General features: G+C 46.2%; 3 protein-coding genes across 6 annotated transcripts; 1 reads left to right on the forward strand and 2 right to left on the reverse strand.

Moving 5' to 3' along the window:
* Positions 1–27,258: 27,258 nt before the first annotated feature.
* LOC117843501 (inositol diphosphatase DSP4) lies at positions 27,259–46,283 on the forward strand. Of its 3 annotated transcripts, none has more exons than XM_034724107.2 (5): positions 27,259–27,848; positions 27,936–28,029; positions 30,086–30,143; positions 30,221–30,264; positions 45,867–46,283. In XM_034724107.2, the coding sequence occupies exons 1-5, from the start codon at positions 27,532–27,534 to the stop codon at positions 46,152–46,154; spliced, it is 801 nt and encodes a 266-aa protein (XP_034579998.1). In that variant the 5' UTR covers positions 27,259–27,531; the 3' UTR covers positions 46,155–46,283. The 3 variants fall into 3 exon arrangements, 2 of the variants coding, with proteins under 2 accessions (XP_034579998.1, XP_034580002.1); XM_034724111.2 differs by lacking the exon at positions 45,867–46,283 and adding an exon at positions 30,361–30,710 and having other exon boundaries at positions 27,266–27,848; XR_004637750.2 differs by lacking the exon at positions 45,867–46,283 and having other exon boundaries at positions 27,260–27,848; positions 30,046–30,143; positions 30,221–30,261.
* Positions 31,126–35,708, reverse strand: LOC117843500 (uncharacterized). 2 transcript variants are annotated; one of them, XR_004637749.1, is made up of 2 exons: positions 32,640–35,708; positions 31,126–31,485 (listed from the first exon to the last, which is right to left on the reverse strand). XR_004637749.1 is itself a non-coding variant. In XM_034724106.2 (2 exons), exon 1 carries the CDS (start codon positions 35,706–35,708, stop codon positions 33,747–33,749), a length of 1,962 nt encoding a protein of 653 aa, XP_034579997.1. In that variant the 3' UTR covers positions 31,126–31,485; positions 33,729–33,746. The 2 variants fall into 2 exon arrangements, 1 of the variants encoding a protein (XP_034579997.1); XM_034724106.2 differs by having other exon boundaries at positions 33,729–35,708.
* Positions 46,284–63,207: 16,924 nt separating the features above from the next.
* Positions 63,208–67,016, reverse strand: LOC117845942 (HSP-interacting protein). Its single transcript, XM_034727025.2, has 2 exons — positions 64,183–67,016; positions 63,208–63,430 (listed from the first exon to the last, which is right to left on the reverse strand). Exons 1-2 carry the CDS (start codon positions 66,623–66,625, stop codon positions 63,273–63,275), a joined length of 2,601 nt encoding a protein of 866 aa, XP_034582916.1. The 5' UTR covers positions 66,626–67,016; the 3' UTR covers positions 63,208–63,272.
* Positions 67,017–71,306: the final 4,290 nt, after the last annotated feature.

The following is a 71,306-nucleotide window of genomic DNA, read 5'->3' on the forward strand; positions in this document are numbered from 1 at the left end:
GCGCTAGTTCGGGCTCTCCTTCGAAGGGATGCAGCTGGTCCTCGCGCGGGGTCTTCTTCCGGGGCTGGATGAAGCTCGTACGTCCCGTCGGCGAGATTCAGCTCTACACGGAAATGCAATGCAGGGGTTAAACATTTTAGATGTTTAATTCAACACACTCATGTTTTAACACGGACGCCTGTAGCAAAGCTACAAAGAAGGTGGGGGAGTTTACTTCTGTTGGTGGAGAGCAAGATAAGAGGGTCGGATCGAGGAAAACTTAGGGTCTGACCCTCAGGTTTAAGGAAAAACCGTACCGAGGTCCTCAGACTCAACACAGAGGAATCCCGAAAACATTTCACCGATACCCTCGGGTCAAAGAAAAAAGAATTACAACCGAGCCCTCGGGCGAGGCGGAGAAGGGGCGGCGAACTTGGCACGGTCGGCGAGGCGAACGGGAAAAGGGTCGGGCGAGACGAAAAGAAAAGGGGTCGGGCGAACTGAACAGAAAGGGGTCGGACGAACCGAACAGAAAGGGGTCAGACGAACCGAACAGAAAGGGGTCGGACGAACCGATCGGAGAGGGGTCGGACGAACCGAACAAGGATAGGGGTTGGGCGAAACGGAAAGACAGGGAGGTTAAGCAGCTTACCTCCAGGTCTACCGGTGAAGCCTTGGGGCCGAGCAGGAGCAGGCTGGGGCGGGAAGGTTGTACGCACGAAGGCTTGGGCGGCGGCGAGACTTCAACGGTGGTCCAACGGCGGCGGTGTTTCTGGTGGACACAAGCAAGCTCTAGTACCGCGCGGAGGAGTGGGCAGCTGGTGTGTTGGAAGGAGTGGCTTGCGGGTGGCGGTGAAGTCGCCGGAGTGTGGGGGTGGCACAAGGGGTGAGCTCCACGGAAGCTTAGCGGCGGCGCGGGGAGAAAGTGGCAGCTCAGAGGGGAAAACAGGGCGTAGAGAGGAAAGCGGCAGCGCAGGTGCGGCGGTGGCAAGGGGTGGCATTGCCGGCGAGGGGGTCCCCTTTTATAGGGCCGAGGTGGCGCGGAGGGTCGAGGCGGGGCTCCGGTGGGGAAAGGATAAGGCCGGGAGCGGTGAGTACTTGGGCGAGGCGGCCATTGGCCGACGACGCCATTGGGCCGAGGAGGCGGAACTCCGGGTGGTCTTCGGCGGTGATTGGCCTTGGGCGGCGCGCGTCTGGGGCTTCCGGTCTGTCGGGCAGGCGAGGCGGAAAGGCTACCGCGGGGGTTGGGCGAGCGGGCGGAGACGCGGGACGTCGGGGGCATCTCAGCTTTCTTGGCGAACGGGCGGAACAGGGTTGGTGGAGCAGAGCCGTGGCAGGCGGAAGGCGACTTGCGCTCGGCCGGCGATTGGCTAGCCCTGCGCTCGCTCCGTCCTGTTGCGGGCGCGGGTTGGGCGTCGTGGCTCTCGTCCGGTCGCTGTCGCGCTGGGGATAGGGCGCCGGCGAGCTGCTGGTGGCCGACGGCCACGCGGCGCGCGGCGCGCGAGCGAACATGCTCGGGCGCGCTGGCGTCGAGGCTTCCTTCGGGCTGCAAGCCAGACCAGCTTTGGAGCGATCCTTCTCCGAATCTTTCAACACAACACCCGAAACTCCCTTAAACAAATTTGTTCAACTCTGGTAGTTCTTCAAACTTTGTTTAAGGTGTCGGTTTAGATTGTAAAAGGATTCAAAGATAATTCCGGCCAAAGATAGCCAAAAATCTGGAATTCCAGACTTAGGATTTCTAAGCATCCGGGGTGAGTTGACCAATTTACCTCACTTTGACCGGGATTTTGAAAAGGTTCGGGCCCGATTTGGATCTGGGTCAGTGTAACAAAGCTGGAACACTCTTGAGGTACTACAACTTCTATTAAGGCTCTGACTCGAGTTCAGATAGGAAAACGGGAGATGAAAGCTTTGCAAAGATGGAGGAAACTCGAATTCCAAGACTTAAGAAATTTTCAGGGTCCTACAGGGAAAACCGGTTTTGGTTGTTGTTTTTGACTGCTTTCCACTCTGAATTAGACCAGATGCCTTTAACCAAAGTTGTTGCAATTTAAAAGTTTTAAAACTCTTATTTGGGCAGAAACGTAAGTTTATATATAGAATTTCAAGCTTTAAAAACAAACTCCAAAAGAGAGCTTCTTAGGCTTAAAAAGGTTATTTCACTTCTTAACTTAGGGATTTCTCACTGGTTTAGAGTTAAAGCACTTAATTTAGGTAGAGTTGTTACACGCCCCCACCCCTCTATTTATAGAGGTTCCTAACGGGCCTCTGGGTCCGAGGCCCATTAGTACTTCTAAACCTAATCCAACTCGGATCACATCCGAATTGGGCTTCCAGCCCCTTAAGTGTGTGACCCTATGGGTTCGGATACGTATAGACATGGCCTGAGTACTCCTACTCGGCCCAATAGTCGGTAGCGGCCTCTAGTAAGACGTGCCAACTCCTATACGCACACGAAGATCATATCAGACGAACCATCACAACATAATATACATGCTATTCCCTTTGCTTCACGATATTTGGTCTAGCTTCAAGCCGACCGCTCTTTCTCGATCCTGTGATTCGGAATCCCTTTGTAGGTTAACTCTTAACCGTACGTAGCATGGCCATGCATTTTCGGATCCGATCACTCGAGGGGCCCAGAGATATCACTCTCAATCAGAGAGGGGTAAATCCCATCTTAATTGACCATGTCTCATAGCATGCTTCTTGACAATCTCGAAAGCTACATTTATAACTACCCTGTCACAGCGTAGCGTTTGATAGCCCCTAAGTAGGTCGATCCACATCTAGAATACATGCGACAATCTCAGGTCTAAGGACAAAGTGTATATGTTGTTTAAAGAGAGAACAAATTCTCGTGTTGGGTCACATGTGCCCACATTATTAGTTCAATATCTCCATGTCCATGACTTGTGAAACATAGTCATCAACTAATACATGTGCTAGTCTAATATTCATGTGTGTCCTCACATGAACTCCGACTAGGGACAACTTTAGAATAACCATACAAGTAAAGAGTTTCACACACAATTCACATAATTGCAAATCAATTCAAGTAGCCTTTAATGGATATTCAAGGAACACAATATAAATCATGGATACAAATGGAATATCATCATCTCTATGATTGCCTCTAGGGCATACCTCCAACAAGAGCCACCTTCCCTCCACAGACTCCTACGCTCGTAGGGATAGCCATGATGCTAGAAGAATCCTTGTAGGAGGGTTTGCCGCGTGCCTTATCTTGCAACTCGTGATCCAGCTTAGTCCACGCTGGAACTCGCGGGTGAAGGGTGATGAGCTCCGCGGTCTTTATCCGGCTCCCTGATTAGAGATGGAGTTGTGGCATACTGTAAGAATCTGTGCACTGAAGCTGTCTAGGGAGCAGCTCGGGTAGTGCGCTTCGTCTTCCTGGTACTTTTCTTCTGATCCTGCGTCGGGGATTCATCTTTGTCGCCATTGAGGGAGCAGCGGTGAAGGAGTTCCTGGTGTTGTCGGAGAAAAGGACCAGGGTATGGCTACGTATTGATAGAGTCGGAGTGCCCGATCTTTCGGTGAGTGGAGATAAATTCAACTTGGTGGAAGTAGACCCTCACGATCCGACTACGACGAGCGAACCTGAAGCGCCAATGCAATCGCTGAACCAACTTCCTGTGGTTACCAACCTTGCTGGTGCAAGATCAGCCTGATCACGAAGATCAATTCCTGTCCGCAATCGAAGAACGAACAAGAAAGAGAGGCGAGCAATCTAAATATCACTCGAAGGTGGAGTTCTGAATCACACAAGGACAGCGCGTATTTGCGCGTGTTCGAGAATAGCTAAAGCTAGATGTAAAACAAAACTCGAGTCGTAAACAAAAAGGACTCCGACTAAATAAAGGGGGCGCAGCCCCTGGAGTCCGGAGGGGTCACGCGCGCCCAACCCTAGGCGCCCCACCTGGGCTGCCCTGTTGGGCCATCTTCTTATTCCGATGGGCCTTCGTTCCTTAACACCATGATGAAGTTTAATTCTCTTGCACGGGCCCGAGTGATTGGCCCAACTGGATGATCAACTATAGGCGCCTGAGGTGGAGGAGCAACTGGAGGCGCCTGAGGTGCTGCTGGTGTAGATGTACTCGTGGTGTCCTCATCATCCTCCCCTTCTTGAACTGAAGTCGTCCTCGACGGCAACTCCTCATCTTCGCCCACATACGGTTTCAAATCTGCAACACTAAAACTCGTGGAAACACCAAACTCCGCAGGCAGGTCAAGGATATAAGCATTATCATTAATCTTGGTTAGCACTTTAAAAGGACCAGCAGCACGTGGCATCAATTTAGAACGACGTAAAGTAGGAAAACGATCCTTTCTCAAATGCAACCAAACCAGATCACCCGGTGCAAAAGTAACATATTTTCTCCCTTTACTACCCGCAACCTGATATTTAGCATTAGCAGCAGCAATGTTTTGTTGAGTTTGCTCATGCAAGCTAAGCATTTGATCAAGATGTGCAGCGGCATCTATGTGTGGGGCGTCCTCGGCATCAAGTGCAAACAAATCAATAGGCGCCCGAGGAATATAACCATAAACAACCTGAAAAGGACACATCTTTGTAGAAGAATGCGTTGCATGATTATAAGCAAACTCAACATGAGGCAAGCAATCTTCCCAATGTTTCAAGTGTTTATCTAAAACAGCCCTAAGCATAGTGGACAAGGTTCGATTAACCACCTCAGTTTGTCCATCAGTCTGAGGGTGACAAGTGGTGCTAAACAACAATTTAGTTCCCATTTTATTCCACAGTGATCTCCAAAAATGACTGAGAAACTTAGCATCACGATCAGAGACTATTGTATTTGGAATACCATAAAAACGAATAATCTCGCGAAAGAACAATTCAGCAACATTGCTAGCATCATCAGTCTTATGACAAGGTATAAAATGAGCCATTTTGGAGAAACGATCAACAACCACAAAAATACTGTCCCTCCCCTTCTTAGTTCTAGGCAATCCCAAAACAAAGTCCATAGAAATATCAAGCCAAGGGGAAGTAGGAACAGGCAAAGGCATGTACAAACCATGGTTGTTCAATCGTGACTTAGCTTTCTGGCAAGTAGTGCAGCGTGCAACAAGGCGCTCAACATCAGCGCGCATCCGGGGCCAAAAGAAGTGGGCAGCCAGCACTTCATGCGTCTTGTAGACGCCAAAGTGCCCCATGAGACCGCCTCCATGCGCTTCCTGTAACAACAAATGACAAACCAAGCTAGCTGGAACACACAGCTTGTTAGCGCGAAACAGGAACCCGTCCTGTATGTGAAATTTGCCCCATGGTTTGCCATGAATACAATGGGCGAAAGCATCTTTAAAATCAGCATCATCCACATATTGATCCTTCACAGTTTGCAAGCCAAAGATTTTAAAATCTAACTGTGACAGCATGGTATAGCGACGAGACAAAGCATCAGCAATGACATTTTCCTTCCCGCTCTTGTGTTTAATAATGTAAGGGAAAGACTCAATGAATTCTACCCATTTAGCATGACGACGGTTCAGGTTTGTTTGGGTACGAATATGTTTTAAAGCCTCATGATCAGAGTGAATTGTAAACTCGCAATGCCAAAGGTAGTGCTGCCAATGATCAGAGTGTCTTTGTTGAATTTGTGTGCCTACTCGTTCAATTGTTGCTGGTTACTTGTGTTTAATCTCTTGTTTCTCATTTTTCTTCTCACCCTAGTTTTCGCCGCCGCCACCGTTCCGCTGCTCGCCAACCCTACCACGCCACGCCCACCGCCCCCCCTTCGCGACAACCGCGCCGCGCCATCCCACCCCTCCGATCGCCCCCTCCCCTATCCAAAAAAAAAAGAAAGATAGAAAGCAATCAGAAAAAAAAGGAGAGTGCAAAAAAAAGGAAAGAAGCAAAACAAAAAAAAAAGAGTCCAACAGGGAGAAGGAAGGTGATCCGGTTTTGTTTCGGTGGAAACTCCTTGCGCGCGCCGTGAACCCCCCTGGGTCACGACCCTCCGGGGCAACTCCGTAACCCCCCCCCCCCACGCATACCACGCCCTTCCCCACGCATCCCGTGCCAACTTTTCATATCCATATCCCTCTTTCTTGGTACATTTTTCTGAGGTTCGCCTTACTCTTTTTTTTACCGGAATACCCCTGTCATTTCGGAAAAAGTGTGTGCCGCAATTTGATATTTGAGATCCTCTGTGTTCATATTATCAGTTTTGGGGCACCCTCTGTAAAAAAAAAAAAAAAAAACAGAAATCAAAAAAAAAAAGAGGTGCGCCCTCTCCACCTTTGCCTCTGTTCTTTCGATTTCCCTTGTTACCAGCAACACTTGTTATGTGTTTGGCACTATAATTCAACCTTGCATTATTGTTTGATTGTGCTAATCCTTCATTTGAGTGCAGCCTTCCCAAAAATCCACATAGTTCTACGACGAGCAGCTTTTGTTTCTCCAGGCAATCGCTCCTCCAATCTTTCACAGGTTCCACCGGTTGGTTGCAGTTCGCCCCTGTGTGCGTGGTAAGAACGGATAAGAATTTGATAACAGCACTAGTGTGAGCGCCTTGTGAGCCGTTACACCCCTGTTTTGTCGTTGCTTTTGTTCTTGTATTTGCGCTAACCATGGCAGATGATGTCGACGCGGGGGCTAACCAGCTGCAGGGCATACGGGCGCAAGTTGAAGGGCTTGTCACCGACATTCAGACGATTCATGAACGGCTGGACTCGACGATCTCCTCGACGACCGAGCGGTGTGACCAGCTCGACCTTGCACAGACGGCCGCTAAGGCCACACTCGACTCAGTTGTGGCTAGACTCGATGCATTGCACACAACAGTCGCCGAGTTGCAGCAGGGTTATGGTGGTGACTCGGACCAGGACGATGGCGACCGCCGAGGCCGTGCCCGCCGCGTGCCACGCCGTCCCGGTGGTAATGATTCCTTTTCCAAGATTAAATTTAAAATTCAACCTTTTAATGGCAAATATGATCCTGCTGCATATCTTGATTGGGAATTAGAAGTTGAACAGAAATTTTCATGCCATGATATTCTTGCTAATTCTCAAGTTAAAGCTGCTATTAGTGAATTTACTGATTTTGCTTTAATTTGGTGGCGTGAATATAAACACAAACATCCCAATACCATTCCAACCACTTGGGAGCAATTAAAAACTGCTATGCGCCATAGATTTGTGCCTTCTTATTATGCTCGCGATTTGCTTAATAAAATGCAACGTTTTCAGCAAGGTTCCAAATCTGTTGAGGAATATTTCCAGGAATTACAAATAGGCATGATTCGTTGTGGGTTATTGGAGGAAAATGACGCTGCTATGGCACGTTTTCGTGGTGGTTTGAACCGCGAAATTCAGGATATACTTGATTATAAGGACTACACAGATATGACAACATTATTTGAATATGCTTGCAAAGCTGAACGTGAAGTGCAGGGACGCCGCTCGAAGACATATTCTAACTCTTTTGCAGGAAGAAGCTCGACTTCCAACTCCGCCCCCGCTCTCCCTGCGCCACCCACGCCCACCACTACACCGCGCGAGCGAACGGCCAAACCTGCAAGCGCTCCCCCTTCCACAGGCGCCGCCCCTCCCACAGGTCGTACACGGGATATTCAGTGTCATCGTTGCAAAGGATTTGGCCACGTGATTCGGGACTGTCCGAACAAGCGCACTTTGCTTCTTCGTGACGATGGTGAGTATTCTTCCGCTAGTGATTCTGAAGATACTCGACATGCGATGCTTGCCACTGACCATGCAGCTATGGAGGTACATGTCAACCCGGGCGACGCCGATAGGTATGAAAGTCTTGTTGTGCAGCGTGTTCTTAGTACACAGGTCGCCCCGTCCGAGAAGAATTAGCGACACACTCTTTTCCATACCAAGGGTGTTGTGCAGGAGCGGTCGATTCGCATCATCATCGACAGCGGCAGCTGCAATAATTTGGCGAGTACCACGCTGGTTGAAAAGTTGTCTTTACCCACTCGTAAGCATCCACATCCATATCACATTCAATGGCTTAATGATGGTGGGAAAATTAGAATTACTCGATCAGTCCGTGTTCCTTTTTCCATGGGTGCTTATTCTGATTTTGTCGATTGTGATGTTATTCCCATGGAAGCATGCTCTCTGTTACTTGGGCGACCTTGGCAATATGATACTGATAGCTTGCATCATGGTCGTTCAAATCACTATTCTTTCATGTTTAAGGGTCAGAAAATAATTATACATCCAATGACACCTGAACAAATTCTTAAAGATGATCTTGCTAGAGCTGCTAAAACTGCTAAACACCTTGAACCATCGACATCTATTAATTCTGAAATCAAGTTGAATACTCCTGTTTTGCTTGCCACACGTGCTGATTTTGATGAGTTACGCGATGCTCCTTTGCCATGCTATGCCCTTATATGCTCTAGTGTGCTCGTTTCACTTGATGATGCACCATCTTTGGATATTCCCCCTGCGGTTGCTAACATTTTGCAGGAGTACGCTGATGTCTTTCCAAAAGATTTGCCACCGGGACTTCCACCACTTCGTGGCATTGAGCACCAGATCGACCTCATTCCCGGCGCACAGCTTCCGAACCGCGCACCGTACCGTACAAATCCGGATGAGACGAAGGAAATCCAGCGCCAGGTACAGGCGTTGCTTGACAAGGGTTATATTCGTGAGTCTCTTAGCCCTTGCTCCGTTCCCGTGTTACTTGTTCCAAAGAAAGATGGCTCATGGCGTATGTGTGTAGACTGTCGTGCTATTAATAACATTACCATTCGCTACCGATACCCTATACCACGCCTTGATGATATGCTAGATGAGCTTAGTGGTGCCATTATTTTCACTAAGATTGATTTGCGTAGTGGCTACCATCAGATTCGCATGAAGTTAGGTGATGAATGGAAAACGGCTTTTAAAACGAAATTTGGGTTATATGAATGGTTGGTTATGCCGTTTGGTTTGACTAATGCGCCCAGCACATTTATGCGTTTGATGAATGAAGTTCTGAGGCCCTTCATAGGATTGTTTGTAGTTGTCTATTTTGATGATATCCTCATTTACAGCAAGTCTATGGAGGAGCATTTAGAACATTTGCGTGCTGTTTTTGATGCGTTGCGTGCAGCCCATTTATTTGCTAACCTTGAAAAATGCATGTTTTGCACACAACGTGTCTCGTTTCTTGGCTATGTTGTTACTCCACAGGGCATTGAGGTGGATAGCAGCAAGATTGATGCCATTCGGGAGTGGCCTACACCGACGACGGTCACACAAATTCGAAGCTTTCTTGGCCTTGCAGGTTTCTACCGCCGGTTTGTTCGTGATTTTAGCTCCATTGCAGCGCCTCTACATGAGCTTACAAAGAAGGATGTTCCCTTTGCTTGGAGTGCTTCGCAAGAGGTTGCGTTCAGCACCTTGAAAGATAAGTTAACCAATGCTCCTCTCTTGCAGTTGCCTGATTTTACTAAAGTGTTTGAGCTTGAATGCGATGCTAGCGGTATTGGGCTTGGTGCTGTTTTGTTACAAGAAGGCAAACCTGTTGCTTACTTTAGCGAGAAATTAAGTGGTGCTAGCTTGAATTATTCTACTTATGATAAGGAGCTTTATGCTTTAGTGCGCACTTTGCATACTTGGCAGCACTACCTTTGGCATCGCGAGTTTATAATTCATTCTGATCATGAGGCTTTAAAACATATTCGTACCCAAACAAACCTGAACCGTCGTCATGCTAAATGGGTAGAATTCATTGAGTCTTTCCCTTACATTATTAAACACAAGAGCGGGAAGGAAAATGTCATTGCTGATGCTTTGTCTCGTCGCTATACCATGCTGTCACAGTTAGATTTTAAAATCTTTGGCTTGCAAACTGTGAAGGATCAATATGTGGATGATGCTGATTTTAAAGATGCTTTCGCCCACTGTATTCATGGCAAACCATGGGGCAAATTTCACATACAGGACGGGTTCCTGTTTCGCGCTAACAAGCTGTGTGTTCCAGCTAGCTCGGTTCGTCGTTTGTTGTTACAGGAAGCGCATGGAGGCGGTCTCATGGGGCACTTTGGCGTCTACAAGACGCATGAAGTGCTGGCTGCCCACTTCTTTTGGCCCCGGATGCGTGCTGATGTTGAGCGCCTTGTTGCCCGCTGCACTACTTGCCAGAAAGCTAAGTCACGATTAAACAACCATGGTTTGTACATGCCTTTGCCTGTTCCTACTTCCCCTTGGCTTGATATTTCTATGGACTTTGTTTTGGGATTGCCTAGAACTAAGAAGGGGAGGGACAGTATTTTTGTGGTTGTTGATCGTTTCTCCAAAATGGCTCATTTTATACCTTGTCATAAGACTGATGATGCTAGCAATGTTGCTGAATTGTTCTTTCGCGAGATTATTCGTTTGCATGGTATTCCAAATACAATAGTCTCTGATCGTGATGCTAAGTTTCTCAGTCATTTTTGGAGATCACTATGGAATAAAATGGGAACTAAATTGCTGTTTAGCACCACTTGTCACCCTCAGACTGATGGACAAACTGAGGTGGTTAATCGAACTTTGTCCACTATGCTTAGGGCTGTTTTAGATAAACACTTGAAACGTTGGGAAGATTGCTTGCCTCATGTTGAGTTTGCTTATAATCATGCAACGCATTCTTCTACAAAGATGTGTCCTTTTCAAGTTGTTTATGGTTATATTCCTCGGGCGCCTATTGATTTGTTTGCACTTGATGCCGAGGACACCCCACACATAGATGCCGCTGCACATGTTGATCAAATGATTAGCTTGCATGAGCAAACTAAACAAAACATTGCTGCTGCTAATGCTAAATATCAGGTTGTGGGTAGTAAAGGGAGAAAACATGTTACTTTTGCACCGGGTGATCTGGTTTGGTTGCATTTGAGGAAGGATCGTTTTCCTACCTTACGTCGTTCTAAATTGATGCCACGTGCTGCTGGTCCTTTTAAAGTGCTAACCAAGATTAATGATAATGCTTATATCCTTGACCTGCCTGCGGAGTTTGGTGTTTCCACGAGTTTTAATGTTGCAGATTTGAAACCATATGTGGGCGAAGATGAGGAGTTGCCGTCGAGGACGACTTCAGTTCAAGAAGGGGAGGATGATGAGGACACCACGAGTACATCTACACCAGCAGCACCTCAGGCGCCTCCAGTTGCTCATCCACCTCAGGCGCCTACAGTTGCTCATCCAGTTGGGCCAATCACTCGAGCCCGTGCGAGAGAATTAAACTTCATCATGCTGTTAAGGAACGAAGGCCCATCGGAATAAGAAGATGGCCCAACAGGGCAGCCCAGGTGGGGCGCCTAGGGTTGGGCGCCGTGACCCCTTCGGACTCCAGGGGCTGCGCCCCCTTTATTTAGTCCGAGTCCTTTTTGTTTACGACTTGAGTTTTGTTTTACATCTAGCTTTAGCTACTCTTGAACACGCGCAAATACGCGCTGTCCTTGTTGATTCAGAACTCCACCTTCGAGTGATATTTAGATTGCTCGCCTCTTTTTCTTGTTCGTTCTTCGATTGCGGACAGGAATCGATCTTCGTGATCAGGCTGATCTCGCACCGGCGAGGTTGGTAACCATCGGGAGTTGGTTCAGCGATTGCATTGGCGCTTCGGGTTCGCTCGTCGTAGTCGGATCGTGAGGGTCTACTTCCACCAAGTCGAATTTATCTCCACTCACCGAAAGATCGGGCACTCCGACCCTATCAAAGAAAGCTTCGAATTTGTGTGACCGTCGTCGGTGTAGGCCACTCCCGAATGGCATCAATCTTGTTGCTATCCACCTCAATGCCCTGTGGAGTAACAACATAGCCAAGAAACGAGACACGTTGTGTGCAAAACATGCATTTTTTGAGGTTAGCAAATAAATGGGCCGCACGCAATGCATCAAAAACAGCTCGCAAATGTTCTAAATGCTCTTCCATAGACTTGCTGTAAATGAGGATATCATCAAAATAGACAACTACAAACAATCCTATGAAGGGCCTCAGAACTTCATTCATCAAACGCATAAATGTGCTGGGAGCATTTGTCAAACCAAACGGCATAACCAACCATTCATATAACCCAAATTTCGTTTTAAAAGCCGTTTTCCATTCATCACCTAATTTCATGCGAATCTGATGGTAGCCACTACGCAAATCAATCTTAGTGAAAATAATGGCACCACTAAGCTCATCTAGCATATCATCAAGGCGTGGTATAGGGTATCGGTAGCGAATGGTAATGTTATTAATAGCACGACAGTCTACACACATACGCCATGAGCCATCTTTCTTTGGAACAAGTAACACGGGAACGGAGCAAGGGCTAAGAGACTCACGAATATAACCCTTGTCAAGCAACGCCTATACCTGGCGCTGGATTTCCTTTGTCTCATCCGAATTTGTACGATACGGTGCGCGGTTCGGAAGCTGTGCGCCGGGAATGAGGTCGATCTGGTGCTCAATACCACGAAGTGGTGGGAGTCCCGGTGGTAAATCTTTTGGAAAGATATCAGCGTACTCCTGCAAAATGTTAGCAACCGCAGGGGGAATATCCAAAGATGGTGCATCATCAAGTGAAACGAGCACACTGGAGCATATAAGGGCATAGCATGGCAAAGGAGCATCGCGTAACTCATCAAAATCAGTACGTGTGGCAAGCAAAACAGGAGCATTCAACTTGATTTCAGAATTAACAGATGGCGATGCGTCAAGTTGTTTAGCAGTTTTAGCAGCTCTAGCAAGATCATCTTTAAGAATTTGTTCAGGTGTCATTGGATGTATAATTATTTTCTAACCCTTAAACATGAAAGAATAGTGATTTGAACGACCATGATGCAAGCTATCAGTATCATATTGCCAAGGTCGCCCAAGTAACAGAGAGCATGCTTCCATGGGAATAACATCACAATCGACAAAATCAGAATAAGCACCCATGGAGAAAGGAACACGGACTGATCGAGTAATTCTAATTTTCCCACCATCATTAAGCCATTGAATGTGATATGGATGTGGATGCTTACGAGTGGGTAAAGACAACTTTTCAACCAGCGTGGTACTCGCCAAATTGTTGCAGCTGCCGCTGTCGATGATGATGCGAATCGACCGCTCCTGCACAACGCCCTTGGTATGGAAAAGAGTGTGGTGCTGATTCTTCTCGGACGGGGCAACCTGTGTACTAAGAACACGTTGCACAACAAGACTTTCATACCTATCGGCGTCACCCGGGTTGACATGTACCTCCATAGCTGCATGGTCAGTGGCAAGCATCGCATGTCGAGTATCTTCAGAATCACTAGCGGAAGAGTACTCACCATCGTCATGAAGAAGCAAAGTGTGCTTGTTCGGACAGTCCCGAATCACGTGGCCAAATCCTTTGCAACGATGACACTGAATATCCCGTGTACGGCCTGTGGGAGGGGCGGCGCCTGTGGAAGGGGCAGCGCTTGCAGGTTTGGCCGTTCGCTCGCGCGGTGTAGTGGTGGGCGTGGGTGGCGCACGGAGAGCGGGTGCGGAGTTGGATGTCGAGCTTCTTCCTGCAAAAGAGTTAGAATATGTCTTCGAGCGGCGTCCCTGCACTTCACGTTCAGCTTTGCAAGCATATTCAAATAATGTTGTCATATCTGTGTAGTCCTTATAATCAAGTATATCCTGAATTTCGTGGTTCAAACCACCACGAAAACGTGACATAGCAGCGTCATTTTCCTCCAATAACCCACAACAAATCATGCCTATTTGTAATTCCTGGAAGTATTCCTCAACAGATTTGGAACCTTGCTGAAAACGTTGCATTTTATTAAGCAAATCTCGGGCATAATAAGAAGGCACAAATCTGTGGCGCATAGCAGTTTTTAATTGCTCCCAAGTGGTTGGAATGGTATTGGGATGTTTGTGTTTATATTCACGCCACCAAATTAAAGCAAAATTAGTAAATTCACTAATAGCAGCTTTAACTTGAGAATTAGCAAGAATATCATGGCATGAAAATTTCTGTTCAACTTCTAATTCCCAATCAAGATATGCAGCAGGATCATATTTGCCATTAAAAGGTGGAATTTTAAATTTAATCTTGGAAAAGGAATCATTACCGGGACGGCGTGGCACGCGGCGGGCACGGCCTCGGCGGTCGCCATCGTCCTGGTCCGAGTCACCACCATAACCCTGCTGCAACTCTGCGACTGTTGTGTGCAATGCATCGAGTCTTGCCACAACTGAGTCGAGTGTGGCCTTAGCGGCTGTCTGTGCAAGGTCGAGCTGATCACACCGCTCGGTCGTCGAGGAGATCGTCGAGTCTAGCCGTTCATGAATCGTCTGAATGTCGGTGACAAGCCCTTCAACTTGTGCCCGTATGCCCTGCAGCTGGTTAGCCCCCGCGTCGACATCATCTGGCATGGTTAGTGCAAATACAAGAACAAAAGCGACGACAAAACAGGGGTGTAACGGCTCACAAGGCGCTCACACTAGTGCTGTTATCAAATTCTTATCTGTTCTTACCACGCACATAGGGGTGAACTGCAACCAACCAGTGGAATTCGCGAAAGATTGGAGGAGCGATTGCCTGGAGAAACAAAATATGCTCGTCGTAGAACTATGTGGAGTTCTGGGAAGGCTGCACTCAGATGAAGGATTAGCACAATCAAACAATAATGCAAAGTTGAAATATAGTGCCAAACACGTAACAAGAGTTGCTGGCAACAAGGGAAATCGAAAGAAAAGAGGCAAAGGTGGAGAGGGTGCACCTCCTTTTTTTTTGCTGTTTTTTTTCCATAGAGGGTGCCCCAAAACTGATAATATGAACACAGAGGATCACAAGGAGCAAATTGTGGCACACACTTTTTCCAAAAGTACACTTTTTCTCTCTCTCTCTCTCTCTAGAGTAAGGCGGACCTCAGAAAAAAGTACCAAGAAAGAGACATACGGATATGAAAAGCTGGCACGGAATGCATGGGGGGGGGAAGTTGCCCCGGAGTGTCGTGACCCAGGGGGTTCACGGCACGCGCAAAGGGAGTTTCCACCGAAACAAAACCGGATCACCTTCCTTCTCCCTGTTGGATTCTTTTTTTTTTTGCTTCTTTCCTTTTTTTTTGCACTTTCCTTTTTTTTATTGCTTTCTATCTTTCTTTTTTTTGTTTTTTTTTTGGACAGGGGAGGGGGCGATCGGAGGGGTGGAATGGCGCGGCGCGGTTGTCGCGAAGGGGAGCGGTGGGCGCGGCGTGGTAGGGTTGGCGAGCAGCGAAACGGCGGCGGCAGCGAAAACTAGGGTTAGAGGAAAAAGACGAGAAACAAGAGATTAAACACAAGTAACCAGCAACAATTGAACGAGTAGGCACACAAATTCAACAAAGACACTTATTGAAAGAATGTGCGAGGCTAAACGGTTGCTGGGACAAAGGATCTAACCTGAAAAAAAATTTGTTTTGGTTTTTGTGGACTGTAGGAAGGGAAAAACACTCAGTAAAACTCACCGATCAACCTGGAAAGCTGATACCACTTGATAGAGTCGGAGTGCCCAATCTTTCGGTGAGTGGAGATAAATTCGACTTGGTGGAAGTAGACCCTCACGATCCGACTACGACGAGCGAACCCGAAGCGCCAATGCAATCGCTGAACCAACTTCCTGTGGTTACCAACCTTGCTGGCGCAAGATCAGCCTGATCACGAAGATCGATTCCTGTCCGCAATCAAAGAACGAACAAGAAAGAGAGGCGAGCAATCTAAATATCACTCAAAGGTGGAGTTCTGAATCACACAAGGACAGCGCGTATTTGCGCGTGTTCGAGAATAGCTAAAGCTAGATGTAAAACAAAACTCGAGTCGTAAACAAAAAGGACTCCGACTAAATAAAGGGGGCGCAGCCCCTGGAGTCCGGAGGGGTCACGCGCGCCCAACCCTAGGCGCCCCACCTGGGCTGCCCTGTTGGGCCATCTTCTTATTCCGATGGGCCTTCGTTCCTTAACACCATGATGAAGTTTAATTCTCTTGCACGGGCCTGAGTGATTGGCCCAACTGGATGATCAACTGTAGGCGCCTGAGGTGGAGGAGCAACTGGAGGCGCCTGAGGTGCTGCTGGTGTAGATGTACTTGTGGTGTCCTCATCACGTATTGCACAACTTCCACCTATGCAGGTCCTACCTTTTGACACTGGTTGCACCTTGGCAGTCGAGCAGTCACCAGGCCTGTGTATCCTTGTGATGTAGTAAAAGGCTGGGACTTCTGTTCTAACTGCCAGTAGGTAGATGCTTGTAGTCGTTGTTGTGCCATTGTGTTGTATTTTGTATCCCCTAACTTCATTGCGTAGTCGAATGTAACTCTGTGGAGCTTCGTTAAAGCAAAGAAAGCAATTATGAAGTAAGCTTGAGTACTCCCTGTCTGATAATTGCGACAGTCTTTGTGCTTTTGAAGGGTAAAAATGACTAGCGCTGTAGTCGTGGCTTTGTGAAGCCGCTTTTGTCTTGTAGGGACATGTTGGTGAGAGAGTGTTGAAACTCTATAGAGTTGAATGGCTCGAGAGGCTGTGAATAGCCAATGAGTTGTGATAACTCGAAGACTTGATGGAAACAAGTCGGGAGCGGAGCGTTGGGGCTCGCAGAGCTGAAGAGCTTGAGTGGCTGTGAGTAGCTGGCGAGTTGTGATAACTCGAAGAGACTTGATGCAATCAAGTCTGAAGAGCTCGAGTGGCTGTGAATAGCTAAACGGAGGCAAAGATAGTGTTTGCCAAAGAACTTTGTTGGTCAATAAACTATGGGTGAAAACCCGAGTACATGTCCTGTGGTCTGCTATGGGTAGTAGCGACACAGATGCTCTATATTCCAAGAGTTTGGTACTTCTTCGCCTGAGAGTTCCTGTAGTCGGTACGATCCAAGCCCTATGACCTTGAATATGACGTAGGAACCTTCCTATGACGAGTTGAGTTTGTGCAGCCTAGATGTGTCTTGAATGCGTTTAAGGACCATGTCACCCATGTTGAAGAAACGCTCTTTGACATTACGGTCATGATAGCGTCGTAGTCCATTGTGATATCTGGCTGACTGAACCAGTGTTGCACATCTTCTTTCTTCCAGGCTATTGAGGTCTAGGCGTCTTGTTTCCTCTAATACTCCTTCGTCATACTACTCAACTACGGGAGACTACCACATGACGTCTGCAGGGAGGATGGCCTCTGACCCGTATACAAGGAAGTAGGGAGACTGCCCAGTAGGCTTGCATGGTTGAGTGTGTAGTCCCAAAAGAACGTTGGGTAGTTCTTTGAGCCATTTGCCTCCTTTTGTGTTGCCGATGTTGTGCAACCTTTTCTTGAGAGCTTCGAGTAACATGTCGTTGGCATGCTTGACTTGGCTGTTGGCCCTTGGGTGAGCGATGGAGATGTATCGTACGTCAATTCCATTGTTCTTGCAGTATTCCCAGAAGTCGTGATTATTGAAGTTGGATCCCAAATCAGTGATGATCCTATTGGGGAAGACGTAGCGATGCACAATTTCGTCCAAGAAGTCAAGGAATCGGTCTGCCTTGGGGCAAGTGACAGGTTTGACTTCGATCCACTTGCTGAACTTGTCGATGGCTACGAGTACTCGATTGAACCCTCCTGGCGCAGTTGGGAGTAGACCTATCATGTTAAGCCCACAGCATGCAAAAAGCCATGTTGGAGGTATTGTAATGAGCTTGTAGGTAGGGACATGCTGTTGCTTGGTAAAGAATTGGCAGACTTGGCATCTGCGAACTAGCTGTTTCGCGTCGACTAATGCCATAGGACAGTAGAAGCCTGCTCTGAAAGCTTTGCCTACAATTGTTCACGAAGAGGTGTGATTACCACAAATTCCTTTGTGTATTTCTTCCAAGATTTCTTGGCCTTCTTCTCAGGTGACACATTTCATGACTATTCCTGAAGATGCGCTCCTTCTGTAGAGCTTATCTCCGACTAGAACATAGCTCTTTCCTCGTCATGAGACTTGTTCAGCTTGGTTCTTGTCAGATGGTAGCTTTTGTTCTCTGATGTAGTCGATGAACGGTGACCTCCAGTCGACTTCGATCATCATGGTCTCTCAACTGGGTTCTGGACGTTTGGTATTGGTAGTTGCCAGAGTAACTTGTTCTGGTGTGGAGGGCTTACGAAGCTCATGTACAAAAATTCCTGTTGGAACTTTTACACGAGTTGAGCTCATTTTTGATAACACATCAGCAGCTACATTGTTATCATGGATGACATGGTGAAATTCAAGGCCTGAGCACTGGTTCTCTAGTTTACGCACTTCTTTGCAGTAGGCGTCCATGTTTTTATTGTTATGATCACACTCATCATTGACTTGGTTAATGACGACTAGTGAGTCACCATATACCAGTAGTCCTTTGATTCCGAGTGATATTGCAAGACGAAGACCATGTAGTTGTGCTTTGTATTCAGCTTCATTGTTTGAGACTTCCCAAAAGATCTGGAGAACATATTTGAGTTGTTCACCCTTTGCAGAAATCAAGAGTACTCCTGCGCTGGCGCCTTCAAGCTTGAGGGAACCGTCGAAGTACATAACCCAATGTTCTGGCCTTTTGACTGGTGGTGGTACTTGGTTTTCCCTCCATTTTGCCATGAAGTCGACCAGAGCTTGGGATTTGATAGCTGTTCTGGGTTTGACGTCTAGAGATAAAGCTCCGAGTTCTACCGCCCACTTGGAGATTCTACCTATTGCATCCCTACTGTGAAGGATTTCGCCGAGCGAGAAGTCGGTGATGACAGATATGTTGTGTTCTTGAAATTAATGTCGCAGCTTCCATGAAGTAAGCAGGATTGCGTAGAGTAGCTTATGTACCGGTGGGTACCGAGTTTTGGAGTCGGAGAGTACTTCACTGACGAAGTAGACGGGTTTCTAGACTTTGTACGCGTGGCTAGGCTCAGACCTTTCAACTACTATTGTTGGCTGACAACATGAGTAGTAGCAGCTATGTATAGGAGCAAGTCTTCGTCTGGAGATGGAGCTATGAGGGTTGGTGGTTTTGACAAGAAGTCCTTGAGCTGTGTCAAGGCTTTGTCTGCCTCCTCTGTCCACTGAAACTTGTCCTGTCATTTGAGTAGCTTGAAGAAGGGTAATCCGCGTTCTCCAAGTCTTGAGATGAATCAATTAAGGGCTGCCATGCAGCCTGTAAGGTTCTGTACATCCTTAATGTCAGCTGGAGCTTGCATATTTGTGATGGCAGATATTTTCTCTGGGTTGACCTCAATGCCACAGTGGCTAATGATGAATCCGAGTAATTTTTTTGAAGGTACACCGAAAATGCATTTGGTAGGGTTAAGTTTCCACCGGAATGCTCGTAGACTTGCAAAGGTTTCTTCTAAGTCTGCGACTAGATCATCCGAATTTCTTGTTTTGACGACTATGTTGTCTACATAAGCTTCTACGTTACAGTGTAGTTGCTTCTCGAAACACATCTGGATGGTGCGTTGATAGGTCGCCCATACATTTTTTTATCCCAAAAGACATTGTTTTGTAACAAATGCTCCAAACGGGGTGATGAAAGCTGTTTTGACTTGATCTTCTTCTTTGAGGGCTATTTGGTGATAGCCTGAGTAGCAGTCAAGAAAACAGAGCAAAGCACACCCAGCTCTGGAGTTGACTACTTGATCGATTCTGGGTAGTCCAAAGGGGTCCTTTGGGCAATGCTTGTTGAGGTCTGTGTAGTCAACGCACATCCTCCACTCATTGTTCTTCATGCGAACGAGTCAATGTTAGCTAGCCAATCTGGATGGAAAACCTCTTTGATAAATCCTGCTGCGAGTAGTTTGCCTAGCTCTTTTTTTATTGCATCTCTTCTGTCCTGGACGAACCTTCGTAGTTGTTGTCTTTTTGCGGTGGCTTTGGGATCAACGTTTAGTGAATGCTCAATCAGCTCCTTGGGTATACCGGGCATGTCAGCTGGCTTCCAAGCAAAGATGTCGTGGTTAGCCCGAAGAAAGCTGACGAGCGCATTTTCCTATTTAGGGTCGAGCCCTATTCCAATCAGGGCTGTCTTGGATGAGTCACCAAGTCTGGAGATCGACGGTTTTGAAGTCCTTCTCGCTTGCTGGTTTCACTTTCATTGATCCTGACTTATTTTCTGGGATCTCGAGTTCTGTGGGGCTGAGTTTCTTTGAAGCTGTGAAGACTTGTTGCATGGGATTGGGTACTTGAGAAGTCGCTGCGATCTCGATAGCTTCCGTGTCACACTCGTACGATCGTATGAAGTCTCCACGTAGGGTTAACTCACCCTTAGGTCCTGGCATCTTCAGTACCAGGTACACGTAGTGTGGTATGGCCATGAATTTGGCTAGGGCTGGTCTTCCGAGTATAGCGTGGTAAGAGGTTTCGAAGTTAGCGACCTCGAACCTGATGTATTCAGTTCGGTAATGTTCCTTGGTGCTGAAAGTTACTGGTAAGACGACTTATCCTAGCGGTATGGCCACATTTCCTAGGACAATCCCGTAAAATGGTGAGTCTGTTGGAGTGAGCATGTCTGTGATGTCGAAGCACATTTTCCTTAGTGTCTTGACGAAAATGACGTTGAGTCCGCTTCCGCCGTTAATGAGTACTTTGGTCAGTATTGAGCCTGCAACGACAGGGTCGAGTACTAGAGGGAATCGGCCTGGTTCTGAGAAACTTGTCCATTGGTCTTTTTTGCTAAAAGTTATGGGTACCTCAGACCATTTGAGTGGTGTGGGAGCTGCTAGCTCGATGGCCATAATCTCTCTAAGTACCAGCTTATTGGACCGCTTGGACGCGGTACCTGGGATTCCGCCAAAAATGACGTTGACCATTTTAGAGGCAGTCTGGAACTCACCTTCGCCTTCGTCATCTTTATTGACTTTGCCCTTTCCCTTGTCCTTCTTTTGATCAAAGTCTTCAGGAGGGGGTGGTGCGAGTAATTCTTGCATTACTCGGCGCATGCTGTAGCAATCTATCGCCGAGTGTTTGCTGATTGGATGCCATGGGCATTGTTTCTTGAGTAACTCAGTGAAGAAGGACCCATCATTGTGCTTGTGTGACCATGATTTTGAGATTTTTTTACGATGGCTGGACGACATCTGCCAAAGTCTTGGTATGTTCTACGATCATAAAGGCCGTTTTGAAAGCACTCGATGACGTCTGTTTCTGAAATGTCGACTATTGTAGCCTTCTTTTTAAAGAAATGGCATAGATTGTCGCACAATGTCTCGCTTTCTTTCTATTTGATTTGGCTTAGATCAATTTTGTTGCCTAGGCGGGACATGGAGCCCGTGTAATTATTGGTGAAAGCCTTCGTCAAGTCTTCCCAAGAGTCGATCGATTTCGGTTTGAGTGACTCGAGCCATGTTAACGGTGCAGGTTCCATGCATATGGGGAAGTGAATGACCTTTGTGTCATCGTTGCCCCCGACTGCTTGTACTGCTAGTGAGTAGCATCATAGTCATTGGACTGGGTCTTGCTTGCTATCATACTTGGTGATCCCTGTTGGCTTGAACTTCTTAGGTAGTTTAGTGTTCATTACCCGTGCGGTGAAAGCGGGGAAATGGTTATAGTCTTCGACTTCGTGTTCACGTTCGCGGCGACAGTTGTTATTGATTACCTCTCTTAGGTTGCTGAAGATTGAGACTTCGCGATCAGTTCTGCGGTAGCGAGGGCTCTTTGCAGAATTAGTGCAGCTAGCCTCTCCTGCATCCTTGTTTCGCCTTGGGGCCTCGCGTTCATCTCTATTTTGCCTTTGGCTATGTTGCCTTGGCTTGTTGACTACTTCGTTACTGTGTCTTGGAGCCTCGCGATGGCCACCATGGACTGCAATATCTCTGCTGCCGTCTTGGTGGGCCGAGTTGCGAGGAATAGATGGGATTGGAGATTCTTTGTCAAGTAGTTTGTCAGCTTGCTCTGCGAGTTGTGCTATTAACCCGTTGCCCCGTTCTGCGAGTTGTGCTGTTAACTCATTGTCTCTGTCATGAGGTATGAGAGTTGATATGAGATTGATTGAGGCAATTGCTGCGAGTAGAGTGTTGTGCTCTCGGGCTTGCACTGCGTTGAATGCTCTTTCGAGGTTCACGATAGGAATGTTTATAGCTCTAGTAGTCGGTGACAATCTGCTCGGGCAGCATTGCGTGCTCTTCTTTGATTTATTTGTTTAGAAGTTTCATCTTGCGGGGCGTTAGCTGATGATTCATCTTGTGAAATGTCATCGAGTTGTGTAACCTGTCGGGGAGTTCTCTGGAGGCTGGCGCCCGCGTCGTTGTTTTGTGATGTAATGACAAAGGTTTCTCTGTCCGGGTAGTAGCTTCCAGAGCTCGATGTTGCAATCTCCGGAGTGCTTCCTTCCTCATGTGTTGAAGTAAGCGGGATGCCCTCTTGATACGGGAGGTTGTCTATGTGAGTGACAAGGCGTGACTCGTGATCTTGAGCTAAGAAAGATGGCTTCATTCTAGGCCAATAAACGAATCTTCCCTATGGACTTGAAGTAATTACTAAGTCTTGAGCTGGGCCTGATAAAGAGATCTCTTGGACGTAGTCCGAGTCATAGTCGCAGTCCTTGACTGACTCGAGTTCGGATTGGATTCGAGTGACGAAACCTTGATGGACCATGGTTACATTGCGAAGTCCGTGCGGGAATCGATTTCGAGTTGAAATCGGCTTGCAGGATGACTTAGGTGTCAGCCTGCGTGGGCTAGTCTGAGTTGAGGTCGAGTCCGAGCTGTAGTCGAACTCGATGTCGTTGACGTTGAAATTTTGGATTTTCTTGGCGGAATTCTCTGTTTCTTGAAGAAAATTCTTGTCGAGATGCTTATTTCCCTGATCGCCGATGATGCGGTGTTGAAAGGATCCAGCACCATCAGCGATGCAAAGCCAGGAGCTGAAGACAAAGGTAGCGCCCGCCTTGAAGAAGAAAACGGGCTTGATGATAACTGGTGCCATCGATCTCACGTGGAGAAACCCAGCGACTTCCCCTACCTGGCACGCCAGCTGTCGGTGTTTTAGATCGACAACCCACCTAGGGGGGGTACCCTAGGTGATCTTTTGTGCGGTGGGTGCCGTCGAGAATCAAGGAGTCGATGGTGATGCAAGAAACATGATTTAGACAGGTTCGGGCCGCTAGATCGCGTAATACCCTACGTCCTGTGTATGAATTGTATTGAGCTTGGTCTCTATTGTTCGTTGTTCTGGAAGGGTCCCTGCCCGCCCTTATATAGTTGGGGGAGCAGGGTTATAGGGCGAATTGTATGAGTCCTAGTCGAGTACGTTTTACAGAGTCCTCTCTAACTCGGTAGAGTAATTTCCTTCTGACCCGACTAGCCTTCGGGGAGTACATGAAGTCTTACGCGCCCTGCAGAGTAGTCTTCATGTCCGAGTAGGTTTCGGGTACGTTCCCTTGAGTGGGTCCGTAAGTCTTCTAATGGGTCCAGGGGTGCCTAGCCGACACACCAGGCACTCGAGTTGCGCGCGGATGGCGTCGCGAATGGCCACGGCGGCGCAGGCGAGCTTGGCACCGCTGCCATCGAGCAGGTCACAGACGGCGGCCCTGGCGACGCACGGCACAACACAGTCCCTGAAGTAGCGCTCATCGATGGGAGGGCCTAGGCGGCGGCGGAAGTCCACGACCACCAGGAAGTAGGCGTTGACACGACGAGGTAGTGCTTGGAGGCTTGTCCGCCTGCTCGCCGGTGGTCTGGCTCTGTGCCCGTATGTGCTGCTTCACTGATCGGGTCTCACCAGCGTGGATCAGAAAGGTTCTCCTCAAGCAGTCTGGTGGCAAGCATGAAGATGACGAGCTGATCTGTTCAATTGTTGGTTCAGGACTTGAAGAGAGGAGTCGCAGGAGGCTGAAGATGACCCTGACGTCCTGGTCCCACGCACTAGTGGAAGGAGAAAGGATGCGCATGCTTGGGGAGGAGGGTACGATGGTCATTTTCCATGCCTGATCCATGCTGGAGGGAGGAGGTGTCGTGCCACGTAGGACAAAGTTGTAAACGTATTGACTCAAATATTACGCGGTGATAAAAATATAGGAGCCATTCTAAAACTAGCAAATGAAGGAGTAGCCTTCGTAAAATGCCGACGCCTCTCTGTCTCTCGATCTTTCTCTTTCTCCTGACGTCTCTCTCTCTCTCCTCTAGCTTTAGTGGCTGCGATTCGGTAGGATTCCGGTGGCTGGTGGGTGGCGAGCAGCTAGGACGGTGAGACTCCGATGGCTGGCGGGCGTCAGGTAGCCACGATGCACTGGTGGGCGGGAGGCGCAGGAGGTCAGGGGCCTGGGCGCACATCCAGTCGGGGGATTGGGCGCGGCTCGAGGCAATTTAGGGGTGTGAGCACGCAGCCCATCTAGTGGTGGCTCGACGTCATGGTGGTGTCGTAGCTTCTTCGGGGCTGGTAGCTCCATAATCCCTTTAAGCTGTTGATGTGCTCCGGCGACACGATTCTTTGTGAATCTGCTTGTGGGAGAGGCAAACACCGGCCGGCTAATGGTAATTGCAAGCTCTTAATAGCAGGTAGGCACAAGATGCGCAAGCATTAGCGATTCTATTGGATTGGACCTCATATTTATTTTCCTGTGAAAGTATAGGCCTGAATGTCCATTTCTCAAGTCGGTTTGTAGGCTGAATTAGTCTCAGTTTTAGGCACGAGATGCAAGCATTATCTTCCCTTTCAAACAGATCTGAAATGTCCATTTTCATTCAAGTTTGTTTGTAGGATGAATTAGTTTCAGTTTTTAGGGCGATTTAGCCTGAAAATAATGTCTAAATATTTGATGGCAAACAAATCACGAAGTTCTACAGGAAGCTGGGGCATATTCGCAAGGGCAAACTCATCTTCGTTTAGCTCATTTGACACTGTTATGTACTGCTAAAGGAGTATGGGTAAACTCTTTCTTCAAATTCTAAAAGTAGAGGTAAAATCATAAAGTGGACAAGAGTGAGGATAAAATCATAATTGTAGCACAAAATAGGGGTAAGCAATAGCACCTTGTTTTTTTCAAGTCAAGTTAGCTGGCTGCATACCATTATGGCTTGTCAATTTATTCATGTTTGCATTCATGACATATTTGTACACTGCAATCTTGCCACTGGATAAATGTGGTGGCAACACAAAAAAATTGGTTCTGAGATGGCTGAGAAAGCTGAGAATGTGAACATGTGGATGGGTAGCTTGATCGGTCGGTCATGCAGAAGATACTTCAGAGGATGATAATTTGGATGCGATATCTTGAAAGAACGAAGACGAGTAATTTAAAAAAGCCTTTTGCTGCACTCATCATCAGATAGATTTTTTAGACCTATGCTTGCTGCAACAGTAAGTTAGGCGTTCTTCTAATTAACATAGGAAATTCCATTTCTTCCTTTTATCCTTTTTTGCTTCAGCCAATGTAGCACAGAGGTTCTGTACAACACCCTTACATCTGATTCGTCTTCATCACATTAGAGAACTTAAGTAGGCCCAGCTAGGATTATCCACTCTTCTTATGAAAAAGCCGCGGACTATGCATGTTTACAAATGTGGTGTAGTTGTGCACTTAGGATGACTGAAATATTCCATATATAGCCTGGTCAAGGTCACAATGTATTTTTTCAGATTGTACTTTTGAAACGTGATCAATCTCTGAATAATCCAATGTTTTAATTATTACACAAAAGATTGTACCTGAAAAAGATTGTGGTTCATCTATATGCTTTTGACATATAACCCGTGCTTTTGCTTGATTTCTTATGTAAACATTGTTCTTTACTGATCAATATTGTTTCTACCAGGTAAGGGTCTGAAAGGAAGTGAATATTGATGAACCTGACACAAAACCAGTTTGCACTGTCAAACCTAGCAGCTAATGGAGGCACTACTGTTTCATGGTACTCGTCGGTCTAGGGACATGGCTACAGTTTTGTTTGCTGATTAGCTCTCTTTGCATTTATTTTTTTCATGAACCGGATCCTAGCATGATGCACGCAGTCCCCTTTGCATGTCAGATGGACAATGCCTTTGGAGTTCTAGTGGAGATGGACTTCCTCCTGGGGGTACATTTTGGAGGCTTGAGTAAATGTGTATCTTTTAGATTATATGCTTTTCCTCATTAGTCAGGTCAAGGTGTCCATCCTTCAAATCCTACTACCTGTTATTGCTCTTTGCATTGTTGTTTCCCTGGAAGACTAAAATGAAACATGTGCTGATTAAGTGTTAAAAGAATTGTTGCACCCTGTTCTGTTGTTGGGGATGGGTGGAAGGAAAAAGTATGGATTGCACCAATATTGGATTTTGCAACTGCAACTAATCACAGAGAAACATTCTCTTCCACAGATATTTTGTTACACTCCTCACACATTGACTCGTTTAGGCCAATTCTTTTTTCCTAAATTCCCATGACGGATATTAGCATCCAGCTTATATAAATAAATGTGGATGAAAAAGTTACTGAAAAGTTCAGGATAAATAGAAGGTCTGAAAACCCTGTGTCGTTGGCTACATCTCAGAAGTAACTTAAAAGTCTGTATCCAATGTGGTACGTCACTTACATTTGTTTTCACGATATCTACGGGAGCTGAAATAATTTCAATGCTACGTGCCCATGCTCAATTTGACACTATTATATAAAAGTTAATACTTATGAATCATGGTGAGCCTTATAGTACATCGTTAATATCAACATCATGTTTTTCATGTTAAAAATTTTATAGCTTGTAGCAATGCACAATCCTCTAAGGGTGTGTTTGGTTTGAGAGTTGAAGTGGGTTATGATGGATAGGACCCAAATAGACCTATTTTTGTTTAAAAATGAAGTGGGAATATAACCCTCACATCCGGGTCGAGATGGTCCGCCCAAATCGAGCGGACCATCCCGACCCACTTCGACGCTGTCGAAGCTCCATCCGCTCCTGGAAGAGATGCAGGGGTAGGTGGAGCCGTGGAGGTTGACGCGCGCTTGAGCTTCGTCGCCCCTAGGCGAGCTCTGCCCGAGTGAGGGAGGCCATCGGGGGAGGGAGGAGGGGAGCGGCCGGTGCAGCTGCACAGGGAAGAGGGAGGCTAGCGACTGGCGCAATAGGGAAAAGAGGGAGGAGCGGCGGCCGGCGGGCGGCGTAGTAGGGAAGAGGGAGGGGTGGCGCGACGCACGTCGACCTGCGCGCTAGGAAGAAGATAACGTAGCTTCAAAAAAATGAGAGAGGACGACGTATAGGACCCATGATAGGTGGAAGAATGATTGCAAAGGGTGTTAAAATACCATCCATCGTGTACCTCTCGAATCCCTCGAAAAAAAATTAGGATAAACTAACACCTCAAACCCTCAAACAAAACAAAAAAAAATTTGGGACGAACTAAGTCCTCGACGAAACGTGAAATGGGTCCAAAGACAATCCATTCCACGCTAAACTCGGGTCCCATCCCGTCCTCCCAAACCAATTCTCCGCACGGGAAAACCCGGTCGCCCCTTCGTTTCCTCCGCAGTTTTTCCACCCACCCATCCCCTCACAGCAACCAACCCATCAAGATCCTCCCCGCCGTCTAGCATCTAGCTCCGCGCTGCAATCAACCCAAGGAGCTTATCGCGCTCTATCGGATTCGGATACCATCCGCCGAGGTATGTGAGGCCGCCGCCAGCATAATGGTGACCGAGAAGGACGCCCTGCGCCAGTGCAAGGAGCAGCCCTGCCGTCGCCAGGACGAGGCACCGGCACTAGCAGCGTTGCCGTCGTCGTCATCGTCGGAGAAGGACAGCGACGCCATGCCGCCGCCGTCGTCTCCGTACGCGGCCTTGCTGCGCCGGGAGGGCGAGGCGGCGCCCGCGGCGGCGGCGGGGGAGGAGCTGCTGCTGGTGCCGCCGCTCAATTTCGCCATGGTGGACCACGGCATCTACCGATCTGGCTTCCCTGACGTCTCCAACCTGCCCTTCCTCGAGTCCCTCCGACTCCGCTCCGTCCTGTGAGTCTCGCACGACCCATCGGCGCACGCGCCTATCGAATCTTTGGAGATGGTTCTTGATCGGTTCTTGGATGCTCTGCGCTCCAGGTGCCTGTGCCCGGAGCTGTACCCGGAGGCCAACCTGGAGTTCCTCCGCGCCCACGGGATCAGACTCTTCCAGTTCGGAATCGACGGCTCCAAGGTGAAGAAAACTCAACTACTAGCACTACTCAATCTCTGCGGATTGAAGTGCTCTTTCTTTTCTTTTGTTTTTGAGAAGAAAGTGCTGTTTCTTTTCGATTGAATACTTGCTTGGATCCTCAGATATCTTGGGAATTATTAGTTCTATCGTAATGTTACTTGGAAATTAGTCCTAAGAAAACCACCCTTCTTGGTTGTTGGGTGAAAAGGAACAGAATGGCCGAGTTCCTCATGTACCAGTATCAATTAATTACTCCTAGTTCATTGCTTAATTGATTAATTAAATTAATATTGTTCATTATTTTTTTATAATTCTTTTCTTGGCACTGGGCGGATTCTATGTGATTTGTAGTAGTTGTCAACGCGGAATGGTTCGTCACACTAACGGCTCGATGCTGGCAGTGGTTGATATTTGCTAAATCTTGCCTGATGTCTTTTGTACGATACGAACTACTTTTGTAAGTGCAATTTATTAAAAGAGAGACAGACGTCTTGTCCAATTTGAGCTCTATTGACCAGCCCTGTTGCCTGAAAGCATCTATCCACTCAATTTCATATCAAATAGATCTTTAAATATTTGGTTTAGTAACTGTGATTTGCTGTACTACACTTTACCACATGCTGCTTTGGAATAAATGAATGATCTCCCTTGTGAAAACATCTAAAGCATAATCTAAGACAACACATGCAAGATACTGTGGCACAATTATGCCAATTGAGAAATACATCTCCATTTTCCTAAAAGTATGTTGTGCAGAGTTGTGCAATCCGGTTACAACAGGTGCCCCTCAAAATTGGTACATGTATAATTTACACTGTAGTGTGTTACAAATATTTATACAAAGAATCCATACTACTACTCCCGTACCATCGTGATAGTCATCTTAAACTCTTTTTCTCAAAAGTTATTCTACTTCCTCTTTAAAGAATAGGAAACTACACTCATACATGTGTCTCCTTCGGGTTCTGGGTTTTCTTTCCAAAAAAATATCAGGGAGAGGATTCAAGAACCATAAGGGTTCGAAAGTACGAGGACAGGACAGTGTGCACTTTCTCGCTGTTGATTTAGCTACTTTCGACTATTGAGGATTCACCCAATACCATGACAATGTTATTTCCAAAATGTAAGATGCTTGGACTGGATCATTTTCTGCATCTAGAACATTATTAATACCCCAATCTGATTATTGCAAGTCAGAAGGAAAATAAATTGTTATCCTACCTTTTGTGGTTTCTTCCCTTGTATATTGTTTTCTGTATGCTTCAAGATGACGAATGTAGTTTTATGGGATAGTGGAAAGATGATATCTCCGATCTATATTATGGAGATATTTAGAATGATTTTGTATTGTCTAGGCGATCTCTGCTGTAATTTTGTCTATCAGTGGAGAGGGTCTTAAACTTTTTGTTGGAATGAGTTTGGAAATTTTCTGTTGAATCCACGAGGCCCTCACTCTTTATCAAGTGTCCAAGTATGTCTTTCTTTTGTAAAGTGAATTGAAGGCAGAAGCTGACGATGTGCTGTAGAAAAACAGAACTAGATGCTATCATCAAGATTAAAATTGTTTATTTGTGTTACAGCAGAAAAACTTATTTGAATCGAGCAGAGGACAAATATGTTTTATGGCCTGTATTCTGCAATTTGCTTTATATTCAAATCAGATATCTGAAATTAAAGTTAATTTCTATAATGACAAACAGATTAGCATTACCTGTCTGTGGTTAACTGCAAACCTTGATTGTGTTGACTTGATGCCTCAAGAGCACATTTGATTTGTCCTTTTTGTGGGATATATCAAGCACTGCTTGTGGTGGTAACCCTTGTCGGTATCGTTTAAAACATAGTCAGACTTCAGCTTTTGGATTTTGCTATTATCACAAGCTAATCATCTAAAGAATGGCAGTATAAGATGGCACCTTTGAAGTTGTTGATCATTGTTCCCTGTATCACATCTTGCTACCAGTTTAGTTCATTTTGCCTTTGTTATTTTCATGATTAACACCTTCTCATATCCAGGTTTTGAACCTTCTATACTGAATAGAGATGTTGCTTGCAGGAGCCATTTGTGAACATACCGGAAGATAGAATCTGTGAAGCTCTAAATGTTATCCTAGGTACTAAACTACGTTATAACTAGTTTATGATCTCCTTATTATGTGTCCGCCTAATCTGATGTCAAATTCTGTTTTAGATGTCAGGAACCACCCAGTGCTTATTCACTGCAAGCGTGGAAAGGTAAGCAATTGATTACATCAGATTTGCGATCATGCTGTGCTCAAAGTTCCAATAAATCATGAGCTTCACATTGGAAACATAAATCAAATTTTATAGCATCGAACTGGCTGTGTGGTCGGATGCTTGAGGAAATCGCAACGCTGGTGTCTTACTTCAATATTCGATGAATACCAACGTTTTGCTGCTGCCAAAACAAGAGTTTCCGATCTAAGGTTCATGGAGCTATTTGATATATCTAGCATAAAGCATCTACCAGGATCCTTCACGTGCTGAGGAAGCGAGAGCTTCAGGGTTGCCCTTGTTCCGAGATGGGCATTTCTCCCCCCTGCTATGCTAGACTTTTGAGTCGTCTGTATGATAGTAACATCAGTAGCATGATAAGAACTTTGGGTACTAGTCCCATTATAATGTCATTTTTTTAAAAGGAAAGTCGTTTTTGGAGCCTAGCTGTTTACGAGAGGCAATTCATCAGAAGAGGTACTTAACGAATATTCTTGAAAAGAATAAAAGACATACTTGACGATTGGTCAAAACAGTAGATGGCCCTGAGATCAGAGAGGGCATATGTTTCATTCATACAAAAGGATATGATCAGTCAACAAATAGGGTAGTTGAATTAACAGCGATAGGCCAATTAGAAAGCAAAATTCATCACTGACATCACAAGCTGCTCCGACACAGCACCGTGCGGTGGGCCGGTGGCCGGTGGGGTTAAACAGCAGAAGAGCAACATGGCCCTCTCTGACACTCAGTATGATCGCAGGCATGTGCCTGTGGAGCCTCTCAACCCCCACAAAAACAGCAACAACAGCTTACTCATCATTCAGTGGGCGGTGAAGCAGCCTGCCAGTGAGATGGATGTGCCAGATCAAACACTTGCTTCATTCAAATCACAACACAAACAAATCATTCCTTCACAAAGCCAGGTGGAAGAGAGCCATGGATCGAAAAAAGAAAAAAAAAAGGGCTCAAAAAACGAAAAAAGTAAAATCGGGGGAAAAAAGCTCCAGGACGCTTCCTAAAATGCCGCATCCATGCTTCCATCTTGTTAATATACTGCTAGTACTAAATACCATCTACTGGCCATCTTTTAGCCGTAGAGAAACTGAGAACTCCTCGATCTCTCGCTTGCTCAGTGTTGTACTATCATCACTCCTACTCCGAAATAAATACTTGCGTGTTCTTTTGTAATTAGCTCTCCACTTCTGGGCTGCTCTTCAACTGCCATTAGGTAAAAACTCACATGAGTCATAATAAATAGTCGTGTTTTACATGGATTATGAAGAAATTGGCATCCCGCAAATGGTAGCAACAATGCTAAAGCTTAAGATTTGATATGGTACAGTATAATAAACAAAAAACTTCACAACATGGGCAATGCAGGCACAACTATGGCCTGGTACTAGTATTTCATTTGTGGGTTGTTGGTTTGAGGAACCCATCACCTTCTCACTCGCATTTTTGTTTGGCTTGGGGAATGGAATGGGTTGATCCATAACTACCTCATCCCTTACAAAGACATAGTTAGCTTAATAATGACTAATGAGGAATGGTTTCATCCCACCAAAATTCATGGGATGACTCCATGATGGACAAACAAAAGAATGGCATGACTATTTTTAGTGAGACTGATTTCAATTGATGCATGGAGTATGGACAAACGAGGAAAGCATCAGAACTTGACAAGGGGACACTCCTGAGTAAAATTCTATAGACGAAGCATTTAAACCAGTACGTAGCATAAGGGCAGATGCAACACATCCAACAGAAACAGGACATGCCTACCACATGACCACACCTACAAAAAGCTACGGTTTCTCTACAAATATTCAGTTTCACACTATATACTAACAAGTAGGTAAGGTTTCTTGTGGGCAAAAAATTCGGACCAGAGTGTTTTCCCTACTCTATGGGCATGCAATGTACCACCTTAGAACTAAAATGACCTGCAGAATTGCCCCCAACAAATAAGGAAACGTAAAACATAACAATCCGTCAAACTGTATGCTATGCTAGACAAAAAATGTGAGTCCTCAACAGTTATGAACTATAAATGTTGGTCCAGAAGAGCCAAAAACAACTACATGTGCAATAAATTTTACACACAACTGGAACACAAAGCAGAGTGATTTATGAGGCATTTGCCTCCACCACTAACCAATAAAGGCTTTGCCTAAATTTTCCATTTTTTCAAAAACTTCCATATGATTGCAAATATCACAAAAACCTTTACAGTTAATATTTTATTTCAATGGCCATGGATAATACATGAGTCCCTTAGGCACTCTTAGTAAAATTTATGTGATGCTCAACCTTTACATCACTCCAGTTACTGTAATTTAACTAATGAGGAAAGCTTTTTGAATACTGAATACCTTTTCTATGTTTTCCTCACTTTTTACTTCCTCTTCGTTGAAACAACCAACTAATTTCCCTCATCTCTGCATTTTCCTCTTCACCTTCCTGATGCCACTGTTATCTTAAGGTATCGCTCAATCCCCTCATGAAAGGCCCATGTCAACACACCACAAGTGAAGAAAGTAGAGCATTGGTACCACACAATAGCAGGATAATTTTATCATTTAAGCATTTGCAATAGCGATGTGTGAATAGCTAAACGCCTAAAATAGCCTGTCGACGCACTACAAGAATTGGCCCAAGCTTTCTATGATGTGTCACCACAACCACCTCTGAAAATCACAGAGCATTTGGAAAAACACACCAATTATGACAGGAATACTCCACCCAGCTAAATGCTTTTGTATAAGCAAGCAATTAAAATTTTGGGGGAAAATGTGAGCCCAGTAAACTAACAAGCAAAGTTGGCTGCAACATTCATACCCTGAAGGAATAAGTCTACTTCACCCCCTCGCCTATAAAACCAGGTATTCCCCCATGAATTATCCAAAACCATATAGCGGTTTTAAAGGTTGTTTTGCTTATGTGGCGCTACCTGTGGACAGTAACATGGCGAGTATATTTTTAAAATATTTTCATGGAACTATACATACGTCAGCAGATCAAGGTCAGTGATGAAATGGAGCGATCATGGAAAGATGAGGGTGAGGGTGGCCACAAACAAAGAGAAAGAATGGTCAGGTGTAAAACTTGTCAGGTGGTTTGGTCAGTGGATGATGATGTGCACACTACAGCTGTTGGTGGAGCTTGAAAGTGGGGGAAAACATCAATTGCAGCACGGTTTGTTGTATATCCTCACCATGTCATGATCATGTGTAGCACCAGAAAGGCAAAACAACCTTTTAAAACCACTATAGGGGGTTATTTAGACGGTTTGGGATAGAGTTTAGTGGGTAGAATATCTGGTTTCAAAGGTGAGAGGGGTTAAGTAGTCAACCTTAAACAGGTGAAGGGGTGGAGTATACTTATTCCATCTCTCATTTGGTAGACCAAGACAACAGATTAGGTTAGGAAAAAGAAGAGTTTAGGAAAAGATCAAACTTTACCCCAGTGCAGGATATGGACTAGTTTTGCCATCCTATGGAGAGTAAGCTTTTAAGTCGATTGTTGGATATCCTCTGCAAAGCCTTTTTCGCACCAGGCACCTCAGCATCAGCCAGCTTCTGTAAATGCTGGCAAGAACCAGCATCCATAAGCCGTCGTCGAGTCCCGTTCCCACCACCCATGGCAAGAGCTAGAAAGATTGAGACTGGATACTTCTTATCAATCTCCTCATTCCGGGGATCAAGCATCTGCACAAGCCTCATTACGTTCTTCTCATCTCTGACAAACACCTTTCGATTGGACTTCAAGGTGAGCAAAGCAAGCAGTGCACGGCCAGCTGATTCCTGTACTGTTGCCGGCTTTGCCACCTCCATCATCTTAACCAGTGTACCGATGCATGGCGCCATGCACCGTTTTGTGTCTTCACTCACAGTAGGTGTAAGGTCAGCAACCATATCAGCAGCCATTTGTTGCAACAGGATGCTACTACAGCGGCATATGAGGTCTGTAAGTTGTGCAAAGAACAGTGGTGACGAACAGAGGGTTCTGGCAGCAGCAGGGACCGATGTAAGTGCATGGATAGCACGCAGTACTGAATCCTGGAGATCCTGGTCAGAGGCGACATGGAGAGTTTGCAAGAGTGGCGACAATGCACCTGCTTGAACAATCTGGCTCTGCGTCTCGTCGTCTCCCATGGAAGCAAGCGACCAGAGGCAGAGAGCAGCACTCTTCTGTGTTCCCACAGTGCCACTAGCGAGCAGATCAACTAGAACAGGCAAGCCACCCTCCTCCACGAGAGCAGATCGCACATCATCGATGGAAGCCACATTCTTGAGCGCTGCAACAGCAAGTGCCTGCACAGCAGGGGACCCAGAGCCAGGACGGCAAGCATTAACCAAGATGGAGACTCCACCATAAGCCGACAGAGCCCAAGCACTGCCAGCATCAGCAGTGATCGCAACAACGGCGGCCGCGGCGCGTTCCCGCGTGGCAGGCGCCGAGCCCGAATCGAGCACGCGCAGCAGCGGGCCAAGGCCGCCTTCGTCGAACACAACCCTCCGGGAGGCCGCGCAGGCGGTGGCAAGGTGGGCCACGGCCGTGACCGCGCGGTCCCGCAGTGCCGAGTGGGACGATGCGTCCAGCAGGCGAAGGAGCGCGGCGACATCCCCGTCGGTGGCGACGATTTGCGCCGCCTCTGCGGTAGGGTCGTCGCCTAGTAGGTCCAGCAGCGACACGAGGGCCTTCAGCTTAAGGTCCAACGCCCCGATCTGGAGGCGCGCGAAGGCGTCTCGGACGAAGAGGGATTTGTCCGCGCGCGACGCCGCCGTTGCAGGCACCTGCAGGACGATGGCGTTGGGGGAGGACGCCGCCGAATCGAAGGAGAGCAGCCCCGAGCGGAGGAGCAGCGAGAGGTCATGGAGGAGGAGCGAGAGCGAGGATGCGGCCATGTCGAGGTCGCTCTGGAGGCGGAGCCGCCCGCCGGGGAGTCCGGGGTCCTGGCACCGGCCCGAGAGCGCGTGGAGGGAACGGAGCGCCGGGAGGAGCGCGGCTACCAGGTCTGTGAAGAGCGGGTGGGACGCGGCGGAGGCGGGCGCGGATGCGAGCGAGGACTGGAGCGCGAGCAGCGTGGCCTGTAGCGGGCGCCACCGCGAGTGGAGCGCTTTGACCGACGCGGCGGCCAGCAGGAGCGGCGGCAGGAGGGCGTGCAAGATCTGCGCGAGCGCGTCCGCAGCTGCCGGCAGCACCGGCGCCGGTGAGAGCGGTGGCGTCATGGGCGGCGGCAGCGGGAGGCGGGCGGGGACGAGGAGGAGTGGGGAATGCGAGGTGCGCGGCGGCGGCGGCACATCACATGGAGTGTGGCGTCGGGGTGGGGAACGGACGGACACGATTTGCTTCCGCGCGAAGGAAAGGTGTAAAGCGGGAGAGAGCTGGCCATCTGCTGGGGTGGCCACGCGCGGGGACGGCATCGTCGGCACTGACATGTGGTCCCACGGTCATTGGTGAGTTCCGGGAGGGTGATCCGGCGTGAGTTCCCGGAAGACAGACGCGCAAGCGAGTGGCGTGAACCTGACGTGTGGATCCACCCCGTGTGGTGTGTGTGGGGGGGGGGGGGGGGGGGGGGGGGGGGGGGGGGGGGCGTTGTCAGTGGCTCTGTTGAAGTGTGGGTTGGTTGCATGCATGTATATTTGGGGATGGGTAGCTGTTTGAGGAGCAGGGTAAGGATGCCTCGGGTTCCACGCAGGAGAGGCGAGGAGGTGTTTGGATACGATGTGCTAAATTTTAGCAGGATCATATCGGATGTTCGGATGCTAATTAGAAGTAGTAAATATAAGCTAATTACAAAATTAATTGCACAGATGGAATCTATTCGCGACATGAATCTATTAAGGCTAATTAATCCATCATTAGCAAATGATTACTGTAGCTCCACATTGTTAAATCATGGACTAATTAGGCTTAATAGATTCGTCTTGTGAATTAGACTCCATTTGTGCAATCAGTTTTGTAATTAGATTACGTTTAATACTCCTAATTAGTATCAAACATCCGATGTGATAGGTGCTAAAGTTTAGTAGTGAGTTATGCTTCCAGCCATTCGCATCTATTATTCTCCATCTTGAAAACCCTAACGCCACCACTTGCACTGCCGTCGCCGCCATCAACCAAAATAAGCGACCTTAAGAGTCAGAGTAGTCTTCTCCTCCCCCCTTACGCGTCCCGAGGTTATGCGTGTGAAGAAGATGGGGAAGAAGACCGACAAGTCCAAGGGAAAGGCCGTGGAAGGATCGATGGAGGATTCCAAGAAGGGGAAGGAGTTGCAACTTCCTCCGCCCAAATGTGGGCCTACCAATCAGACCGCTCCACCAAATCAGGCATCCGCTTGGAAGATGTCCACCATGAAGAAAGAAGCAATCCAAGAGTTGGTGAATGCAAAATTGCTACAGGAGGAGGCCGTCGTAAATTGGAGGTCCGCCTATGCCTGGAACTTCGAGGCCTATCCAAAAGAGAGAGATTTGGGCTCATTTTGTGGAGAGAGGACTTACTGTTCCTACATCGAAGTTCTTCAGATTGTCTGGATTCCTGATTTTAACTACTACATCGTCCACGTAGGCTTCTACGTTGCGGTGTAGTTGTTTCTCAAAGCACATTTAAATTGCGTGTTGATAAGTCGCTCCTACGTTCTTCAGCCCAAAGGACATTGTCTTGTAGTAGAATGCTCCGAAAGGGGTCATGAACGCGGTCTTGGCTTGATCTTCTTCCTTGAGTGCTATCTATGATATCCCAAGTAGCAAACAAGGAAACAGAGTAGTGTGCACCCAGCTGTGGAGTCGACTACTTGGTCGATTTTGGGGAGCCCAAAGGGATCTTTGGGACAATGCTTGTGAAGGTCTGTATAGTCGACACCCATCCTCCACTCGTTGTTGTTCTTTTTTCGAACTAAAACTGGGTTGGCTAGCCAATTAGGATGGAAAACTTCCTTTAAGAAACCTGACGCGAGTAATTTGGCTACCTCTTTCTTAATTGCGTCTCTTCTGTCTTAAGCGAATCTTTGTAGTCCCTATGTTTTTGGAGTAGCTTTAGGATCGTCATTGAGTGAGTGCTCGATCAGTTCCTTGGGCACACCTGGCATGTCAGCCGGTTTCCACGCGAAAATGTCTCGGTTTGCCTGAAGGAAATTGACGAGCGCGCTTTCCTATTTAGGGTCTAGTCCTGTTCCAATTAGGGCTATTTGGATGAGTCGCCAGTCTCAAGGTCAATGGCTTTGAAGTCCTTATCGTTTGTCATTTGCTGGCTTGACTTTAGTGGCTCCCGACTTGTTCTCTGGAATTTCAAGTTCTGCTGGGTGAGTTTCTTTGACGCAGTGGAGACTTGTTGCATGGAGCTAGGTATTTGAGTAGTCGCGGCTATCTCAACAGCTTCCATGTCCCAATCATAGGATCGTCTCAGGTCTCCACGAAGAGATAGCTCTCCTTTTGATCCTGGCATCTTTAGTAACAGGTACACGTAGTGTGGGATTGCCATGAACTTGGCTAGGGCTGGTCTTCCGAGGATGGCGTGGTAAGAAGTCTCGAAGTCAGCCACATCAAACTTGATGTACTCTGTGCGATAATGCTCTTTGGTGCCGAAGGTGACAGGTAGGACAACTTGTCCTAGTGGAATAGCTGTGTTGCCTGGGACGATTTCGTAGAAGGGAGAATCCGTTGGAGTAAGCATTTCGATGATGTCGAGGCCCATCTTTCGTAGAGTCTTGGCGAAAATGACGTTGAATCCGCTACCGCCATCGATAAGTACTTTGGTTAGTGAAAGAATCTTGTTGTCGTCTAGAGGGGGGTGAATAGGCGAATTGGTAATTTAAACCAAATTCAACCAAATTGAACTCCTGCTGCCTAGGTAGGCCGGTCAGACCGGTCTGCCAGATCGGTCAGACCGGTCAAGTGCAGAGTGGCTCTCTAATTGCTGCTCTACCCCTACTTCAACTTCTAACGATCACCAAACTTGAAGAGTGTCTTTTGTAGATGATCTTCAGCAGGATGAAACTGTCCCTGCACATAATAAAGACACACCCAAGTAGATCGAAGTGGAAGCACAAGCAAATGCTAGAAATCAATAAGTGACGCAAACCATAATGAAGACATGAGGATTTGTTTATCCGAAGTTTAGATTCAACCCATTGAATCCTACATCTCCGTTGAGGAGCCTATTGGAATACGAGTCTTTTTCAACTCCCTTCCAACAAGCTGGGTCTCTTTCAACCACTTTCCTCATCTCCACTAGTTGATCTTTTCCATTGCGGAGGCAAGATCGTAGCCCTCACAAACTTACTGCTGCTCACCACACCTTGGGAGCTAGCCGGCGACGCCTAGCCGTCTAGGAGGCAAACCTCCGAGAGTAACAAATGCTTCAAAGCTTTGTCAACAAGAACCACAAGTGCTTAAGCTATGGATTGCTTTTCTCATCTCACAATTGCTCTCACTTGACTTCTCTCTACCACCCAACTGATAAGATCTCACAAGAATCACACAACCTCACAAAGAGGGGTTGGAGGGAGCTTTTTTTGGCTTTGGCCTAGCTTAGGATGAACTAGGAACACTATTTTGCCTCAGGAACAGCAACCTTCATGAGTGGAGGTCAGGGGGTAAAAATACCCCAAGGTACAAAAACTAGTTGTTAGCCTACTGGTGAGACCGGTTGCTATACCGGTCAGACCGGTCTAGTTTGAAAACTAGCTGTTGGCTCACCAATTCGGAGATTTCCGCAAGTTTCTTTGGAAAACTACGAAACTTTTGGAATATTTCGAAAAATCTTCCGGAATAATCCGGATCTCTCAGTTACATCACTAGGACACTTGGACCTGTGTTAGCCCCAAAGCTCTCAACACTGACTCTTGATCGACCCAAAGGATGAGCCAACCAATGTTAGCTTATATGGAACAAGTAGCTCACTCAAGGGTTCCTCTCAAGGCAAAACTTTCATAGGTCAACTAAGACCACTTTTGGTGTTGTCAAATAGCTAATGTTGCATCGCTCTTAATAATACAGCATACCTATACTCAAGAATAAATATAAACACTATATCATCCGCTTGAGCTTGTAAGTCTTCATTCTTGCCATACTTTGATCTTTAGTTACCTGAGGGTTTTCAACATAACGTTCATCTTGAGCACATCCATCTTAACCTAGTGACTTAAGACTCTCTTTTGTCCATAATAAAGTATGCTTGAATTCTTAAGCCACCATTTTACCAACCATAATAGATTAGATGCATTGCATTGCTTCCCTCGGTAAGGCCTAGAAATGATACCTCGAAACCTCCTGGATACTAGCCACTTCACCCTAACAAAACACCCATGGCCCAAGCCGTCGCTTGTCCAAAGGTTGCTTAGTCCCTCGCCTCTAGTACCTCGTTTGATTTCTTCACCTATTTTTGCCACTTTGAGCTTAGCTTTGTTTTGACATCAACAATGAAATACCATTTGAAATCCTCTTCAAATGCTTATTCTAGATTGATAAAGAATCTTTCATCAATTGCAAGCTTCCACTAATAAGACCAATATGTAGATCATATGCTCTTGTCTTTTAACATGTCCTCATGAAGTCTTACAATTGTCCTTCTATGAATATTTCCATACTTTTCTTAATGACCCTTTTTCTGTTGGTGAGACAAACTATCAAATTGCATGGGAAATTATAGATCATTATGGAACATATCCCCAAGCTTCATTCTACTCTTGCTTGTGTTGTTCTTTTATTTGCATCATGGGATCACATACTTGCTTGCTATCTTCATTATGAGTCATTTGATACTCATTCACTTCATAAGTCAATATTACAACATGAGTATAAGAATAAAAACATGCTCACAATCTTAGGCAAACAAGTTAGTCCTTTAATCATTTTGTCATTTAATTCACCAAACCTACTTAGGGGCCTAGATGCACTTTGAGTTAGTCTTGAGCCTGCGACAACTGGGTCTAGTACCAGAGGGAAACGTCCTGATTCCAGGAAGTTAGTGTGGCGGAACCGCCCAAATTAACCTGACTAAAATGCATTGAAGTCGCCTGACACGCGATTATGCACTTTAAGCAAGTCAACTTGGTCGACCGTCGGATTTCATCCGATAAACCACATAAACAGGATCGAGAAGCATCGCTCACGCGAAGGTGAGTAGCACAGAGGTTACAACATTCCATCATGACAACATAGTTCAGCAATTTATTACATCAGAGTTTTTGAAATTCAGACCGAAATTTGCATGGGTCGAAGTCAAAGGAAAACAGTGAAAACTAAACGTCGATACATGACATCACGACGGAGCCGATCATGACATAAAAAATTCCTTCCTTCGCCATCCGAGGAAGGATCCCACTTGACGGTCCAGCCTGGAGGAAGCTGGGTTGGCCAAGTGGTACCAGCAACCAAACTATTGACATTACCTGAAAAAGATTAGGCACAACAAGGCTGAGCAACTAGTACTCAGCAAGACTGACCCGTCGGAAAGACACGACCGAGACCTAGACATGCAAGGCTTTCTGGCTCGGGTTTTCTTGCCAAAAGCGTCTAAAGTCAGTCCTTACTTTCAACATTTTAGCTCATGTTCTATATTCTTTAACCAGTCTAGATTAGCAACTTATACTAAACAAGCATGATTTCCAAGCAATTACTTAACAAGCATCAAGATTAATATCATCATCATGTTCCATCTTTACTCAGTGCAGAATAGCGATCAAGTAGTCCCAAACTGTGAGAGGCAGACGAATCGATTCGAATTTATTAACCATGCATGGCAAACCTAATCTCACGATATCCGCGCTCCACGAAGGGTCGCTTCATTTGTTAGCCGTCCCCATCGATCCCTTAGGCACGTGTCAGGGCCAACTTCCTTTGGCATGCAATGCTCCACAGTCCCGGCCTATTGCTGCATTGTGACCGCACTTGCACCCACATGATGCACCATGGGAACGACGTTCCAAGGACAGCCGGAGGGTATGCCACGCCCCAGTTCAATCAGGTACTAGGCTTCCCCATCCCATACTAGGTATGAGATTAGTACTTTCAAACACTTGATCACGAACGCCGACACGTTTCGACCTTAGTCCATTTTCATTTTGACAGACGGGGCAATCCACCAAGTATCAAACATAAGCCTGACCCCGTCCGTCGTCCTTATAGTTGCGACATAACTGAACATTCAACTCCTATAACTCGCGAGTGACAGGAAATCACTCGACTTTTACCGAAACCTATTAAGCATTGCACTACTTGACCTTAGCGACTAGTATTCAGACAAGGTACTAAGTTTATGCATCTAAGGTTTCATTACAACTCCTGGAAATGTAAATGCGCAATCAAGTAATTAGTAAGTGGCATGAAAGTAAAACAGGGAGTTCATGCACCGGGGCTTGCCTTCAGGAAAAGCTTGTGGGTCCTCGGGGTCTTGCTCTGGTTCGGGCTCTCCTTCGAAGGGGTGCAGCTCCTCGACGGGGTCTTCTTCCGGTGCCGGGTGAAGCTCGTACGTTCCGTCGGCGAGATTCAACTCTACACGGAAATGCAATGCAGGGGTTAAACATTTTAGATGGTTATTTCAACACACTCATGTTTTAACTCGGACACTTGTAGCAAAGCTACAGGAAAGGTGAGGAGTCCAACTTCAGTTGGTGGAGAACAGGGCGAGAGGGTCGGATTGGGAGAAACTTAGGGTCTTACTCTCAGATTTAAGGAAAAACCGTACCGAGGTCCTCAGACTCAACACAGAGAAATCCCCGAAAAATTTCACCGATACCCTCGGGTCAAAGAAAAAGATGCAGTCGAGCCCTCGGGCGAGGCGGAGAAACGGTCGGCGAAACTTGGCAGGGTCGGGCGAGACGAAAGGAAAAAGGGGTCGGGCGAACCGAACGAGAAGGGGTCGGACGAACCGAACAAGGGGGGGGGGGTCGGACGAACCGAACGAAAAGGGGTCGGTCGAGACGAAACAAAAGGGGTCGGCCGAGACGAAACAAAAGGGGTCGGCCGAGACGGGACACAAGGAGTCGGTCGCTTACCTCCAGGTCTACCAGTGAAGCTTTGGGGCCGAACAGGAGTAGGCTGGGGCGGGAAGTCGTACGCGCTAAGGCTTGGGCAGCGGCGAGACTTCGACGGTGGTCCGGCGGCGGCGGTGCTTCGACGGTGCTCTGGCGGCGGCGGTGCTTCTTGTGGACACCAGCAAGCTCGAGTACCGCGCGGAGGAGTGGGCGGCTGGTGGGTTGGAAGAAGCGGCTGGCGCGGAGAGGGGAACTTTCTCAAGAGTGTGGTGGCGAGTCGCCGGAGTTTGGGGTGGCGCAAAGGGGTGAGCTCCACGGAAGCTCAGCGGCGGCGCAGAGGAGAAAGCGGTGGCGCAGGTGCGGGCGGTGGCAAGGGGTGGCATTGCCGGTGAGGGGGTTCCTTTTATAGGGCCGGGGTGGCGCGGAGGGTCGAGGCGGGGCTCCGGTGGGGAAAGGATAAGGCCGGGAGCGGCGAGTGCGCGGGCAAGACGGCCATTGGCCGGCGACGCCATTGGGCAGAGGAGGCGGAGCTCCGGGTGGTCTTCGGCGGTGATTGGCCTTGGGCGGCGCACGTCTGGGGCTTCCGGTCTGTCGGGCGGGCGAGGCGGAGGGCTACCGTGGGGGTTGGGCGAGCAGGCAGAGGCGCGGGATGCCATGGTCGTGGCAGCTTTCCCGGCGGACGGGCGGAACGGGGTTGGCGGAGCGGAACCGTGGCAGGCGGAAGGCGACCTGCACGCGGCCGGCGGTTGGCGAGCCCTGCGCTCGCTTCGTCCTGTCGCGGGCGCAGGTTGGGCGCCGTGGCTCATGTCCTGTCGCTGTCGTGCTGGTGATAGGGCGTCGGCGAGCTGCCGGTGGCCGGCGGCCACGCGGCGCGCGGCGCGCGAGCGAACGTGCTCTGGCGCGCGGGCGTCGAGGCTCCTTTCGGGCAGCAAGCCCGACCAGCTTTGGAGCGATCCTCCTCTGAATCTTTCAACACAACTTTCGAAACTCCCTTAAACAAACTTGCTCAACTCTGATCGTTCTTCAAACTTTGTTTAAGGTGTTGGTTTAGATTGTGAAAGGATTCAAAGATATTTCCGGCCAAGGTTAGCCAAAAATCTGGGATTCCAGACTTAAGATTTTTAAGGCACCAGCGGTGAGTTGACTGGTTTACCTCCCTTTGACCGGGGTTTTGAACAAGTTCGGGCCCGATTTGGATCTGGGTCAGTGTAACAAAGTATTTCGCTTTCTTTCTATTTGACTTGGCTTAGGTCGATTTTGTTGCCTGGGCGAGACATGGAGCCTGTGTAATTATTAGTGAAAGCCTTTGTCAAGTCTTCCTAGGAATCGATCGACTTGGGCTTGAGTGACTCGAGCCATGTTAACGGCGTGGGTTCCATGCAAATGGGGAAGTGAATGACCTTTGTATCATCATTACCCCCAGCTGCTTGATGGCTAGTGAGTAGCATCATAGCCATTGGACTGGATCTTGCTTGCCATCGTACTTGGTGATCCCCGTCAGCTTCAACTTCTCGGGTAGTTTAGTCTTCATTACCCGTGTGGTGAAGGAGGGGAAGTGATCATAGTCATTGGCTTCGCGTTCACATTCATGGCGTCAGTTGTTATTGATTACCTCTCTTAGGTCACTGAAGATGGAGGCTTCACGATCAGCTCTGCGATGGCGAGGGCTCTTTTGCAGAATTGGTGCAGCTAGCCTCCCCTGCATCCCTGTTTCACCTTGGGATCTCGCGTTCATCTTTGTTTTGCCTTTGGCTATGTTGTCTCGGCTGGTTGACTACTTCGTTACTGTTTCTTGGAGCCGTGCGATTGCCACCGTAGACTGCAACGTCTCTGCTGCTATCCTGGTAGGCCGAGTTGCGAGGGATAGATGGGATTGGCAATTCTTTGTCTAGTAGTTTGTAAGCTTGTTCTGCGAGTTGTGCTATTAACCCGTTGCCCCTTTCCGTGAGTTGTGTTGTTAACTTGTTGTCTCTGTCATGAGGTATGAGAGTTGATATGAGATTGATCGAGGTAATTGCTGCGAGTGGAGTGTTGTGCTCTTGAGCTTGCACTGCATTGAATGCTCTTTCAAGGTTCACGATAGGAATATTTGTAGCCAGTAGTTGGCGACGATCTGCTCGGGCAGCATTGCATGCCCTTCTTTGATTTCTCTGTTCAGAGGTTTCATCTTGCGGGGCGTTAGCTGATGGAAACATCTTGTGAAACGTCGCCGAGTTGAGCAACCATCGAGTTCTTTGGTGGCTGGCGCCCACGTCATTGTTTGGTGACATGATGATGAAGATTTCTCTATCTGGGTAGTAGCTTCCTTCTTCGTGGGTTGAAGTAAGCAGATACCCTCTTGATATGGGAGGTTGTCCATGTGATCGACAAGGCGTGACTCGTAGTCTTGGATAAGGAATGATGGCTTAATCCCAGGCCAATAAATGAATCTACCTTGCGGAGTTGAAGTAATTACCAAGCCTCGAGCTGGGCCTGATAAAGGGATCTCTTGGACGGAGTCTGAGTCGTAGTCGCAGCCCTCGACTGACTCTAGTCCAGATTTGACTTGAGTAAGAAATTCTTGGTGGACCACGGCTGCGTTGCGGAGTTCATGCGGGAATCGACTTCGAGTTGAGGTCGACTTGCGGGATGACTTGGACGCCAGCCTGTGCGAGCTAGTCTGTGTTAGGGTCGAATCCGAGCCGTAGTCGAACTCAATGTTGTTGACGTCGAAATTTTGGATTTTCTCGATGAAATTCTCTGCTTCTTGATGAAGAAAGTTTTCATCGAGATGCTTCTTTTCCTGGTTGCCGATGATGCAGCGTTGAAATGATCCAGCGCCATCAATGCTACAAAGCCAGGAGCCGAAGATGAAGGTTGCGCCCGCCTCAAAGGTGAAAGCAGGCTTGATGATGACCGATGCCATCGATCTCGCGCAGAGAAACTCGGCGACTTCCCCTACCTGGCGCGCCAGCTGTCGGTGTTTTAGACCGGTAACCCTCTTAGGGAGTACCCAAAGTGGTCTTTTATGCGGTGGGTGTCGTCGAGAATCAAGGAGTCGATGGTGACACAAGGAACACGATTTAGACTGGTTTGGGCCGCTAGATTGCATAATACTCTACGTCCTGTGTGTTAGTTGTATTGAACTTGTGTCTGTTGGTCATTGTTTGGAGAGGGTCCCTGCCTGCCCTTATATAGTCGGGGGAGCAGGGTTACAGGACGGATTGTATATGAGTCCTAGTTGAGTACGTTACAGAGTCCTGCTCTAACTTGGTAGAGTAGTTTCCTTTTGACCCGACTAGTCTTCGGGGAGTCCATGAAGCCTACGCGCCCTACAGAGTAGTCTTTATGTCCGAGTAGGTTTCGGGTATGTTCCCTTGAGTGAGTCCGTACATGTCTTCTGGTAGGCCCAGGGGTGCCTACACGACATATACCCATTAGCCGTCACCAAGAACAGTTGGGTATTGTTTAGATCAAGTTTAGCTCTCGCTACTTGCTTGTAATTACGTGTGCTGGATCAGCTGCCCATCTTCTTGTCTTTAGAACCCCACCTTATTTGAGATTGAGTTTGAAACCTTCATCTTCATATAGTAAATTTAGTACTTGTTATACTTATTCTTGCTAGTTCTTCCATTGCTTGCAGGATGAATGCCCTAGCGGCCGGGTGACGCACTCCACAAGATCGCGGCAGCCATTGGAGGTGGTGTATCGGTTGCTAAGGCACAGCTTGGAAGGCTGTAGTTGGGCCGTAAACGTCGTCTCCATCCATCAATTGAGTTATCCCACGACTCTCTCATCGAAAGATTTGGAATCAACCCTAGCGGGTTCCTATCAAAAACCATCATTATCCCATGCCCGTTCGTGCACTCCATCATTCCTAAGAACATTAAAACAAGTACTCAAAAGCATAGGCGCATTCAAAATAATCTAATTATTTAACACAAGGTTAGTGTTCACCTGAGAATGCATTTCCTTCTCCAATTGTTTTGTTCAGCGCCTTGTAATTGGACCTACTATATAATATACAGTTTCATTAGGAGGTGGAGAAGAGTGGATGCTAGGGATGTCCTCATTACCAAGATTACCGGCTACATCCAAAAGATGGCAGAGTCGATCTACAAACGTGACTAGAACGTGAAACTCTAAATGACTAGATGCTAAGACCAGCAACTTGACACGACAATGCAACTGTTAATTCAATGACCCCTAACTAAGCAGCCATTTTTGGGATTTTTAGGACACGCTAACCAGTAAAAGGCTCAGAGGATTTTTGGGATTATGGAGAACTAGTCTACTAATTTTTTTGGCTTTTTCTTGACTATAGGAGATTAAAAACAGCAAAGAACTAGAAGTCTCTTACTGATCAACCTTGCTCTGATTACCAACTCAACCGCAGCCATTGGACTAGGTCCTGTTTGCCATCGTACTTGGTGATAACCAGGGTTTGAAGGTAGAAATGTCTTCCTTACTCGTATTGAGAAGGCGAGGAACCCATCAAAATCCTCTCTCAGGTACTCGACTTCTTGTTCGCGCTCGTGACGGCATCCCTCAATGATTGTACGGGCGTCGTGGCTGTTATTGATCTTTTGACGGAGGTCACCTACTGGGCGTTCAGGCTCTGGGTTGGGCCCATGGTTGCTGCGGCCTCCCGAGGGTTCTGCCTGACTACCCTTTGCTCCGACTTGGCTTGGTGTGGCGCCTTGAATTTGACTTGGTTTGGATATAGTGCGCCTATGGCTAATGCCATGCTGAGATGAGGTGTGTGGAACTAAATGTATCAGGCTTTGTTGATCAAGTTGTTCGTATGCGCACTCTGCCAATTGTCTGGTGTATTTAGTTTATGGTAGGGCCTGGGGTAATCAGGTCGATGTTAATATATTTTGGTTAGGAACCACGGAGAAGACCGAAAGGGAAAAGGATTCGCGCATGCTGAATTTGGACTGCAGGACAACACCAACTTGTGATGGTCGCCACGATCGCATACAGACTCGGATTGGGGCGTTCAAGTACTTCATGGAATTCTTATGAAGTCTATTTTCATATGGACCTAGATTCAAGTCTATATCTATTCTAAGGCGGCTGCAATGACTGAATTACTACTGAGAGATTTTCTATCCAAAGGTACTACGTCGCCATATTTTGGCCCAATGGACCGTGTATCAAGTCGGGTCCATTAGGAATGCGTCCTAGGGTTGGAGCATGACCCCAACACTCTGGTGGTCATCCTCCCACCTTCATATACCCCTTAGCCGCCACCAAGAATAGTTGGGTTTGGTTTAGATCAAGTTTAGCTCTTGCTACTTGCTTGTAAGCGCGCGTGCTAGATCAGTCGCCCGTCTTCTTGTCTTCAGAACCCCACCTTATTTGAGATTGAGTTTGAAACCTTCATCTTCATCTAGTAAATTTAGTACTTGTTATACTTGTTCTTGCTAGTTCTTCGATTGCTTGCAGGATGAGTGCCTTAGTGGCCGGGTGACGCGCTTCACAAGATCGCGGCAGCCATTGGAGGTGATGTATCGGTTGCTAAGGCGCAACTTGGAAGGCTGTAGTCGGACCGTGCACGTCGTCTCCATCCACCAATCGAGTTATCCCATGTCCTTTCATCGAAAGGTTGGAAATCAACCCTGACGGGTTCCTATCACCGCCGCTCTCCTTCTTCCCCCACGCCCGCCACTGCTCCCTCTTCCCCCGCGCTAGCCGCCATCCTCCTCTGCGCCGGCCTCGGGCTGACCCACGGATCCTCATCAGCCACCCCAGTGCCGCCCAGCCTGATGAGGACACCACGAGTACATCTACACCAGCAGCACCTCAGGCGCCTCCAGTTGCTCCTCCACCTCAGGCGCCTACAGTTGATCATCTAGTTGGGCCAATCACTCGGGCCCGTGCGAGAGAATTAAACTTCATCATGCTGTTAAGGAACGAAGGTCCAGCGGAATAAGAAGATGGCCCAACAGGGCAGCCCAGGTGGGGCGCCTAGGGTTGGGAGCCGCGGCCCTCCCCCTGGTCGCGCGCGCCCCCCTCCTGCCCTGGCGCCTCCTCCGGACTCCAGGGGCTGCGCCCCCTTTATTTAGTCGGAGTCCCTTTTGTTTACAACTTGAGTTTTTTTTTACATCTAGCTTTAGCTACTCTCGAACACGCGCAAATACGAGCTGTCCTCGTGTGATTCAGAACTCCACCTTCGAGTGATATTGAGATTGCTCGCGTCTTTTTCTTGTTCGTTTTTCGATTGCGTGCAGGAAATGATCTTCGTGATCAGGCAGATCTCGCACTGGCGAGGTTGGTAACCATCGGGAGTTGGTTCAGCGATTGCATTGGCGCTTCAGGTTCGCTCGTCGTAGTCGGATCGTGAGGGTCTACTTCCACCAAATCGAAATTATCTCCACTCACCGAAAGATCGGGCACTCCGCCTCTATCAAGTGGTATCAGCTTTCCAGGTTGATCGGTGAGTTTTAATGAGTGCTTTTCCCTTCCTACAGTCCACAAAAACCAAAACAATTTTTTTTCAGGTTAGATCCTTGTCCCAGCAACCATTTAGCCTCGCACATTCTTTCAATAAGTGTCTTTGTTGAATTTGTGTGCTTACTCGTTCAATTGTTGCTGGTTACTTGTGTTTAATCTCTTGTTTCTCGTTTTTCCTCTAACCCTAGTTTTCACCACCGTCGTTCCGCTGCTCGCCAATCCTACCACGCCACGCCCACCGCCCCCCCTCACGCGAACATTCCCCACCCCTCGTGCCGCACCCCCTCGTCGCGACCAGACAACCGCGCTGATAGAGTCGGAGGGCCCGATCTTTCGATGAGTGGAGATAAATTCGACTTGGTGGAAGTAGACCCTCACGATCCGACTACGACGAGCGAACCCGAAGCGCCAATGCAATCGCTGAACCAACTCCCGATGGTTACCAACCTCGCCGGTGCGAGATCAGCCTGATCACGAAGATCGATTCCTGTCTGCAATCGAAGAACGAACAAGAAAAAGAGGCGAGCAATTTAAATATCACTCGAAGGTGGAGTTCTGAATCACACAAGGACAGCGCGTATTTGCGCGTGTTCAAGAGTAGCTAAAGCTAGATGTAAAACAAAACTCAAGTCGTAAACAAAAAGGACTCGGACTAAATAAAGGGGGCGCAGCCCCTGGAGTCCGAAGGGGTCACGGCGCCCAACCCTAGGCGCCCCACCTGGGCTGCCCTGTTGGGCCATCTTCTTATTCCGATGGGCCTTCGTTCCTTAACAGCATGATGAAGTTTAATTCTCTCGCACGGGCTCGAGTGATTGGCCCAACTGGATGAGCAACTGTAGGCGCCTGAGGTGGAGGAGCAACTGGAGGCACCTGAGGTGCTGCTGGTGTAGATGTACTCGTGGTGTCCTCATCATCCTCCCCTTCTTGAACTGAAGTCGTCCTCGACGGCAACTCCTCATCTTCGCCCACATACGGTTTCAAATCTGCAACATTAAAACTCGTGGAAACACCAAACTCCACAGGAAGGTCAAGGATATAAGCATTATCATTAATCTTGGTTAGCACTTTAAAAGGACCAGCAGCACGTGGCATCAATTTAGAACGACGTAAGGTAGGAAAACGATCCTTCCTCAAATGCAACCAAATCAGATCACCCGGTGCAAAAGTAACATGTTTTCTCCCTTTACTACCCGCAACCTGATATTTAGCATTAGCAGCAGCAATGTTTTGTTGAGTTTGCTCATGCAAGCTAATCATTTGATCAACATGTGCAGCGGCATCTATGTGTGGGGTGTCCTCGGCATCAAGTGCAAACAAATCAATAGGCGCCCGAGGAATATAACCATAAACAACTTGAAAAGGACACATCTTTGTAGAAGAATGCGTTGCATGATTATAAGCAAACTCAACATGAGGCAAGCAATCTTCCCAACGTTTCAAGTGTTTATCTAAAATAGCCCTAAGCATAGTGGACAAGGTTTGATTAACCACCTCAGTTTGCCCATCAGTCTGAGGGTGACAAGTGGTGCTAAACAGCAATTTAGTTCCCATTTTATTCCACAGTGATCTCCAAAAATGACTAAGAAACTTAGCATCACGATCAGAGACTATTGTATTTGGAATACCATGCAAACGAATAATCTCGCGAAAGAACAATTCAGCAACATTCCTAGCATCATCAGTCTTATGACAAGGTATAAAATGAGCCATTTTGGAGAAACGATCAACAACCACAAAAATACTGTCCCTCCCCTTCTTAGTTCTAGGCAATCCCAAAACAAAGTCCATAGAAATATCAAGCCAAGGGGAAGTAGGAACAGGCAAAGGCATGTACAAACCATGGTTGTTCAATCGTGACTTAGCTTTCTGGCAAGTAGTGCAGCGTGCAACAAGGCGCTCAACATCAGCGCGCATCCGGGGCCAAAAGAAGTGGGCAGCCTGCACTTCACGCGTCTTGTAGACGCCAAAGTGCCCCATGAGACCGCCTCCATGCGCTTCCTGTAACAACAAACGACGAACCGAGCTAGCTGGAACACACAGCTTTTTAGCGCGAAACAGGAACCCGTCCTGTATGTGAAATTTGCCCCATGGTTTGCCATGAATACAATGGGCGAAAGCATCTTTAAAATCAGTATCGTCCACATATTTATCCTTCACAGTTTGCAAGCCAAAGATTTTAAAATCTAACTGTGACAGCATGGTATAGCGACGAGACAAAGCATCCGCAGTGATATTTTCCTTCCCGCTCTTGTGTTTAATAATGTAAGGGAAAGACTCAATGAATTCTACCCATTTAGCATGACGACGGTTCAGGTTTGTTTGGGTACGAATATGTTTTAAAGCCTCATGATCAGAATGAATTATAAACTCGCGATGCCAAAGGTAGTGCTGCCAAGTATGCAAAGTGCGCACTAAAGCATAAAACTCCTTATCATAAGTAGAATAATTCAAGCTAGCACCACTTAATTTCTCGCTAAAGTAAGCAACCGGTTTTCCTTCTTGTAACAAAACAGCACCTAGCCCAATACCGCTAGCATCGCATTCAAGCTCAAACACTTTAGTAAAATCAGGCAACTGCAAGAGAGGAGCATTGGTTAACTTATCTTTCAAGGTGCTGAACGCAACCTCTTGCGAATCACTCCAAGCAAAGGGAACATCCTTCTTTGTAAGCTCATGTAGAGGCGCTGCAATGGAGCTAAAATCACGAACAAACCGGCGGTAGAAACCTGCAAGGCCAAGAAAGCTTCGAATTTGTGTGACCGTCGTCGGTGTAGGCCACTCCCGAATGGCATCAATCTTGCTGCTATCCACCTCAATGCCCTGTCGAGTAACAACATAGCCAAGAAACGAGACACGTTGTGTGCAAAACATGCATTTGTCGAGGTTAGCAAATAAATGGGCCGCACGCAATGCATCAAAAACAGCACGCAAATGTTCTAAATGCTCTTCCATAGACTTGCTGTAAATGAGGATATCATCAAAATAGACAACTACAAACAATCCTATGAAGGGCCTCAGAACTTCATTCATCAAACGCATAAATGTGCTGGGAGCATTTGTCAAACCAAACGGCATAACCAACCATTCATATAACCCAAATTTCGTTTTAAAAGCCATTTTCCATTCATCACCTAATTTCATGCGAATCTGATGGTAGCCACTACGCAAATCAATCTTAGTGAAAATAATGGCACCACTAAGCTCATCTAGCATATCATCAAGGCGAGGTATAGGGTATCGGTAGCGAATGGTAATGTTATTAATAGCACGACAGTCTACACACATACGCCATGAGCCATCTTTCTTTGGAACAAGTAACACAGGAACGGAGCAAGGGCTAAGAGACTCACGAATATAACCCTTGTCAAGCAACGCCTGTACCTGGCGCTGGATTTCCTTCGTCTCATCCGGATTTGTACGGTACGGTGCGCGGTTCGGAAGCTGTGCGCCGGGAATGAGGTCGATCTGGTGCTCAATGCCACGAAGTGGTGGAAGTCCCGGTGGCAAATCTTTTGGAAAGACATCAGCGTACTCCTGCAAAATGTTAGTAACCGCAGGGGGAATATCCAAAGATGGTGCATCATCAAGTGAAACGAGCACACTAGAGCATATAAGGGCATAGCATGGCAAAGGAGCATCGCGTAACTCATCAAAATCAGCACGTGTGGCAAGCAAAACAGGAGCATTCAACTTGATTTCAGAATTAATAGATGTCGATGGTTCAAGTTGTTTAGCAGTTTTAGCAGCTCTAGCAAGATCATCTTTAAGAATTTGTTCAGGTGTCATTGGATGTATAATTATTTTCTAACCCTTAAACATGAAAGAATAGTGATTTGAACGACCATGATGCAAGCTATCAGTATCATATTGCCAAGGTCGCCCAAGTAACAGAGAGCATGCTTCCATGGGAATAACATCACAATCGACAAAATCAGAATAAGCACCCATGGAAAAAGGAACACGGACTGATCGAGTAATTCTAATTTTCCCACCATCATTAAGCCATTGAATGTGATATGGATGTGGATGCTTACGAGTGGGTAAAGACAACTTTTCAACCAGCGTGGTACTCGCCAAATTATTGCAGCTGCCGCTGTCGATGATGATGCGAATCGATCGCTCCTGCACAACACCCTTGGTATGGAAAAGAGTGTGTCGCTGATTCTTCTCGGACGGGGCGACCTGTGTACTAAGATCACGCTGCACAACAAGACTTTCATACCTATCGGCGTCGCCCGGGTTGACATGTACCTCCATAGCTGCATGGTCAGTGGCAAGCATCGCATGTCGAGTATCTTCAGAATCACTAGCGGAAGAATACTCACCATCATCACGAAGAAGCAAGGTGCGCTTGTTCGGACAGTCCCGAATCACGTGGCCAAATCCTTTGCAACGATGACACTGAATATCCCGTGTACGGCCTGTGGGAGGGGCGGCGCCTGTGGAAGGGGCAGCGCTTGCAGGTTTGGCCGTGCGCTCGCGCGGTGTAGTGGTGGGCGCGGGTGGCGCAGGGAGAGCGGGTGCGGAGTTGGATGTCGAGCTTCTTCCTGCAAAAGAGTTAGAATATGTCTTCGAGCGGCGTCCCTGCACTTCACGTTCAGCTTTGCAAGCATATTCAAATAATGTTGTCATATCTGTGTAGTCCTTATAATCAAGTATATCCTGAATTTCGCGGTTCAAACCACCACGAAAACGTGCCATAGCAGCGTCATTTTCCTCCAATAACCCACAACGAATCATGCCTATTTGTAATTCCTGGAAATATTCCTCAACAGATTTGGAACCTTGCTGAAAACGTTGCATTTTATTAAGCAAACCTCGGGCATAATAAGAAGGCACAAATCTATGGTGCATAGCAGTTTTTAATTGCTCCCAAGTGGTTGGAATGGTATTGGGATGTTTGTGTTTATATTCACGCCACCAAATTAAAGCAAAATCAGTAAATTCACTAATAGCAGCTTTAACTTGAGAATTAGCAAGAATATCATGGCATGAAAATTTCTGTTCAACTTCTAATTCCCAATCAAGATATGCAGCAGGATCATATTTGCCATTAAAAGGTGGAATTTTAAATTTAATCTTGGAAAAGGAATCATTACCGGGACGGCGTGGCACGCGGCGGGCACGGCCTCGGCGGTCGCCATCGTCCTGGTCCGAGTCACCACCATAACCCTGCTGCAACTCTGCGACTGTTGTGTGCAATGCATCGAGTCTTGCCACAACTGAGTCGAGTGTGGCCTTAGCGGCCGTCTGTGCAAGGTCGAGCTGATCACACCGCTCGGTCGACGAGGAGATCGTCGAGTCCAGCCGTTCATGAATCGTTTGAATGTCGGTGACAAGCCCTTCAACTTGTGCCCGTATGCCCTGCAGCTGGTTAGCCCCCGCGTCGACATCATCTGCCATGGTTAGCGCAAATACAAGAACCAAAGCGACGACAAAACAGGGGTGTAACGGCTCACAAGGCGCTCACACTAGTGCTGTGATCAAATTCTTATCCGTTCTTACCACGCACACAGGGGCGAACTGCAACCAACCGGTGGAACTCACAAAAGATTGGAGGAGCGATTGCCTGGAGAAACAAAATATGCTCGTCGTAGAACTATGTGGAGTTCTGGGAAGGCTGCACTCAAATGAAGGATTAGCACAATCAAACAATAATGCAAAGTTGAAAGATAGTGCCAAACACGTAACAAGAGTTGTTGGTAACAAGGGAAATCGAAAGAACAGAGGCAAAGGTGGAGAGGGCGCACCTCTTTTTTTTTCTGTTTTTTTTAGAGGATGCCCCAAAACTGATAATATGAACACAGAGGATCTCAAATATCAAATTGCGGCACACACTTTTTCCGAAAGTACAGGGGTATTCCGGTAAAAAAAAGATTGTGCTAAGAGAGAGAGAGAGTGTGTGTGTGTGTGGGCCGCAATTTGCTGTTTGAGATCCTCTGTGTTCATATTATTGGTTTTGAGGACTCCTGAAGAAAAAAAAATAAAAAAAAACATCCGAAAAATAGCTTTTTGTTGCGCTCTCTCCACCTTTGCCACCTTCCTTGTTCCACTTTCACACTTGTTTCCAGCAGCGTTTGTTTCGTGTTTAACACTATAATTCAACTTTGCATTATTGTTTGATTGTGCTAATCCTTGACTTGAGTGCAGCCTACCCAGAACACCACATAGTTCTACGACGAGCTGACTTTGTTTCCAGGCAATCGCTGCTCCAATCTTTCGAGAGTTCCTCCGGTCGGCTGCGGGTCGCCCCTGTGTGCTAGGTAAGAACGGATAAGACATTGATAACAGCACTAGTGTGAGTGCCTTGTGAGCCGTTACACCCCTATTTTGCCGTCGGTTTTGTGTTTGCGCTAACCATGGCAGGTGAGGACAACAAGCAGGATGAACAGCTGCAGGACATGCGGACACAAATTGATGGACTTGCCACAGACATCAAGACGATGCATGAACGGATGGATTCCACGGTCACTACGGCGAATGAGTGATTGATCAGCTCGACCTCGCGCAGACAGCCACCAAGACCATGCTCGACACCATCGTGTCACGCCTCGATGCATTGAACACGATGGTCACAGATTTCCAGAAGGATTACGGTGGTGACACGGAGCAGGACGGTGGAGACCGTCGAGGTCGTGCTCACCGTGTGCCACGCCGTCCCGGTAATGATTCTTTTGCTAAGATAAAATTTAAAATTCCATCTTTTAATGGAAAATATGATCCTGCTGCATATCTTGATTCGGAATTAGAAGTCGAACAGAAATTTACATGCCATGATATTCCTACTAGTTCTCAAGTTAAAGCTGCTATTAGTGAATTTACTGATTTTGCTTTAATTTGGTGGCGTGAATATAAATAAAAACATCCCACTACAGCTCCAACCACATGGGATCAATTAAAAGCTGCTATGCGACACAGATTTGTACCTTCTTATTATGCCCGCAATTTGCTTAATAAAATGCAACGTTTTCAGCAAGGTTCACAATCTGTAGAGGACTATTACTAGGAATTGCAAAAAGGCATGATTCGTTGTGGGTTAGTTGAGGAAAATGACGCTGTTTTTGTGGTGGTTTAAACCGTGAAATTCAGAATATACTTGATTATAAGGAGTATTATGATATGACCACATTATTTGAATTTGCTTGCAAAGCTGAACATGAACTGCAGGGACGCCGCTCGAAGCCATATTCTAACTCTTTTGCAGGACGAAGCTCGACGTCCGGTTCAGCACCCGCGCCCCCTGCACCGTCCACGCCCGCCACTACGGTCCCGTTTGTATCCGCTTATAAGCAGCTTATCGGTGGAAATAAGCGAGAATCCCGCCAAACGCTTTGCTTATTTCCACCGATTCTCGCTTATGTGGTAAGCCGCTTCAACGATTTGAACTACGAGAAGCGAAAAGCGAGAAGCGAGAAAATCTTCGTTTAGATTATAATCTAAGCGTGGCTAGGAAAAGCGTATACAAACAGGGCCTACACCGCGTGAGCGGGCAGCCACTTCTGCAGGTGCTCCCCCGTCCACAGGCACAGCGCCTTCCACGGGCCGCACATGGGATATTCAGTGCCATCGTTGCAGAGGATTTGGCCACGTGTTTCGGAACTGTCCGAACAAGCGTACCTTGCTCATTCGTGACATTGGTGAGTATTCTTCCGCTAGTGATTCTGAAGATATTCAACATGCTATGCTTGCCACTAACCATGCAGCAAAAGCGGAAGTACATGTCAACCCGAGCGACGCCGATAGGTATGAAAGTCTTGTTGTGCAGTGTGTTCTTAGTACACAGGTTGCTCCATCCGAGAAGAATCAGCGACACACTCTTTTCCATACCAAGGGCGTTGTGAAGGAGCGATCGATTCGCATCATCATCGACAGTGGGAGCTACAACAATTTGGTGAGTACCACGCTAGTTGAAAAGTTGTCTTTTCCCACTCGTAAGCATCCAAATCCATATGACATTCAATGGCTTAATGATGGTGGGAAAATTAGAATTACTCGATCAGTCCGTGTTCCTTTCTCCATGGGTGCTTATTCTGATTTTGTCGATTGTGATGTTATTCCCATGGAAGCATGCTCTCTGTTACTTGGGCGACCTTGGCAATATGATACTGATAGCTTGCATCATGGTCGTTCAAATCACTATTCTTTCATGTTTAAGGGTCAGAAAATAATTATACATCCAATGACACCTGAACAAATTCTTAAAGATGATCTTGCTAGAGCTGCTAAAACTGCTAAACAACTTGAACCATCGACCTCTGTTAATTCTGAAATCAAGTTGAATGCTCCTGTTTTGCTTGCTACACGTGCCGATTTTGATGAGTTACGCGATGCTCCTTTGCCATGCTATGCCCTTATATGCTCTAGTGTGCTCGTTTCACTTGATGATGCACCATCTTTGGATATTCCCCCTGCAGTTGCTAACATTTTGCAGGAGTACGCTGATGTCTTTCCAAAAGATTTGCCACCAGGACTCCCACCACTTCGTGGCATTGAGCACCAGATTGACCTCATTCCCGGCGCAAAGCTTCCGAACCGCGCACCGTACCGTACAAATCCGGATGAGACGAAGGAAATCCAGCGCCAGGTACAGGCGTTGCTTGACAAGGGTTATATTCGTGAGTCTCTTAGCCCTTGCTCCGTTCCCGTGTTACTTGTTCCAAAGAAAGATGGTTCATGGCGTATGTGTGTAGACTGTCGTGCTATTAATAACATTACCATTCGCTACCGATACCCTATACCACGCCTTGATGATATGCTAGATGAGCTTAGTGGTGCCATTATTTTCACTAAGATTGATTTGCGTAGTGGCTACCATCAGGTTCGCATGAAATTAGGTGATGAATGGAAAACGGCTTTTAAAATGAAATTTGGGTTATATGAATGGTTGGTTATGCTGTTTGGTTTGACAAATGCTCCCAGCACATTTATGCGTTTGATGAATGAAGTTCTGAGGCCCTTCATAGGATTATTTGTAGTTGTCTATTTTGATGATATCCTCATTTACAGCAAGTCTATGGAAGAGCATTTAGAACATTTGCGTGCTGTTTTTGATGCGTTGCGTGCGGCCCATTTATTTGCTAACATCAAAAAATGCATGTTTTGCACACAACGTGTCTCGTTTCTTGGCTATGTTGTTACTCCACAGGGCATTGAGGTGGATAGCAGCAAGATCGATGCCATTCGGGCGTGGCCTACACTGACGACAGTCACACAAATTCGAAGCTTTCTTGGCCTTGCAGGTTTCTACCGCAGGTTTGTTCATGATTTTAGCTCCAATGCAGTGCCTCTACATGAGCTTACAAAGAAGGATGTCCCCTTTGCTTGAAGTGATTCGCAAGAGGTTGCGTTCAGCACCTTGAAAGATAAGTTAACCAATGCTCCTCTCTTGCAGTTACTTGATTTTACTAAAGTGTTTGAGCTTGAATGCGATGCTAGCGGTATTGGGCTAGGTGCTGTTTTGTTACAAGAAGGAAAACCGGTTGCTTACTTTAGCGAGAAATTAAGTGGTGCTAGCTTGAATTATTCTACTTATGATAAGGAGTTTTATGCTTTAGTGCGCACTTTGCATACTTGGCAGCACTACTTTTGGCATCGCGAGTTTATAATTCATTCTGATCATGAGGCTTTAAAACATATTCGTACCCAAACAAACCTGAACCGTCGTCATGCTAAATGGGTAGAATTCATTGAGTCTTTCCCTTACATTATTAAACACAAGAGCGGGAAGGAAAATATCACTGCGGATGCTTTGTCTCGTCGCTATACCATGCTGTCACAGTTAGATTTTAAAATCTTTGGCTTGCAAACTGTGAAGGATAAATATGTGGACGATACTGATTTTAAAGATGCTTTCGCCCATTGTATTCATGGCAAACCATGGGGCAAATTTCACATACAGGACGGGTTCCTGTTTCGCGCTAACAAGTTGTGTGTTCCAGCTAGCTCGGTTCGTCGTTTGTTTGTTACAGGAAGCGCATGGAGGCGGTCTCATGGGGCACTTTGGTGTCTACAAGACGCATGAAGTGCTGGCTGCCCACTTCTTTTGGCCCCGGATGCGCATTGATGTTGAGCGCCTTGTTGCACGCTGCACTACTTGCCAGAAAGCTAAGTCATGATTGAACAACCATGGTTTGTACATGCCTTTGCCTGTTCCTACTGCCCCTTGGCTTGATATTTCTATGGACTTTGTTTTGGGATTGCCTAGAACTAAGAAGGGGAGGGACAGTATTTTTGTGGTTGTTGATCGTTTCTCCAAAATGGCTCATTTTATACCTTGTCATAAGACTGATGATGCTAGCAATGTTGCTGAATTGTTCTTTAGCGAGATTATTCGTTTGCTGGTATTCCAAATACAATAGTCTCTAATCGTGATGCTAAGTTTCTCAATCATTTTTGGAGATCACTGTGGAATAAAATGGGAACTAAATTGCTGTTTAGCACCACTTGTCACCCTCAGACTGATGGACAAACTGAGGTGGTTAATCGAACTTTGTCAACCATGCTTAGGGCTATTTTAGATAAACACTTGAAACGTTGGGAAGATTGCTTGCCTCATGTTGAGTTTGCTTATAATCATGCAACGCATTCTTCTACAAAGATGTGTCCCTTTCAGGTTGTTTATGGTTATATTCCTCGGGCGCCTATTGATTTGTTTGCGCTTGATGATGAGGACGCCCCACACATAGATGCTGCTGCACATGTTGATCAAATGCTTAGCTTGCATGAGCAAACTCAACAAAACATTGCTGCTGCTAATGCTAAATATCAGGTTGCGGGTAGTAAAGGGAGAAAACATGTTACTTTTGAACCGGGTGATCTGGTTTGGTTGCATTGAGAAAGGATCGTTTTCCTACTTTACGTCGTTCTAAATTGATGCCACGTGCTACTGGTCCTTTTAAAGTGCTAACCAAGATTAATGATAATGCTTATATCCTTGACCTGCCTGCGGAGTTTGGTGTTTCCACGAGTTTTAATGTTGCAGATTTGAAACCGTATGCGGACGAATATGAGGAGTTGCCGTCGAGGACGACTTCAGTTCAAGAAGGGGAGGATGATGAGACATCACAAGTACATCTACACCAGCAGCACCTCAGGCACCTCCAGTTGCTCCTCCACCTCAGGGGCCTACAGTTGATCATCCAGTTGGGCCAATCACTCGGGCCCGTGCGAGAGAATTAAACTTCATCATGCTGTTAAGGAACGAAGGCCTAGCGGAATAAGAAGATGGCCCAACAGGGCAGCCCAGGTGGGGCACCTAGGGTTGGGAGTCGTGGCCCTCCCCCTGGTCGCGCGCGCCCCCCTCCTGCCGTGGCGCCTCCTCCGGACTCCAGGGGCTGTGCCCCCTTTATTTAGTCGGAGTCCCTTTTGTTTACAACTTGAGTTTTGTTTTACATCTAGCTTTAGCTACTCGAACACGCACAAATACGTGCTGTCCTCGTGTGATTCAGAACTCCACCTTCGAGTGATATTGAGATTGCTCGTGTCTTTTTGTTGTTCGTTTTTCGATTGCGTGCAGGAAACGATCTTCGTGATCAGGCTGATCTCGCACCGGCGAGGTTGGTAACCATCGGGAGTTGGTTCAGCGATTGCATTGGCGCTTCGGGTTCGCTCGTCGTAGTCGGATCGTGAGGGTCTACTTCCACCAAATCGAAATTATCTCCACTCACCGAAAGATCGGGCACTCCGCCTCTATCACAGCCCTCCGCCGCTACTCCCGACTCGCTCCCGCAGTGACGACCTCTCCCACTCACCTGCACGCTTGCACGTGTGAAACAAATGCCAACGGCATCCATCTGGATTGAGTGCGTGTGCTCGTTTTGGTCAGATGCATTCGACCCACATCTGTCGGGAATATTTCCCTCAGGGATGGACCCAACCTACTTCGCTTTTCAACCAAACGTGGGTCGCTGTGGGTCGAACCCATTCCAACCTAGTTGAACCTCCAAACTAAACACACCCGAAGAGAAGGAGCTGATTGATGCTGATTCGAAATTAGGGAAAATTGGCCACCGTACAACCATGGATTTTCTCTGTGGGAGAAGAAAATGAGGAGGGTTGCAGGGGGAGGAAGAGAAAGGCAAGTAGCACGCGCAGCTGTTCCTGCTGAAGCAGCCGTGCTGGCCACGCGGCCCCTACCACAACTCTTGATTGGTTGGCCTCCAGCCACATGTTGGTCGCTTCTGTCCTCGTTAGGCCTGGCCACGTTCCACCCACGGCGCGCATCGCTGCTGGAGTTGGCAGGCTGCTCATCAGCGGGTACGGTACAAGCTCAAGCAGGGAGCGAAGGGAGGAAGGAATTGGGGAATGGTGAGATAGCTAAAAGTAAAAAATAAAAAATAAATGCACCACTTACATGTGGGCCTGCGTGCCAGCATGGCTAACAAGGCCAATGCGGCATGCCATAGTGGCAAAACTGCCTTAAAAAAGCACCTTAGGGGGTTATTTGAATGGTTGTAGATACTTTGAGGGTCACAGTACCTGATTTTATTATTGAGGGGGTATATAGTCTACTCTCGTATGTTGGTGTCATATAGACCTTTTCCATTACAAAATCAGTCCCACTATCCATATTTTTCTCCATCCTACTATGAAATCAATTTAGTTAATGTATATACTGTATTTTACTTGCACTCCCTGGGCAATAAGAAAACCCTCCTCAAGTAACTTGGACTAGAAGGTTACTTATCAAGTTATCGAGTGGCTTTGAGAAGCATTCAATCCATCATTTTTCCTTTAATATTTAAATTAGTGAACAAGTTGCAAATCAATGAATATGCACATTACAGATGAACACTATCAAGCCAGTGTTTTGGAACCTCTAATTTGTTATCTCTTTCCACACCTTTACCATTTTTATATCTCAGTCTGCATCATGGTAAATTGTGCCACCAGAAAAGTTGGATGGAATAATTCCTTACATAATGCTGCACTTTTACTAAATCCCATGCTTTGGTACTGACACGTGGTTTGGACCCAAAAGTCAGTGACACAATGAATGTCATATAATGCATAAGAAAAAATTACAGTGATGGCATGCTGTATTTATCACTTATAACTCTGCATTGAAAAACTTTCTAGAAAAAAATGGTATCATTCAGGGACTTTGAGCATTCGACTCTTGTCTCATCTACAAAAGGTACAATTCAGCTGACATTTTCTATTCTAAAATACAAACTTGGGGCATTTGTACAGGTGCAATAGGCGTAAACCTTGATAACTATCTTCTTAACTCTATAAAGTGCATTCCGATTAACTCCTTTGGGTCGAGTTGGAAAGATCTGCTTTTGATGCATCAATGCAGCACAGTCCAATCTGTTACAGTCTGCAAACACATGTTGAAACCATTTTCGTTTTATTGATGCATATTGCATAATGTTATCTTGGAAATTTAAATCAAATGAGTAAAAAAATGATAAGTGCAGAGAAATCATACTTATACATTGCAACATAATTTGATATTATGAGTACCCACAGCACTGTAGCAAGTTCTTAGACTGAGATTTGTTTAGTTGGCTTGCCCATTAAGTTAGCCATGTTAAAAATGAGTTTGGGGTAAAGTTCTGTAAAAACAGATCAGTTTCTTTTTATTTGGTGGTATACTCTTCTGGCTGTAAAGGGGAGAAGATGGTCAGGTTAAGCTTCTTGTTACGCAGTTTTCTTGGCCCCTATTCGCAAAAAAAAAATGTTTTCTTGGCCCCTGTGTCCCAAGTAACTGTGCACATAAGATAATACTGTGTGCCGAAAACCATTGACTTTAGAATACTGGAATAATTATTGCTCATCAGTAGTAATCATCAACCATGAAAATAAGACACTATTCTCTCCCGTGCGTTTTGGAATCATTTAATAGTGGGATTTTTTGTTATAGTATAGAAATGTTGATGCCACCACTTAAATCTTTTTTGTATTGCTGTGCACTTCACAACCTCGTTTCAAAATAATTTAGGAGCAACCTTTATTCCTTTTCTCTTTTCCTAAAGATTCAGGTAATGGATGAGCAGGGCAAGGCGGGTGGCATTGGAGATGAGGTAGTAGCAGGCATTTTGGGAAGACAGAAACTAGACAGGTTAAAATTTGTTAAGTTGAGAAATAACAAGAAGGGCATTTTAATTTTTCCCTTGTGATCCAAGTGACCAGCCCAACCGGTCGAATTCTCTCATAAATGTCCTAGGCAGCACCAGGCCTCTTAATGGCACCCACAGAAATATTAGGCTAGTCTCAATACACAGTTTCATTACACTATTACCAAAACTGAGAATTTGGTAATTATGCCTACTAGGGATGAAACTCTTTTCGCGTATGATGAAACTCCCCCCTCATAATAGCCTTGCAAGTCAACAATTTTGCTAATGTGGCAACAAATTTAATACTCATGAAACTCCTATGAAACCCATTGAGCCTGTCCTTAGCTTTCGGTTGCCAAGCAAGCAAATTGGTAACCGTTGATGTAAAAAAACGGTCTCTGTATTGATATTTAGGAATCATAGAAAAATAGTTGTTGATAAAGAATAAATTTACCTGTTGCACAAGAAAATAAGTATCAACGTTCTTATCCTCAGTACAGCATCCAAGTCCAATGTTTAATACAAGCTCACGTATAGTGTATGTGCTCTAGTATATTATGTAGCTTTGAAGGCCTCCTTCGGAATATAGGTTCAAGACGGAAAGAAGAACTACCATTTTTTAACTTTTTTGCATCGTACATTTCATTCCATGCTTGAACTATCTCATCAATGTTGAAGCTTAATCCTGCGGAATGGAGAAAAAAATTACTTACATTAGAAAATACACCTGAACCTAACTATAAGGATGTAGTGCTCCAGCACCCAATTTTGTGGCAAAAGAAATAGGTAAATATTTAGTTACGCAAAATTGGCATTGAAATCGATTGCAGTTTTTGACCAGTTGCAGTTTTTAATATAACGTGAGTGAATTACACATAGAATCGTAATACTTTCTATCATAAATGGTTTGCATGTTATGGTACTGGTAGTTCCAGAATATAGCATCACAAATTGTATCACAATGTTTTATCATAGGGCATAGCTCACTAACCAGTGATGAGATTGATGTCTTTACTAGTAGCAAGCTACATCCTGACAAGTAGAAATCATATGTATTTAGTTTTTTCTGCCTAACATATTGCTCTTTACATACAGTAAGAGAGAATGTATCATGCTAGCCCTTTGCTTGAGATATCGGTAGTCATTTTATATGTACTTGTACAACTTTTCAAAGTTTCAATTTTTTCAGTTAAGGCTAGTCATCATTTGAAAGAAAAATTATTTGAAAACGTCAATCTATATATAACCTTCAATGAAATAGGTTTTGAGGAAAGAACATTAAAAGTGGTAATGATGACATGATCATTTCTCATTCTATTCTTTGTTAGATTCCTAAAATATATAGTAACTGCCATACATATACTTGCTTGAACATAGATAATGTAACGCAGCTGGAACATATTTGCATAGGAGAAGGCACAAATGGATACGCCATACCTTCTTGGTTGTTCCCATTCACACAGTGGTTCTTTACCATCACACTGATATCTGCTACAGAAGCTCCTCCGATCTTAAATTTTTCAATGGCTTCTTGTAGGCTTTCTTCCCAGCTAGAAAGTCCTAACTTGAATTCTACTACCGAGCGTTCATAAAGAATTGTACCCCATGAAATGTTAAGCTGTGAACGCATGTTTGAGGCTTGTTCAAAGGCTTCATCTGGTGATAAATCTTTTCCCTGCTCATTCAAACCCAATTTATCAACTACTATCTTCCCCTTCCTTGATTTAGCTAGCCCTTTTACTCGCAAATATTCTATTCCTTCCCACATCTCCATCCCCTTTTCCATGTTGTCTTCAGCATGATTGAAAAGTTCTAATACTTCAGTTCCCATTTCTACTTTACATGTGTCGGCGTAACGCCAAGATAGCTTTGCTTGTTCAAACTGTTGCTGTCCGAGTGCAATAAGACCTTCATAAAAATCTGGCTTCACATCCACAGAATCTTCAAATTTCTTCCCAGCTTTGACATATTCAGTGCATGCCCATTCATACGCAGACTTGACCTGGGCAAGTATTGACTCTTTCGAAGCATCTTCAGATAAAATTAATCGCTTCCTTGCACGGGACATGTGGACGTTGCCCCAATTGAACAACGCTAGAGCTGCCATTTCCTGAAATTTCGCCTCTGCAGCTTGAAATATTTCTTGTGCTTCTTCACTTGTGATGGTATCTTCCATTGCCTCATAGTAAAGTCGGATACCAAGATCACGAAGATCCACACATGCATCAGAATCGAAACCAGCATGGTTCTTGAATAGGCGAGCAAACTGCACCATCCAGTCATCAGAGCAAGAGTTCCTTTCATCTTCCTTCCTTGAGCTTCCACACTCAGAGGTGTTATAGTGATTCTGTTCTCGTGCAGCAAAGGAGGACATAGGCATGACCAGATCCCTAGTAATCTCGCGCTCAGGACTAACCTCTTTTACATGCAACCGAACTGGTACATGTGGGTAGAGTTCCTCGACCCACCTTAAATCTTCGGTAGATGTAATTGTCACCAAATCACCCTCTTTGTCCATGAATTTTAGAAGGAATGACTTCAGGTTCGGGTTGTACTTATAGCGAGCGATGTCCATTACTTGTAATAGACTACAGTTTTCTGGAATTAAAACAATCCTTATGTCATCTCCATGAACGAACTTAAATTTCTTCTTTACCCCTTCCCTAACATCTTCATGATTGTCCCTAGTATATTTTGTATGCTTGTCTCTACCATGATTTGCTGTTCTGATGGTAATTGGCTTTTCTGGCACATACCTCTCATACTTTTCCTCAAAATAGTGTTTTCCTTGGTTGAGATTGGTGTATCTCTCATATTTTTCCTCTGTATACTTCTCTTGCTTGCTGTGACTACCAACCTCAAAATGCTTTTTACGCCTTACCGCACTGCTCTGTGTGGTATAGTTTCCCATTTCAAGCTGAATGCCTTTCACCAGTATCTCTTTGAGATGCTTTTCGTGGTTGTCTTGGCCATGCCTCTGTTTCAGGTTCATTTCTTCCATAACCCACGAAGAGTGCTGCTGTTGCTGCCCTTCATTGGCCACACCTGGCTTGTAGTGACCATTATTTTTTTTGTTCTCTTCAGGATGCTTTTCATGCTTGTCCTGGTTACGCTTTTCCTGGATCTTTCTACCATCATTTCCCTGCTGGATTAAATCGTTCATTGTATGGTTATCTTTACTGCTATCTTTCTTGCCCTCCTCAATATTCTCATGATCCTCTTCATCATTAATCATCTCCCACACCTCTTCCTCGACTATGGAATTTCTAAATTTTCGGGACACCCTCCTCTGTATTCTCTCTTTTACAATGTTGATCGCAGACTTGTCTGGTGATGCAACCTGTTTGTCCAAGAAAACGCCCTCCATCACCTCCCTAATACGCTCATGGAGTTCCAATGCCGTCACATTGTTTGGTTCTAGGTTCAGAACCTTTTCCACATCCCCACAAGCTAGATCTAGCCTATCCAATGCTTCAAAACAACGCGCCCTTTTCAATAATGCCTTTGTATATGTTGGTGATGCCTCTAATGCTGAATTGCACTCGTCAATTGCACGATGATACTCCTCCGGATTCATGTGCATGTAACATGCTGCAATGTTACAATGGAGGAAGGCGATATCATGATGCCCCTCTGGCAAGAGCTTTACCGCTTTGTCAAACTTGAATGCTGCCCCCTCATAATCCCTTTTCTGGAATAGCCTCGTCCCCTCATCCTTCAATTCGGAAGCCAGCCTGATGAAGACAACATCATCCTCGTCGACTTCTGGCTGTGAACTCTGTTCACCGCTGCATCCGCTTGTCCTTGAGTTGCTCCTGCTGATAAACTTTGGGCTTGATCCCGATTCACTTAGTTTCTTCTTCTTTGGTGTCTTCCCCATACCTCAAACTATGCCAGCCTCAACTCCACAATGTCGTGCCTTGCCAAATAAATGGTTGATTCAGATGATACACACTTGAAACTTCTTTTGGGCGCCTGTTGTCTTCTTCAGAAATAAAAAAACTTCGTTTCCTCTCCTTTTAGATAAATTTGCAGCAGGAAGAATAAAGAAATTGAGATATGGGAAAGAGAGACTGGGCAACAAGGATTCGCACCTTCTCTTCCCCATTCAAATGGGAACCTTAGCCTAACCAGGCAATTCCATCGAGGATACACTGTAAACAATGATGGAAATTGGTGGAGTTGTCCGAAATTTGAGAAGAAAACACAGAAAAGAAAACTAAGGGTCTGCAAGAAGGAATGGGGAAAATGACAAAGCAAAGCATGAGGAAGCATGCTACGGGAATGGAGTAAGGGAAGGGTGTGGTTGGGACACAAGGCAAGCCACACACTTTTTGGACAGCGTTAGGGTGCCATCCAGCCATGACCATTCATGTTTCCTTTTTTTGGGTTGTCTCTAAAGGGCCAAAGGGTCGTACATGTTTTGATGGCAAGGAAAAGAAGTTCAAATGGTTAGAGCAACAGGGCAAAAGCGTACTTGTGCACTTGAAAAATCATAATGGCTAATTTTAGCACATTCTAATAATAGTTTTTTATTTCCTAAAAGCTGTTTATTGTTTTGGCATAATCATCATCTCAAAGCACGAAAACTTCTCCCAGAAACGTGAATATAAAATGTTGCTTTGTCACATAAAGTTCTTGTAATTGCTGGCTGTCCACAATAATTGATCTCATGTATGATGACCAAAGATAAAGAGGACAGGAGCTTCAAATACCCGGTCCATTGACTTGGCACATAGAGGTGATGTGGCAGGTTGTTCTTGCTACTCTAGCAAAATTAAGCGATTTTGGTGAACGCACCTGTACTGGAATGCGAGGTGTAAATCTAACCGGCTAGTAAGTCAAGAGAAATCGGACTGATGAAATTATTAGAGGGCAAAATTAACAGTCTGCAGGAAGCCGAGTGCCCGAGCTCAAGTCACTCAAATGAGACCGGGCACTATTTATGTTTACTGCTTGTTATGTGCAAGATTGCTCAGAAGCTCAGGGCTAATGTTTTATGCAGCTCAGGCTAATTCAGATGGGGAAATGTGCAACGTGTAGTCTGTTCTTTCTGCTACCTTTTGCTGTAATATGAACCAGCATGAACCTGCTGCTGCTACCAGTCCATACGGGTACCAGGTTTCTCGACTGAATACGCATCAAAGCAGCACATGATCCTAGTCGGTAGCTTCATATAGATATGATTGCATGGAGTAGATTTGATGTGTTCGTTGTGCAAACCTCCGTCGAAAGTTCCCTACGTGAAAACAATATATTCAGGTACCGAAATGCCCCATTTCGAATATTTTTCGTGCAGTAGCGAAATGCTACAAAACACTCTCAAACATGTTGTAAGGTCTAATGGAGTAGATTGAATGCGTTCGTTGCGAAAAATTCCGTTGGAAGTTCGCTACCCTAAAATAGTGCATTTGGATACCGAAACACCCCTATTTTGCATTGTTTTTTGTGAAGTAGCAAAATTGATCAGGACATCACCATCACCGATACATCCATGCTGACACAAGTACTAGTTTATATGCCGACACAAGTACCAGTTTCTTGTCCTATTACTTACGTCCGTGCTCGTCAACTTAATCATCAAGTAAGTTTATTCTTGAGTTCTTGTCCATCATATTTAGACCATGGATATGTGTGCACTCTTATTTTGGTTAGGAACCAGGGAGAACATCGAAAGGGAAAAGGATTCGCGCAGGTTGGATTCGGACTGCTGGACAACACCAATTTGTGATGGTCACCACGGTCGTGTACGGACTCGAATTGGGGCGTTCAAGTACTTCATGGAATCCTTATGAAGTCTATTTTCATATGGATCCAGACTCAAATCTATATCTATTCTTAGGCGACCGCAATGACTAAATTACTACTGAGAGGTTTTCTGTCCAAAGGTACTACGTCGCCTTATTTTGGCCCAATGGGCCGTGTATCAAGTCGGGTCCATTAAGGATGCATCCTAGGGTTGGAGCACGACCCCAACACCCTGGTGGTCATCCTCCCACCTTCATATAACCCTTAGCCGCCACCAAGAATAGTTGGATTTTATTTAGATCAAGTTTAGCTCTTGCTACTGCGTCTGGATCAGCTGCCCATCTTTTTGTCTTCGGAACCCCATCATTATTGGGATTGAGTTTGAAACCTTCACTTTCATCTAGTACATTCAGTACTTGTTATACATGTTCTTGCTAGTTCTTTGATTGCTTGCAGGACGAGTGCCCTAGTGGCCGGGTGACGCGCTCCACAAGATTGCGGCAGCCATTGGAGGTGGTGTATCGGTTGCTAAGGCGCAACTTGGAAAGTTGTAGTCGAGCCATGAACATCGTCTCCATCCACCAATCGAGTTATCTCATAGCCTCTCATCGAAAGATCGGGAATCAACCCTAGCGGGTTCCAATAAAAAATGCTCCAAAACACTCCCAAACATGGTCTAGGGTCTAATGAGTAGATTGGATGTGTTTGTTGTAAAAAACTCTGTCAGAATTTTACTACCCTAAAATAGTGCATTTGGGTACCGAACCAAAACAATAGTGAATGCATATCCATGGTCTAAATATGATGGACAGGAACTCAAGAGAGAACTTAATTGATGATTAAGTTGATGAGGATGGGTGCGAGTAGCAGGACTAGAAACTGTGATGAGGATCAAAAGGTCAAGTTGCTTGGTCATTAGTTCTTTCCGTTAATTCTCTTGAGGTTTGTGCACCAGTACAGAAGGTTCGAAGGTGAAGGAAGATGATATTTTGTAAGCCAATCAAGTCTTCTTTCCAATGGATCAAACCTTACAAGATTTGGACTTTTATACCAAGAGTTATGGCAATTTCATTTAAGACTATGCAGGTTGTCACGTTGACGCGCGTGGATTGTAAAACGTGGTTAGTCTCTATTCTAGAAGCCCTTATTTATCGTATCCGACTCTACCATTAATTTAGAAGGGATTTAAAGACTTCATTCTTCAAATTTGGTAAGGATTTGGTTCGGAATTAACAAGGAGTTTGGAGATTGGAAGATTTGAATTCAATTCAGATTGCCACGTCATAGCCTGACAACCCTGGATTAAGATGTCCATATCTCCTACGTATGGAGTCCGTTTTGGACGTTTGAGTACTCTTTGGAAAGATAATTTTGTTTTACATGCGATGGATGGAGTTCCAAGCCAAGGTTCCTTCAGTATGCGCCGCAGATCAGAAGGGAAGACGACGGCAGATTGAATCCAAAGTTTGTGAGAGTCTAGTTTTTAGGTTTCAGGTTCCTTAGGTACTATATAAGTTAGGGGTGTGCGTCCATGTAACATTAGACTCGAATTATAAATTGATTTAGCTATGTGATTCTCTAGGATTAGGGTCTCATGCCTGTTCTTCCTATGCATATCATAGAAGGGGAATTGGGTGCTCCGCCGAAGATCGTGCTTGCTTTTCCGCTAGGAATTGAGGGTTCGATGGAAACTTATCAAGATTGTGCTTGCTGGTCCATGGAGATGAGAGGGTACAATAGTTATCTTTCTACCACTATATGTGGGTCAGCGATCCTACGTCGAGAAGATCGGGCCACCTCCGTATCAAACTGGTACTTGTGTCGGTGTAGAAATTGGTACTTGTGTTGGCGTGGATGTATCGTTGATGGTGATGTCCTCATCAGATGCGCTCATAGCAAAAGAATCCTTCGAAAGTTCACTACATAGAAACAATACATTCGGGTAGCGAAACGCCCCCATTTCACATCATTTTTCATGTTGTAGCGAAATGCTACAAAACACTCCCAAATATGGTCTAGGGTCTAATGGAGTAGATTGGATACGTTCGTGGCAAAAAAAACTCCGTCGGAAGTTCACTACCTGGAAACAATAGATCTGGGTAGCGAAACTCACCCATTTTGCATCTTTTTTCATGTACTAGCGAAAAGCAACAAAACACTCCCAAACATGATTTAGGATCTATTGGAGTAGATTGGATGTGTTCGATGTGAAAAAATCCATCCAAAGTTCGTTACCTAGAAATAGTGCATTCGGGTAGCGAAACTCACTTGTTTTGCATCATTTTTTGTGCACTAGCGAAATGCTCCAAAACACCCCCAAAACATTGTATGGGGTGTAATGAAGTAGATTGGATGCGTTCATTGCTAAAAACTCCATCGGAATTTCGCTACCCTTTAATAGTGCATTCTGGTACGGAAACACCCCCATTTCGCATCATTTTTCGTGCAGTAGCGAAATGTTCCAAAACACTCCCAAACATGGTCTAGGATCTAATGGAGTAGATTGGATGTGTTCATTGTGAAAAACTCACCTATTTTGCATCTTTTTTGTGTAGTAGCTGATAGGAACCCGCTAGGGTTGATTCCCGATCTTTCGATGAGAAGGTATGGGATAGTTTGATTGGTGGACGGGGACGACGTTCACGGCCCGACTAAAGCCTTCCAATAGCTATCGCAATTTATTGGAGCGCGTCACCCGGCCACTAGGGTACTCGTCCTACAAGCAATCGAAGAACTAGCAAGAACAAGTATAACAAGAACTGAATTTAGTAGATGAAGATGAAGGTTTAAAACTCAATCTCAACAATGATGGG

This window comes from Setaria viridis, chromosome 2 (genome assembly GCF_005286985.2).
Source record: "Setaria viridis chromosome 2, Setaria_viridis_v4.0, whole genome shotgun sequence".
Taxonomy (NCBI): domain Eukaryota; kingdom Viridiplantae; phylum Streptophyta; class Magnoliopsida; order Poales; family Poaceae; genus Setaria; species Setaria viridis.

What these genes read in the sequence shown, in the direction of transcription:
- LOC117845942 (XM_034727025.2), bottom strand. Translation starts at nt 66,625, where the DNA reads ATGGGGAAGACACCAAAGAAGAAGAAACTAAGTGAATCGGGATCAAGC. An exon ending in GAATGGGAACAACCAAGAAG is followed by an intron (nt 63,431 to 64,182) that starts GTATGGCGTATC and finishes TCCATTCCGCAG; the next exon opens with GATTAAGCTTCAACATTGAT.
- LOC117843500 (XM_034724106.2), bottom strand. Translation starts at nt 35,708, where the DNA reads ATGTCAGTGCCGACGATGCCGTCCCCGCGCGTGGCCACCCCAGCAGAT.
- LOC117843501 (XM_034724107.2), top strand. Translation starts at nt 27,532, where the DNA reads ATGGTGACCGAGAAGGACGCCCTGCGCCAGTGCAAGGAGCAGCCCTGC. An exon ending in CTCCGACTCCGCTCCGTCCT is followed by an intron (nt 27,849 to 27,935) that starts GTGAGTCTCGCA and finishes TCTGCGCTCCAG; the next exon opens with GTGCCTGTGCCCGGAGCTGT. An exon ending in AGCTCTAAATGTTATCCTAG is followed by an intron (nt 30,144 to 30,220) that starts GTACTAAACTAC and finishes ATTCTGTTTTAG; the next exon opens with ATGTCAGGAACCACCCAGTG.